We start from the raw sequence: 72,089 nt of genomic DNA, 5'->3' as shown, positions 1-72,089 counted from the left end.
GGAGGGGTGCGCGACGTAAGTTTTCGAAGAGAGATGGAAGGCGCAAGTATTTACTACAAGAATAGAAATAAATGGCCGTAAGAAAGTTTTGTAACGTGGCACTTTCCAAAGTCGCTGCTAAGGCACGAGTGAGATTACAAATGAGGTACCGTTCTCGGAACCCATGGTAGGGCACGCAATTATGGCGCAATTAATGGACTCCAAAACACAGTAGGCCTCTCGTGAATTAGATGTGTGCGGTATCGTGTTGTCTGCAGAGCGACAAAAATAAATGAAAGGACGTCACGGAGTAAAAGAACCAAAAATTCTTACGTAGCGCCAGCAGTAGAAACGGGATTCTAGGAAAGGAAAGATTAGGCACGAACTATTTCAAGAATTTCGCAGAGAACCAGGGAAAGACACATCCTGAGGCGCACCGAGTGAAAGCGTTTCCGCAAGTTCACATTCATAGACACATTATTTGCGATGTTCCAAACACTACTCGGCCATAAAGATGTGGTAATAATGGAAGAGAAAGTGCCATAAATACACTCTCTTTGAAAGTTCGAAAGTTTAATCTGGCTATGCGGAGCGTAAAAGCAATCATATCGCGATAATAGGAAGAGAACATGTGTTAATTTGTGGCAGACATTAAATAGCAGTGATAAAACAAGAGACCTGGGCTGAACAAGAGCAGCTGAACGTTGAAATCACTGGCAAATGTTTTCACCAAGGACCCACAACGGGTATACTGCGAGTATTTGTAAGCGCTTCATTAAAAATATAAAAAAGGTTGGTTGGTTGGTTTATGGGGTTTAACGTCCCAAAGCGACTAAGGCTATGAGAGGGACAGTCTGCTGGTCATATTCCTAACTACGGTCAAAGGCAACTTCTGGTGCGGAAAATTTCAGATTTTTCGTGCAAAACACTACCTTGGCTAATAAGCGCATGAATGGAAGGAATTAAGAGTAAGGAATATCTTATTTGAGGCTGAGTTTGTTTATCCAGCGAGAACCGACCACGAAGCACAGATGTCAAAAATAATAAAAAGGGAAAGAGGGCAGAACACCAGCGAAACCTCTATAGGTAATCGATTCTCCTCCTCCAGTTCTGAAGCGGAGAAGCCTTGTCGTGAGCCATTCTTCGGAGACATGAGACTTTGTTGCATGTCACACCGGCATTTCATCTCCACGGCCATGTCTTTACTTTTCTCAAGATGTTACCTCGCTGGTGGTCGGTGACGTTGACGGGAATAAGTCTCGCGCTTTAGATGTCAAATAAGCATAAATGCAAGCTAGAAATCGCGCACTGAATCGTGATCAGGCTCCCTGTCGGGTGTCAGTAGGCGAGAATCACATTGGAAAATTCTGAAATTGCCGTCTGCGCTCTGCTCATTTCATCCGTGATCGCTTTTTTTGGGGAAAGATGGAAGACTTCATAGTTAGGCAGGTGATTTTTTAAGGCCCGTCAGATTTGTCTTACTTTAAGGAATAAAAAAAAAACGATTCGTGACAGAGGAAAACCAAGGTGTCATGATATACTTTGCGCAGACAGAAGCGTCTAAGGCAATACTGCTGAATTTGATTGCCAGTTCATAAACACAAAGAAGACAAAAAAAAATGAAAGCTGAACTATATCGCTGTAGTTTAGCATTCGTTTTTTTTTGGTTTTCGTATTTATGAAGTTGCGATCAAAAATTGAAAGCTATGTTGTTCTAGCCCTTCACTACGGCGTCTCTCATAGCCTGAATCCCTCTGGGACGTTAAACAACCATACACGAAACCAAACTATATTGTTGTGATAAAATGAAACATTGAGTTTAATTTAGATCGAAGTACCTAGAGAGATGCTTTCAAGAAACAATGGTTGGAGACATCGGTCGCAGCCCTTCAACAACTCTGTGAAGACCGGAAAGATAATATTTACAGAACAAAATCAGTTAAAACTAACAGCAGTAGAGCTAAGGTAAAATTGAAGAAAACATTGCCATCAAAACAAGAGTGTTCGAAACATTGCATTTTTTGTCAAACACACTTCAAACGACAAGTCTTCACTAAGGCGCTTATCGGGGCCTGTTTGACTCACACGTGCTGATGCATTTTGTTCCAAAACTTCCTTTTAGTAAAGACACTGCTTCTAACGCGTTCCAGTGCACCCTAAAATAAAATGTGAGGACACAGAGGTGACTTCCGAAGCGCACTTTAATGCGTTCTCTTTCGCTTGTTTGTGACTGTCAGGTACACGCATATGCCTCCTTTTTTTTTTTATAGCAAGCACCCATTGGTACTATCTGAAACTCAGCCGCTCACGTCGTTAGCAAAACTTGGTTTCTTGTGCCCTTGGTCTCCCTTAGACTCTTTTTCTCATTGCCTCGTTTATTTACTTCTAGTATCTGCATTGACTTTTCTTAGGGTGTTCCATCTAACGCATTGTCACCTCTGAAGCAATTTATAATAGTCCATCGCTTTATTTGGAGGTCTGCACAGCCTTATTTAAAATGTGTTGATTGAGCTGTTTTGTTTCTAATCCTTCGTCCCGTAGTGCGATCTACGAAACCAGTACAGCACTTTATATACAGAAAATAAAAGATATAAGAGCTACATTATAGTGAGAATGCGATCTGACCAAACAACTTTTTTCGTTACCTATGCGGCAGTACGTGATCAGTGTAATTCTTTAACAAAATTATGATTTAAGTCATTGCCAAGGTGTCGGTAACGACATAGCGTCTACCATTTTCGTAGGGATGTGGTCTAATTATTTAAACACAGCTGAGTTTTCTTGTGGTGTGCGAAGAAGGTAAAAAAAAAATAGCTTGATATTTGATGCAGCGTGCCAGGTAAATTACCAACTACTCTTGCTTTCCTTCTTACTGCTGCAAGATACCAGCTAGTATTATTTGGATGGAGATGGTCACAACATGGCGAACATTATTTCAAGAAAAATTCGACGGCACACAAAATGCGCGAGATAATGCAGTTAGGAGAGCAGGGCTTTCAAAATGAAATGAGTTTTTATTTTTTTATTTCGGGCATCATATAGTTTTCTAAAGCATGTACACAGAATTATTTTCGTTGGTAGGTCGCAATTTCAAGAACAAAGAGCAATACATAATGTATTATCCCTTTATCACAAGTGACAGCCAGCAGTGAAATGTCTTGATGCTGGAAACAAACCTACAGGTATAGTAAGGCTGCCAGATCAGGTTGTTAGGGCAATACCTCAATGATCTTCGTTTGTAATAAAAGAATGCAACAAAGCAGCTACTTCCTTGAGGTAAAATCTGCGCTATTGCAATTTTGTCCTTATGCAAAAGAAATGGAAGTGGTTGTTGTACTGGCTGCGACATGGTAATTCGCTAGAACCGCCATCCGGGTAAGAAAATCGTTCGGTAAATAAGTCGATGTTAAGTCCACGCATTCTCTATTAGAAAGAATGAAAAAATATTGCCTTTAAACTTTTAGCATTATCTAACATTGTGGTTGTGTTTCCTCTAATTATATTTCTAAGGATTCTTCGTATGGCATGGAAGCCAGATGATATTTCTTTTTCTTGGGGACCGCTGTTACCAACACAAATGAAGGAAGAGGCGGATATTTACTATAGAAAAGAGGGTATTTGTGTCACCTTTGGTCGACACGAAACACGCATGGCAGGAAACAGTCTGTCAAAACTTTTTTCTTTCGACGAAAATTTGGACATTGAACACAGGGAAACTTTGTTGTAAAACAAACTTGTGTAAAACAGTGTGTAACTAATGCATCATTAAACGTGTTACAGATATAGACAATAGGAAGAGTGAAAACCATGAAAACATACGAAAACTCCCACACACCAAAACACGACCACAGAAGTACGCATACAGGACGCCTAGACAATTTAAGTTCACTTATATTCCGCAATATTCCTGTGGTAGAATGTGCTCCTTTACGTGGAATTTCTTTCACAAGCATTTTCCGGAAAAAAAAATTGGATTTTGTCAAACTCTAGGAAGATTAATTTTCAGGAAAAAAAAATTGCTGGTGATTGAGAATTGGGAACCACGCAATATTGTGCAAAAGATAATTTTGCAGGCGCTCACCAACACCACGTACCTGGAAGTGTGATTGAAACGTGTTTCCTTTCTTTTCGTGACTTGTGCACAGATGAAAGTTGATCAAGAAGATGCACAGAGCGGAAACGTATTGCAGTTCATCAAAAGGCGTGATAGGCTACGACGATAGTATAATGAGCTCCAAAGTACCCCATCGCTGCAGCCGATCAAACATCGTATGAAATGGCGATAGCATAGTTCTCTCGTACGGAATCAAACAAAGCTAATATGTTCGCGCCGCCGCGGGCTGAAAACGCAATCGTGGCGGTATTTATTTAGGCTCTAATGTCCGGTCAAGGTCAAGCTTCAGTAGTGAAATGAATTTTGAAGCTCTGGTCCTGAAGTAGAGCTTTCGTTCTCAAATAAAATACCAAAATTGTCGTTTTAGAATCACGGGCTGCAAAGATCTTCAGAAAAGTAACAGGCATGCATCCTTGAGGTGGAATGGTTACCTTAAAATTTACGCCCCAAAACAAAAACCAATGACATCGGACAAGCATTAAATCGCACACAAATGTCTAAAAAGGAGTCGTTGTGTCGCTGTAATTACAAATATGTGAGATGCATTATGCGAAGCGGCTTTTACGGCAACATCTATTAAGAAAGGGGGGGGGGGGGGGAGGTTGGTGCTATGCTTGCGTCGTCACTGGCATGTTTCACAATGTTTGCGAGACCGCTGTAGTCCTCACTATTCATGATAGAAAATGATTAACTAATTAGAAAGACAAATACATTCACCTTTAATCAGCGGGCTCCGTCAATGTGAATAATTCTTCGTATCAATGGAGTGAGCAAAAAATATAGCACGCAAACAAATGCTTTTGTTAGATTTGCCTCCTTACGCGCAGTGTTCGGAAAAACTACTGCTCCATCAGCGCTGCTGTTTCTGCAGCGTTTAATAGAAATATTAGTCTATCTATGTTCTTGGCGATTTTTGACTAAAGTAAGTAGAAGTGGGTAGTTATTTTGAATCGGTGTTTTAAAGAAGACCATGAACGACAAAGACGAAGCATAATAGAAACATAAAAGGGGTATGTCCAATTGACAGAACAAAGGCATATATGGGACATCTGTGACACGAGCATATTTGGTTAGATGGGCAAAGTTTCTTTCGCGTGCACGTAGTAAAGGAACGCGAAACGGAGACACGTCATTCTCCCCCTCTGCAAGAGGAAGGGCACCGATAACAAATAGCTCATGCGTGCTGGCAGCCACGCAAATAAACAAAATATGTGGGCCGAGAGAGGAGCGGAACATACCAAGAGCGCACGGCTGCGCGCACAGAATACGGCGATCTTTCTTGCTGGCCCCGTGCCGTCGTCGACATCGGCGCCCCGGCACGACACCCTGTAAGGCGGATCCATCTTTCACCTTATTAGAATATTAAATTTCTGCGAACGTGCCTCCTTTGCCGCCTCGCTTGCTCCTTTTTGGCTCCGAGGAGGGCTGAATGAATGGGCCTTCGGTACAACGCTCGAATGACGATGCCTTTTTGTATTCAGTTTGTTTGAAGGAAGCTATCTCGCTCGCTCACGGTATATACTCCCTTGTGCATGCACGAGAAAACATTTAAGGACAAGTGACAACCAGGTTGTTCACGAGCTTTTCTTGAGGCACGACCTTGATGCTCGTCTCGCATCTGTTTTATGGCGCTTTTTGTCAGTGTCTGTTATAGGAATAGAAACTGCCGTTCAGATGATCTCACGTCGATGCTTTATGTTGACTCCAGCCTCTTCTAAAAATAGTATTTGCGTTTCCCCTGCAGAGACGCTTGTATCGTGTAGCGTCGCCCCTTGACCCGCTTCTATAGTTGCTTCCACAAGTCACCCCGCTGACGCCACATATTGAAGGCTTTGCGAAATAACTCAAATAGCTCCGAAAAGTGGTACGGAATATAGGTACACCTTCAATAGCGAGTAGAGGCAGCAGAGAAAAAGACAAAGCACTGCTCTAGCACGCAGTTTCTTAAACATTTTCAGGCAGCCCTTTGTTTTTCAATCATTAGGATAATTCAATTTCATCTAGATGCGGGTGCATTTTATTTATTTATATATATTTTTTTCAGATATATCAAGCCCCTTGCGGATATTACATAGAGAGATAGTGTAGGAGTCAGCAAACAAAAACACTGCATATTCGCAGTTCAACACAAAATGCTTTGCTTTCAATACGGCCACGCATTGCGTTCTGCTTGCATCAAAAGCTATTACAGTTATGTCGTTCGAAAATCAAACTCAACAAGCCAGAATAGAGACGGCTAGCGCGACGAATACCTACGAATCATTTTTTCGGTCCTTAGGGGAGCCATTAAACATGAAGGCAAAAGCTTAATGAATGGGCGATAGGCTGTGCCTGATTGTCTAGTGTCCTCAGCAACATATACAAGCTTTTATACCTTTTTGATGTGCAAGGATTGATCACAGCGGTCTCGGATTATTATTATTTTATCAATGATGGTTCGCAGCCTTATTTTGCAATGAATAGTATCACTATCAAGGTACAGACGCATTGATATGATCCACGTACTGTTTGCTTGAAAGAGGCTGACCTTGCTAGACTGTTTGGCAAGGATAGATTAGCGCGACTGAGTGATGACGTGCGTAACTGCAGCAAAGATCGAACCCTATACTGGTGGTACAGCCTAGAAATAGCTTGCTATCGACTTTTTTCTATATCGTGCATTGTCGCATTGCATTCACGCATACATCGCCCTTCTTACAATATGGGCTACCAGTAGTTGCACGCCCGCATTGCGTACCGCTGATATTTTAATGTGATATTTCTTCGTTCACTAATGTAGCCTAGAACAAGAGTGTTGCACTGCGTATTACAGGCAAAACATAATGCTGAGATTCTTACCGGATGTGTTGCTGCAGCTCCTGCTGTTCGCTGTGGATATAATCTAAACTTTGGTAACCGTAGGTACCGGATCTCTGTACGGCAGGAAAATGTGGTGGGCACCTCTGCTGAGTACCACGCTAAGTGCACAAATGACTCTCGGAAGTCAATACTTCTGCGCATTCGCGCTGGCGAAGAGCTATGAATGCACTCTCCACTATAGTGTGCTCATATCTATGAGAGGTGAATAGCGACAGGTATGAAAATCACAGAATGAACGATGCAGCGGGTGTTGCGTAATGGGCTGCACGCGGGCTGAAGCATGGTGCTGAACTTATACGATCAATACGGGTCCTCTGCCACTGTGAAAATTAAAAAAATTCCGGCATTTATAATTCCTTTATAATTATAAAGCTAACGACAAGCTTTTGCGATTTACCGCACTATGATTACACAATTGGCGGGCTAGTATTGAGAAACCTGGCGCACAAGGCCAAAAATCTGTGTGCGCTACACGATTCTATTGCGCTATGAATAGTTCGGTGATTTACAGACTACTTAGATAGGCTCACTCTCGGTGGATAATGTGACGTTGATGTACCCACGCTCTCGCCAACAAATTATTGTACGTTAAGACTTGCTGCATAAAAAAAACTAAATTAGAAAACTTGAATAACACGGGTCTTTTTAGGAGCGAAAAGGAAAAAATTGCTAACATACATTTTTCTAGACCTGATTGCAAATGTAATGATTGCAGCTTCATTCCCATTAAATATAAACAAAACTGTTGTTATAATGCACAATAATGAAATCATGGCCAGATCTGTCTCTCATTCCTCTGCCTATGGGAACTGTTTTGGACAAGCCCGCACCGACTGGAGTGAATGGAAGTAACCTAACATCACAGAATCGATACCTAACAATTGAATCCTTACAGAAAAAAACATTCCAGTAAGCAACCGGGGAGCCCTAAATGATGCCGTCTTCTTACTACTCGGATGCGATGTAATCTGGACTGGTTGCGCCAGCCATATTGGTAGAACTCGCAGCGGCCACCGCGGTGGCTCAGTGGTTATGGTGCTCGGCTGCTGATTCGAAATATGCGGGTTCGATCCCGGCCGCAGCGGTCGCTTTTAGAAAAGGGCGAAATGCCAGAGGTTCGTGTACTGCGCAATATCAGCGCACGTTAATGAACCCTAGGTGGTCGAAATTATCCGGAGCCCTAGACTGCGTCGTCCGGTATAGCCTGAGTCGCTTTTGCCAAAACAAACCAAACCTTGCAGGAGTGGGAACTCCAATTTTGACCGCAAGACACGCAATCGAACACTGGGAATACCTGGAAGATTACGAAGGACACTCTGTTTGCTATGGATCCCATCGTGCTGAGTTGATCAACGTGAACGATACTTGCTTCAAATAGAGGAATAAAAGTTAATTTTTATGCTGATCACAATAGACAGCATAATTTAAAAGGTAGAATTTACAGACATTACTCCCTGATGAATTTAAGATGCAAGGATTCCGCATTTGCTTGCGAGATTTCCTTTCAAATCTTATCAGTGATTTCCCTTAAAAATTAATTTATGCCCACAATATTAAATGCCTATGATACAAGTTAGTAATAGCTGATCGAGATGATAGCTTCCGGACAAGAAAAGTAAATAAAGGATTAAACAATATACAAAAATGATGCATAGTGAACAGTTAACCCTAATCCTAGCCAAAAAATCATTTTTATCCTGTTCTACTCTAAAAAAGAAACGATTGTAACCCTTCAGATGTAAATTTAAAAAAAAACGGCCTATTCAGAAAGCTACTACAACAAATCTCATGGGTACTGGGATAGATAAACATCTCAGTGATGTCCTCGTTAACAGTTATCATGAATATGATCATTCACATATTAATTACTGTATATCTGTTTCGGGATCTACGCCACCGCTTCTGGCTTCCACCTGGTCGGCGGTGGCGACAGCATAGTGCTCTCGTGCAGTGGCCACGGAAGCTGATTTGTTCGTGCCGCCGTGGGTTCTAATCCCAGTCGTGGCAATATTTATTGAGCCCGCTTAATTATGCATAGTTTGGACAAGGTCGTCCTCTAGGTGAAGCTTCATACAAACTATGCGAGCTGGATAGACCTCCTGAAATAGTGCTTTCGTTCTAAAAGGATACACAGAGTCATAAAGGTCCTTTGATATAACTTATGGGTGCTTCGTAGTGCAAGAAATGAGTGAAAATTTGCGCACATCCGTAGATGGCTGCATTGCGAGTGGTAGGCCATGCAGGATTTGCATCGCTACTAACCTTTCAAGCGGCCATGTGAGCAAAGAACAGACTATGTTTTTTTTTATATCTGTCAATATGTCCAAGGAGGGGCGTTGGTGCTTTTTTTGCTAAGTGCTCTATACGTTAAATGAAGAATTTTTCTTGCCGGTGGAGGTTTCTCTGCGAGGCGTAGAAGACATTTAGACGGCCACAAAGACGATTCTAGTTGGAAGTTTAACTCCAGAGATGACTCCCACGTCTTGCAGGGTGCCTGCAACAAAGATTTCGGTAAGGTGTGGCTGGCACATCATTTGCTCAGTAAATGGCGACCACTCTTGCAACTAACGTCCGGGCCACAGCTACGAAACGTCAGCTGAGAATTTCGCAGCGGTCAAGCAGGTTCATCATCGCCTACGACAGGCATATCACCGCGGTCTCGGTAACGATGGAATTTTGAAGCAGGTCATTTTTGTGTGCCGTTGTGGCCCTGCTGCTGAGGACTATGAAGGCGAGCGATTGCGCCTGGGCAGAGTTCTTCTCGGCCACGCGCCTCACCCTAAGACAGCCGAATTAGAATGGGGTGGGCTAAGGTCACGTTGTGGCCACGTCATGAAGTGCAAGCAGGCGCCGTGCATGTGCACGGACACCACCTTCGACAACGACAAAGTGAACATGAACGAAGAAGTCAAGACAGGTAGTGCATTCATATACCATGCTGCAAGCTATTTTTTTAATAGAGATTGAGATTACATTGTTCTCAGCGAGACATTTTTCTGGCGATGAAGCTTTGGTGCTGTCCTCTACTTAATGAGGCGGGCCAGGGGGGGGACAAGACCTAGTCGCTAATAAAGGCAGGGTTCATGTAAATTCTGGATACATAGGCCGGCTATGCGCCCCTTACTGCACTCCCTAATTCAGACCGTCCGTACAGCTGTGCATACAACTATGAATTTACCTTCGTACCTTTTCTCATAAAGAGCGCCATGCCAGCCTGTGTTTCATCCAGACTTCCTGCATGGTTCATTAGCCTTCGAAATGTATTCTCACCAGCTCTTTTTTTATTATTCCGCTTAGATCAGGTCCTCACGCTCAGTTTCACTGTTTATTCACCTATTCTGCTTACAATATCCAAAATCATAGATCGTGATGTAAAAATATCAAAATGCACATTGCTTCCATGACAAAGCACTTGTAGTTAGGGTCAGCACTACGTTTATTAAGAAGTGCGTTAAGCACTTCGGAATACCAACGTGTGACTGTTAATACGTAGAAAGGCATTCCAACAAAAAAAAAATTGAGAAAGTCACGTGTAAAAGTCAACACGGGGTCAACCTTTGGACGTCAAGTCGCTTGTTCCTTACCAGGGGCCGTGAAGACTAGAAATCTCTTTCAATACAAATTCCAAAAAAAGAAAAGCCATTTTACACAAAACAAAGACTATTTGATATCAATCCATGATTTAAGAGCGAGGCTCAAATTCCCCATTAGCACATCAAAGCGCCATGTGACTCTGCCACGTCGTAATGTCAGAGAAAAGTACGCAGTACACACTGCCAGTGCTATTAGACTGCCAGGATTTTATTGCCGCCGGTTCTTTCCACTGATACAGTTGCTTTTTGTAACTGTTTTAGTTTTCTCTGTATTTCTAGAGTAACACGCAGGAGGCCACGTATCACCTCCGCACAGGCGTGGCGATGAACAAAATAAATATACGAAGCCCCGTCCACTTCGAATGCTTTGAGGTCAATAACCTTTCAGCGTAATGACCTCCGGTGATGAAGTAATAAGTGCGAGGAATAGAAGTGGTACCGTGTTTCGCAAAAAGTGCCGCTGCGCAGTAATTACTGCCGCGGAATGGGCTCCTTCAGAAAGGCGCCATTTAGAGACGTGTCGCAAGTGAAGAGATTGACATAATTAACCAAAAATGGATTGAGAGAGAGCGAACCTCAGGCTGACTCAATCTGTGCTTGGCGCGCATACTTTGCGTAACATGCCGTGTCAAGATAACAAAGCACATTATATTTTTTCAGTGCATGGAAAGCTCTCCAAAATATACCAATATGCAGAGCCATTGACTCCACGATTTCGCACGCGATCACGCACATTATATTTTCTACTACGAAGTCGCGTTCAACGCATTGATTGTCGGTGGTTTCTTTATTCTGTATTTCTCAAACGAAAGGTTGCGTCTGAGAGATTACGTCAGCGCGGGCGATGTCATCTGTTGCTGATGACGTTGCACACGACGCGGCTCTTTCCTGCGAGATTTCTTTCCCGAATGAGACTGCTTTGTAATCGTTTAAAGTCCTCAACCATCGCGTTTACTCCATAATGAAGGGCTCCAGATGAGCTTCGATCATTTCACTGAAATGCAGCCGCCGCGGCAGGATTTAATCCTTCGACCTTCGGCTAAGAAGCCAAACGCCAAAGGCACTAGTCAGCACCCCGCGTCCTGATGGCTTTGCTACCGTCCACGCCTGTACATGTGAAAGCATTTCCGCAAAGTCGTGTGCGACATGAGTGGTAACAAGGATTGCGCCCAAAAGTGCGAGTTTTCCTGGTCTGCCCGCCCACTTTTTTTTAGGACGATCTTTTATAGTATATGCCGAGGGGAAAAAAAGCTGCAAAACAGAAAAACTATGCCTGTCATCCATAATTACGAAGTAATCACTAAATGAAGGCTTATATTTTGTTCATTCTCTTATTCAGCATAACTGTACGGAGACAAAGGCGTAGGACGAGTTATACTTTCTAAGTAATAAAAAATGGTCCTTTAGGTGGAGGCGGCTCCATGAAAGACATGCAGGTACCTTAACAGCGCGGTGAACGAGGGACAGGAAGATGAAAGAGAGTCGCAGGCGCCGTAGTGAAGAGCTCCGGATTAATTCTGACCCATATCATAAGAGTAGTGCAAAACCAGGATGACGGACAGAAGGGGAGAGAACACACCCACAACACAGGCGCTTACTTCCGACTGACGAAGAAAGCCAAAACCAACCAAGTTTGACCATTGTGCAAGGGTGTTTTCACCCGCTATTACTGACTAGCGAAATGCCTACTGACTCAGAGATAAGATTTCTTGATATTCGGCTTTAATTCATGGACAACCTTGTATGCTGATGCTATTCACCTCGCGCAAACAAACATGCTTCTATCATATACAGGTACATCAGCTCATTCTAAAATGGTGAAACGAGGCATTATTAACCTCTGCATGGAAAACGCCATTGAAAAGTCATGCCCCCACCAATGCACACCTAGCTTTCATGAACGACTCGCAAGGTTCCTCGAAGCAGGGTACCCTAAGGATTTCGTGAGTTCAGTCGCCGAAAACCTCCTGAAAAAGAAACTCTGGAAAAAAACGTAACACCACAGAGGAGACGAAAACCAAGGTGGTTGTCATTCCTTACATCCATTGTCTCGCGCACAATCTCAAGAAAATCGGAAAAAAGGCAAACAGTCGCGTGATGTTTTCAGCTCCAGAGAAACTCAATGTGTTATGCAAAAGATCCCTGCCCACCGCCCATCTCTCTCAAACGCAACAGTGCACCATCCGTCACAGGAAAAGATTTGGTAAATGTACTGAGGGCATTGTGTACAATATCTCGCTCTCTTGTGGCAAGTAGTATATTGGACAACCTTGTAGGTGCCTGAACGAAAGGCTTCGGGAGCACAATAACAGCATGACGACATATACTGGCAGCAATCTAGCTTTGCATTGCAAAGATTGCAAGTGCATGCCTTATTTGGATAAATGCTCAGTCGTTGCCAAGAGTAGAGATAAGCTAACTCGCGAAATTGTGGAAGCTGCACAGATTGCTGTCCTACAAGATAACTTTGTTAGTACACCGTTCATTTCCTTGTCTAAACGAGAGCTGGCCTTCTTGGGTTCAATACATCCGTGATCTCCCATTTTTTATCGCATGTTTTTTCGATTATTTTTTCTCTTAGATCTGCGCATGCGCTACTTTTGCTCAGGTTCCGTCCACTTGGTAGGCTTTTGCTTTCTTTGTCAGTCGGAAGTTAGCGCCTGTGTTGTTGATGTGTGTTCTCTCTCCTTTTGTCCGTCGTCCTGCTTTTCCGCTACTCATGTTATCGATCAGTACCGACTTGCCCAAATTTCCACCCTGGTGAATCATAATTCTGACGAACCAGAACATGTTAGCGTGTGCTGACGTCGCAAAACCGAAGGGTGTATGTTATCGTGGATTTCATCCCGTGTGCTGTGGTTTGGTAGCCAAACCTGCTATTAAATGATCCGCCGCACGGGGTGAGGTAGTGCAGGAAAAAAGAAACCTACCAGGAAGCGAGACACTTGTGTACATCTAGCGTTTAAAATGTAAAACCTCAAGAATGACACGGAGGACATCAGCATTCTCTTCAGTGATCACAAGGTTGACGTCCTCACCGCGAGCTTCCAGTAGCACTGACAATCGCCGTGGCAACGGGCACGGCGAAATGCTGTCAGTTCGTAACCGCAACTGATTGAAAAGGTGTCATGATGGAAGAAGACAACGGCAAAAGATGCTGCATGTGGCTACGAAACTGCCCGCAGTTGCTGGTGAAACTAGCGTAGTGATTCATGCAGTATTGCGTAGACGCTGCGTAATTTGGTTTCTATGATATGGCCGGGCACACACGTGCGGACGGTTTTGGAGCAGTGTGTGTCCGGGCAGCGGCACTAGTGCGTGTTTCTGTGTTAAGTCCACCGCATGTCTGTTGTTTCATACTTCTGGAATACTTGTAGGGTCCGAGAGGCGTTTGGAAGTGATTATCGGCCTGCGACGATCACACGATCCCCCTGATATCGACGAAGGTTGCTCGTGACGCCAGGGACAGATTTTGTGCGAGGTGTTGGTAACATGATCACGGGCAAGAGCGATTCATTGTCGGTGGAGGCTACACTTGATTGGCGGCGAAAGGTGTCCTCCACTCTCTACCCGGATAAATACCCGAGCTCACTACAACACCGACCTACACTCTACCATTCCGTTCGGGGCCTGCACAACACCACCCAGCGGCGTCCCACCCATAACTCCCCACCCCTTCCTGTTGAGATGATTTCCTGTCCGCCACGGAGCCGACCGACCAGCACCGGCTTATCGAGCATGCCAGAAAGATTGCGGTAGGCAATGGGGACATGAACTGAGAGCCCTTCTTGCTGAGCCCGCTCTGACCAGCACGAACCCGCAAGACCAGCGACAGCTGCTCTGGCGGGCCTCCAGGAGCGCAGCGTCACATGGAGTCCTCGACTGAGGGCGCCACTAAGGAAGACACGCACAATACACATAATAAGTTTTTACTTCTTCTCCTCCTCCTCTTCATCAGCCTTCGCTTCAAATGAACGACACTCTCGTCAAGTATGTCGCTTACCCGGAGTATTTTAACGCGACAGCTTGAACGTCTCGTACGGGGGAAACCCTCCACCGGCGTGACTGGAAAATCCGGATTGCTCGAGGTTGTGGTTGCTTATAAAAGCAGTTTCACAGAAAAAAAAAATGGTAAGGCGGTATCAAACAACTGTCCTCTGGATCGAAAGCCAGACATGCTTCCTCTGCACCACTCAGGAATCCTTGCTGAGTGAGACAAATGTAGGCATTGTATAAGCACTTTACGCCACGCAGGAGGCGAAATACATGGCAGGAACGGTTTGTTAAACAGGGCAACTAACTAGTTTCACAAATTAATACGGCCAATTGTGTGTAATAAAGCAATATGTGATGACAACAAGCGTGTCGATATCTGCGGTAGGCGCCCAGGGAATGCCTAAATGACCACAGAGGCCCCACAACGCCATCGTGTCATACCCTTAAATGGCAACTGCACCACTTTTCGAGCATAGCGTGTTATTCAAGGATTCAAATCTATATAGACTCCAGATAAACCAAGCCAAGTGTTTTTCCCTACTTATCAAATATTGATGTAATCGAAGATAAAATTATAGTCTTCTCTTCCCAGCACCTCAGGAGTGCGGAGAAGTTTGGTGTGGCATCACGGAAGGTAAAATTTCGTATTGGGGCTGACGCGAACAACATCTTGCCGTGCCTAGTTGGATGCTTCTAAACAACGCTTGGTTTGGTTTGGTTTATGGGGTTTAACGTCCCAAAGCGACTGAGGCTATGAGAGACGCCGTAGTGAAGGGCTCCGGAAATTTCGACCACCTGGGGTTCTTTAACGTGCACTGACATCGCACAGTACACGGGCCTCTAGAATTCCTCCTCCAAAGAAATTCCAGCCGCCGCGGCCGGGATCGAACCCGCGTCTTTCGGGTCAGCAGCCGAGCACCATAACCGCTGAGCCACCGCGGCGGCTAAACAACGCTTGGAGCTCTTCGCCTTCAATGGCGTTGGGTTTTTTTCCTTAAAAGCAGGCGTTTATGCGTTGGAAATTTACTGGTACTAGATGACGTCATGATGCGGCCCGATCTCGGAGCTGCGCTCTGCGGAGAAGCTTGATGGCCGTGTTGAATTCAACCGGCGATTAAGTCGCCATTTCAAATGCTAGCCCAACAGTAATACGCATGCTCTACACGGAAGTTTCACACATTCGATCCCTTTAAGCTCGTCTATTTCTGAAACATATTCAGTTGCCCTCATGAGTCAAAAGTCCCCAAAGATTTTTTTTTTATTCTTGAGCATGCATTTTTGATACACCTTGCATGGCTTAAGCCTACGAGCGTGCCGCTCTTCATAACGTCCACTTCGTTTTCTACATCGGGCTGGCCAGTCTCCCCTAAGTAACGCCATGCTAATTAAACATATGCTTGCGTTAACTTACACTTACACCCCGCGTGATTTAATTTTCGTGCTCCTAGAGCCGAGTGTCAAAATTTAAGCACATCTGCTCGCCTTTGTATTTCTTTGTATCCTCTCATAGAGACGTTACCACGCGGATGCTATAAATTAAAAATCTAGATAAGGCTGGTGTAAAAAGTTACTGCAATGTAGGTGTGCAGGGAGACGGGGACTTTTCACTTGTTTCAAGCCGAGGGGCGACGAGGCAGAATAAGCCATTCCCGCGCAAAACTTCCCTGCCCCGCGGGCTCCGTTTGTTTACTGTTCCCCGATGGAGCCCGACACAAGAAGCGCCAAAAGGCACGAAAATGCTTACAAATGGAGATTAAAATGCCGGCTGAATGCGCCCTAGAATGCGCCCTAGAATGCGCGAAGGCTGTGCAGCTTGTTCAGAATTACAAATTAAACTCGCTGCGCCGAGCAAAGTTCGCCCCTAATCTAGCTGCTCAGACATGCACAATAAACGTATCAAATTTTGCCGCTGAACTTCCTCTAGAATCGCATCGTGTCTCTTTGGGCTGTGGAAAGCCTAGCATGAAGAAAAAAACATGCTGGTGTAAAGAATTGTACCATAGCAAAAAAAAAAAAAACAATATTACAGTAGCACAAAAAGCTAACACAGGGAGTATTGCCTAACAAGGGGCTGTGTAACATACGTACACATTCAGTATATTGCAGTGGGATCACTCCTTGCATCAGCATTTTTTTAGGAGTTAAGGTGGTAGGCACCGACACAAGATCCCATGAAAAACGTTCCACGCCTAATTTTTCTATAACTACATATGGGGTTAGGCCACCTAAAATGTTGTTCGGAGGTGAGGTTATGATGCGAAGTTTCTTAATGTTGTTATTTGGAAAAGGCGCACGTACAAGCTTGTACCACACCAAACAACATCGCTACACCTGCATTCATTGTTCGCATCGGATATTCCGGAAACTTTTACAGACTTCAATACTACAGCACGCTTTGGTGCACGTTTAGAAATGGGCATTAGGGGAGTTGCGTGCGCGCATAATGCGTATAGCCCTTGTGGATTCGTAGAAAGAACGTGCATATGTTGCTCAGCGCTTCTAAATATGTTAAGGTTTAGCCTCAAGTTTTCGATTACTAGCGTTTTAATCGAGCGTTCTAGTCGGCTGCACTGAAAAAAAAACTACGTATTGAACGCTTTAATTGTGCTAATCATGCTCATGAACAATGGTCCTGCAATCAACGCCTTCTATTGGGACATGATTAGTATGGATAACGTATTTACGGCTAACTACGAAGCCTGCTGCCTCAGGCCCAGTATGCTTTAGATTATTAACCTTTAGCTATCTGATTGTATGGCTTTACTTTTCGGACTGTGGATGCAGATGTGTCATTAATTACAGCGCTCGCATAACTCTCAAGAGGAGGAAAGCTCACGTTGCACACAGCTAAGGCGGTCCTCGCCAGTGTTCTTTCTCGTCCCTGCTTTTTTACCCTATCTCGCACTCCAAAACTATTTCCCATTGTCTAGACTGAACTTACAAGCAGCACATGTGAGCAAGGAAGAGAAGGAAAATGAAGCGCTCGTTGTGACATACACATGCAGGAAGCCAAGAGTCCCCAAAATAGGAAGCACGAAGATTTTTCTTAATTTGTAGTGCTGATGAATTACAAATTAATAGAGTAACTACATTATCTCCGGAAGATAAGTGATTAGAAAGAAGAAATAACCACAGGACGCCTGTTGGGTCCTAACCCACGGCCATCAAATTTCACGTCTCGTGCTCTAGCAACTGAGCTGAGGTGGCGGCAGTCTGATGTTCTGTTTACGGGTGTATTTACGTTGGGTGTAAACTAACATTGACAATGATCACCAGCGTCAGGGTCGTCCATAGTGGCGGACGTAGTACGACCTCTATTATTGCGAGTGTCATGTGAAACGTGATCGAACGGGGAGGGCAGAAACTCTAGAACAGAGGGCCTCGTTTCTGGCAGACTTGATGTGATAGATAGCATGTGAGGATTCACGCACAGCTTCCAACCTCACCTTTCGATCTCGTTTAACATGACACTTGCGGTAATACAGGCCGTACAATATCCGCCGCTACGGACGAGGGTGGCGCTGGTGAGCACTATCAAGGTTAGGATACACGCCATATATAAATACCCCCGAAAGCTAAAGATTGGTCAGCGTCCGCCGGAGCTCAGTTGGTTGCGATGAGACGTGAAATTCTGATTTTATGGGTTCGAATCCCATCAGCGGTATATGGCATAATATATTTTCAATATTATTTAACATTGACCAACACCACAAATTAAAAGAAAACCGACCAGTACGCTGAAGCATCGCCTTAAGACTTCCACAAGGAGGAGACGCGACAGGGGCTTCCCCTTTTTTTCTCGTTTGATTCTTTTTATATCGCATTTCTACGTGATTATCAATCCACATTCACCTCACCGATCACGGCCATCGGATACTGTCACAACTGTTGATCACGGTACTGATTACCAATCATAATTATTCATTACCAATCACTAATAAGTAGAGCAACCGCTTCGCGTGCAAGGGCAGCGGGGTGCATATCCCGGTGTCGCGCAATCTCCAGAAGATTTAAAAGAAAAAAATGTAGGTGCAGGTGTGCCACTAACTGAATTTGCTTAGGCTCTTCAAGGGGGATTGCCTCTCTGGGTGCATCAATAAAAGGACTACTTCTCAACTCAACAGATTTGAATAGGTGGCCAACAAAAAGGTGTGCCACTGTGCAAGAATTTGTGAATAAGGTGTATGACCATTTTGTTGTCATGCTATTGGGTGTGTTCACGGAATTCCACGAAATGATCACTTAAACAACAGACCGATTTTTGTAAGCCTTTTTTTCTAATTCTTCGTAGCTCAGACATGTAGTATTATGATGTATTAGCTAAGTGATATGCATTGATCATTTTCTCGTGCTTTGTTGCTACCTGTGTTGATTTGCCACTGTTTTCTTAATGTTTGTAGATAGCTCATGTAGATGAAACATCGCATCGTTATAATAAATACCATCCCGAAAAAAAGAAAGCCTTTCGTGGCTTAATCGTTACTTGTCCACCAGGCACGCAGAAGGCCTGTGTTCAAACTCGAATGCTGGCTTTCGTTCTTCGTTTAAAACCTTGGGGCTTTTCCCGACTGACGCAGGACGACGACTGACGACGAGTTTTTAGTCGAACGAGCTCCTTATGCTATCTCGTAAAAGGTAGTAACGCTTCGTTATGCATCTTCACTTTGGTGACTGTTGCTTCTTTTGTAAGCGGCGCAAGTGAGTTTTATTTTAATACCCATCCTTTCTAAAAAAATTATTCACCACTCCGTATTTGACATGAAGCAATTCGACCAAAACGCTAACAAACGAGTACTGTTCTGTTGTTGCCAGAAAGAATTCAAACAATCGTCGCAGTTGCCTGTCTCTGGCCTGGTCTCACAAAAAGAGGTAGAAAGTATTGAACAGACTAAAACCTCATTATCTTTTCAATTTCTTTCGTCCAAAATAAATACCGCTGCATTAGAACACTTAGAGCGCCTTTAAGAAGCCGTCAGCAGCAGCTTCACATCAGACGACGTTTACTTTTAGGATATAAATTTCCGTTCAGCTTATTGTGTCTATTGATCGGTGGAGGGCTCTTGCCCTTTCGCCCAGAGAAAGTCGGACGCACTGACATTTTTCTCTCTTGTTTTGTTCTTCTCAACGTATCTTACGTATACACCATTCAGAGTGTTCAGCGCAAAAGCCTTTCCAGTGGACAATACTGCAGTCCCAGACGATCGAGAAAAGCACATAGACTCCAACCAAAAACAAGTTTACTTAGGAGAGACTTGAGCAAGAGCTTGAAAGGCAACATTTCGGCTTTGTCTTCAAAGGACACTTTTTTTTCCATTGTCCTGACTCTTTTGTGCTCATCCGTGGGGCTAATTGCGCACTCTTTGATGTCTCTGTGACTCAGTTGGCAATGTCGACTCCAATTGAGAGGTTTGTATTTTATTTGCCTGTTTTTCTAATTCCTGCTAATTATCTTCGAAGTGGGACTCCGAGTTTGTAAAACGCTCTGTGTATTGGTGTCCGTTCGGAAGATGTCTGCTTTTCCTCTTCAAAAAATAGGCCACTACACTCGGCTGAGAAACACGCAGTACTCAGTGCGCAAAAGTACGAGAGACCTAACCTGGCAACACTGAAGAAGCCTACAATCAGAGGCATGCACCATCAGACCATTTCATTTCAGAAAGGGAATCCCACTTTCCGGTGTTCTTGAATTTTTAGTGCTCTGGCTCTTATAGTGATCATTCCCCGCATTTAGGGTTTGTTTCTTTGTCTGAAGCGGGCATTGCGGAAGGCAGCCCACCTACCCACATAGTGGTGGGCAGCCTGGCACCGGCCCGCCTAGTTGTGCGCAACCTGTCAACTGGATTGTCAGCAAGCTGCACACCAAGGCAGGTAGCAGTTCACTTAATGACTGGTCGGTAGCGGTTGCTCGGGAAGAGTAACCTGGGTCGCATAATAGCTACCGACGGCAACACGTGCCATTGCAGGGAAGTGTAGCATCGCTTACTCGCTGCACTGCTGCGCCATGAGTGGTGTGAGGACTCCCAGAGATTTATAAATTTGAAGCAGAGAATGAACTATTCTGCCTATATGAGCACTAACTCATTAGCGCTGTCCGAACATCTTCTACTCGTGAACAATGGATCCGAACACTGAAACCGAAGCGAAAACTGAAGTGCTGGCGCATTTAATTCGCCGTTGGCCTGAGGACGCAAATGGACCATAATTTTTTTTTCCTCAAAAATTTATTAGTCAAGACATAGTCGCTAACAACCCTGCCATTAGATTCGTAGAGTCTATGCAGGTTCACGCAATAAAACAGTGCCCCGCGCTGCGCAATCTTGTCGTATTTACTCACGTTGCTGGTGCTGTAAGATAGCCGTATACACCAGCACTTATCACTTGCTCTTAGTTTTGATATTTTACCGCTGATACTTTTTAAACTAGCCTGGCACATAAGAATTTAGAAAATGAAACCGCTGCAAAATTTAGACAACAGTACGAATTACCGATGGACGAATATTACCGGTCTCAGCTGCAAACAAAGTAAATACAGCTCAAGTAATAAAAAGAGTAATAGAAACTAATGATCCCTTTCCTCTTACACTGTATAGATCACCGCGGAGACAACCAAGAGCCGCCACGAATAATAGACTCAACCTACCACCATGTCACAACACTTATAGTTAAAGGCCATTAGAATACAATGGTGCTCAGATATCGAATGAAGTCCCCGATGACATCAAACTCAAAAATAATTTTTTGGCCTTATTGAAAAACTTTTTCTTGTCTGTCCGGAACTGAGGGAATAAATAAGTTTGTGTTTGATTTTGTGCTTGTGTAAAGTAAATTTTCGTCTTGTCTCTTGAACTCGCCATTTTTTTGCAGAATATTTCTGCGTTTTACATATCTGTAATGCCATGATTGACGTATTTAACTTCTTTTTCTATTTGTTGTTTTAATATCTGCCATTTATTTTGCGAATATATTGCATTTGCACTTTTCATTAGCCGAGCTGGCTAGGGGTGCAGTCAAGTTTTTATGTACAGATTTCACGAGCTAAAAATTAGAGAGAGAAAGAGAAAATTCCAGCAGTTCAGCACATTACAAGCACAGTATGGCAATTATTGCTTTTTTCAGCGTTTTCATGCCCTGTCCTCTACTCTGTTTACAATCCTGACGGCAGCTTAGGAGAACACAAAAAAACGGTCATTGAAATTTAGGTTGCTGACTACTTCCCTTCCTTCCGGATGCCATTACAACTCACTGGTACGCTAACCCTGGAGAGGCTAAAATAAATAGTAAAAATCCTTTTGCAAGAAGAGTTTAGCTTGTCTAGGTTCTCTTTGGTGACATCACATTCCTAGCAGATATCTTAAACATATACCCCTCAAGACAGAATAAATATTCTACATTATATGAGCTCAGACTAGCCGCTTGAGTGGGTTGTAGACCGAAACGAATAATTTCAGCTCTTGAACACAGCGGCCATCAGTTTAATTACCCACACAGTTCCCCTTTTGAGGTATTTTTTGTGACTTTCATGGTCGCACGTAATTTTTTTTTCTATCGAGTCCTTTTGTATTGACAGTGTTGGGGCAGGTACAGAATTTATTTTAGGACCACAGGGCGGCTGCCCGTAGCCTGCATAGGCGAGCACGCGCACACTTTGTTGTCCAACGACGTCTACAACCGGCCTGTTGTTGACGTTCTAGTAGCGCGGCAAGTCGTTGGAAATATTCAGTTTCTGATGAGCCAGTGATGAGAATATCGACGATACCACCAAAACCAGCTAGAACTGTTGAAAAATTATCCATGAACTGTTGGAAAATCAGGGCTGACATTGCAACACCGATTTCACCTTGAAAATTTCCTTGATCGTGGTGATAGTCAGCACCTCTGCTTTGACGTCATACACACTCAGCTGTTGATACGCTTTTATAAGGTCTATCTACTTAAAAATTTCGTGCCCACGCAACGTCACCAGAAACTCATTTCCTGTACGGACCCCCGGCGGGATACAACAGCTACTTTGCTTTTCTTGGTGTTTTTGTGACCGACAGAGAGAGAGAGAACACTTACAGTCTTGCAAATTTCACTTGCGCCGTCCAGCGGGGCAGCCAATGATGCGTACTCACCGTCGAAAGAGAACAGGTCTCCTAACACGCGAGAAAAACGACGCAGCTCTCTTGCACCTTCTACATAGGGTGCGTAAAGTGAGCTTGTGCAATTTCGTCATGGTTTTTTTGAGTGAGTGAGTCGCACGAAAAATGTCAAGAAAAGATACTCAAAAGAAAAAGCACTGCGCTCTAGAAGCCTGTGGTGGTACTTTGCGTGCCAAGTACCTCCGCTTCGGAAGAAACCGCATCCATGAAAAAGGAGGAAATTCCTAGGGTGGGCAAAGTGTTCTGCCGGCCGCTGTGGTTGAGTGGTTAGGGCGCTCAGCTACTGAGCCGGAGTTCCTGAGCTTTACCCCGGCCACGGCGGACGCGTTTCGTTGGAGGCGAAATGCAAAAAGCGCCCGTGTGCTGTGCGATGAAGTCAGTGGTCGTTAAATATGCAAGGGTGGCCGACATTACCGCAGATCATTTTTTTTTTGAATTTTTTCTTTATTTATTCTCAGAAACAGTACACAAACTGTTGTTTGGACCCATAGCCTTTACGGCTAGTCAGGGGTCCAAATACAAAACAAGTACAATATTACTGCAGAACGTGTAAAATAAAAAAAAACTTCAAGATTAACACACACAATTGAATTCATTCCTACATTTCCATGGAAATTAAATAGTGTTTTAAAGATGCCGAAAAGTTATTTTTTCTTTAACTTCATTAGGGATTTCATTCCACACATGGGCTCCGTTGTATTCTAGGAGTCTCCGGCCGTACATATTGTAACAAGGTGGTAAATTAAATAGATTGTTGGTTGCAGCTCTTGTTTGTTTCATTGGTAATCTAAATAAACTAAGGGGCAGGGGGTTGTTAGATTTTATTACATTGTTTACTATTTCAGCTATCTTCAGTTTATATGCCATTGATAGGGGTAAGATACGAAGCTGCTGAAAGAGTGGCCTGCTGGGGTATGTATTATTTGAATAAGTTATCATACGAATAGCTCGTTTTTGAAGGCGAGAAACAGGATCTAGGTATGTTTTATATGTACCACCCCATGCTTCCAGGCAATAAGATAATTGACTGTGCACAAAGGCGAAATACAGAATGCGTAGAATTGGAAGATCAAAGCAGTCCCTGGCCTTTAGTAAAATATGACAACCATAGGCTAATTTGGAGCAAATATTATTAATTTGCTCTTTCCAGTGCATATCAGACGCGAACAGGACACCAAGATACTTGTATTGAGGCACCCTCAGCAGAGTCGTGTTGTCGATTGTTAGAGATATATGTTCGTAGTTCATGTTCTTCCTGCGCGAGTGAAACACGGTGTACTTTATTTTCTCAGTGTTAAGGGTTAGCCGATTACTTTTAAACCACTGCGAAACTTCACTAAGCTCTTCATTAATTATACATTTAAGTGCCTCTAAATTTTCCCCTGTAAAAAGTAATGCAGTGTCATCGGCATATATTACAGCTTTCGAATATTTCAGCATTGATGGAAGGTCATTAATATACAGGGAAAAGAATAGCGGCCCAAGCACGGAGCCCTGAGGCACACCTAGATTAATGCTTTGTGGTAGTGAGGCTAAATTGTTCACGACAACATATTGTTTCCGTCCTGTAAAATAGCTTCTAATTAGATCACAAATTTTCCCTCTTAAACCGTAGGTTTCCAATTTCTGCTGTAGTATTGTGTGATCAACCGTATCGAAAGCTTTTGATATGTCTAAATATACTACTATGGCCAGCTTGTTATTATGCAGTGCAGAATTTATAAGTTGTGAAAGAACAAGAACTGCGGATGACGTTGACCTTTGCGGCCTGAAGCCATGCTGATTATGACATATAATGTTATATTTATTTAGAAAATTTTGTATACGTTTACAAAGAACATTTTCAAAAACTGTATTAATTGCATTTAATACCGATATTGGTCTGTAGTTTCGCGGATCAGATCGCTCACCGCCTTTATAAATAGGTACAACCCTTGCAACCTTCAGCTCGTCAGGATATATTCCATTTGCCAATGAATGGTTAAAGATGTGTAGTAGATGGATCGCTAGTATATCAATGTTGTCTTTTATCAGTCTAACGGGTATTGCATCAGGTCCTGCCGCCTTGCCGGCTGAAAGGCTGCCGACAGCAGTGATTATTTCTTCTATGTCTATGTCAGGCAAAGCAAAACTGTTGTTAACACGTTCCGGCATCTTCGCCGTAGGTGCGTCAGCATGAACCTGCGCGGCACCGTAGGCCCAATGGAGGTAAAATAGGTATTAAATGATTCTGCTGTGTCTTCGTCAACTGTCTCAGGGAGTGTTGCTGTACTGGATCGCAAGCCGATTGCGTCGTTCACTATATCCCAAATTTTTTTTGTATTTCCATGCGCCTGTTTCACCAGTGATGAATAATATTCTTTTTTTCTTTTTCTCATAAGAGATACAGACAAGTTCCTGCAACGCTTATACTGGCTTAGGTAGTATTCGTTTGATCTCAACTGCTTCCATTTGTGATACCATTTGTCCTTATCTTTTAACACGGCTAATATTTCAGTATTCATCCAAGGACACGTTGGCTGGCTGTATTTATTAGTGTTCGGCAGAGAGCTCTGTTCAATGGCATTTTTAAGGATATCTAAAAAGTTCTTACACTCAGTATTGACGTTTTCATCATATGCCGTAGTGAAGTCGGCTTGTTCTAGTGTTTCACGTAGTGCTACATAGTTTATCTTACTTCGAATTTTACACTGCGTCAGCTGCGCTTGTGGAGGCAGGTCTTTTTCTACTACAAGAAAAATAGGTGCATGGTCAGCTACCACCTCAGCGCAGGTACCGGCCAGTACACCTGGGACAATATTACAGAGGGCGTGATCTATTAGAGTACTTGAAGCACTTGTTACGTGGGTAGGTTCTGTAATAAGGTTGCGTAAGGCAAATGATTCGAGAAGGAAAGTGTAGCTGTTCTGTACTCCATGTGTTAGATCTAAATTGAAATCGCCCATTATGACAATATTAGAGCGACGCCCATGAAAACATTCTGTTAGAATCATTTCGAACTTCTCAAGGAACTGCGTTATCGATGTGTTTGGTGGCCGATAAACCACACCAACCATCCAACCATCAAACCATCTTGAAGTTTTATGAACAGGGTTTCAATGCAGCCAAAACTAACAGACGCAACTCCCATTAGCTGGTAGGAGACACTATCTCTGACAAACATCCCTACCCCACCTCCCCTTGCTCGTGTATCCCGTGGCTGGGATAAAAATTTATAACCCGGGAAGAGACTACTTCATCACGCTTGAGCCACGTTTCACTCACGGCTATTACATCAAAACAGGATGTATACCTTGCCATATGTACAATCAAGTTATTTAGGTTACTTCGTATGCTGCGCACGTTACAATGCAAAATTGAAAAGCTTTTATCACGCATCAAATCGTCAACTTGTTGAAACGTAAAAGCCATGTCAAAAGAAACAGAAAAAATGTCATGCTAAGATCTAAACGACAGAAAAAAAAGAAAAGTCACACAACGTTGGCCAAGTCACCTTCACTTGTGATGTGCAGAACAGTGGAGTTGTCTGCCCTACGCATCAAAATTTTTCCTTGTGACAACCAAACAAACTTCCAGTTGTGGTCCTTAGCTGCTTTCTTTGCTTTAGATAGTAGTACTTTGTTTTCAACACACAGGTGCTCATTAACAAACAATGGTTCTTGTTCTTCAAAACCAAGCAGTCTCGTGTTCAGTTTGGTCTTTTTAGCAGCATTGAGCACTTTATCTCGGATAGACCTTGTGACAAACTTGACCACCACGTTTGGCTTATCCTTATCTTTAGAGCGCACTCGATGATTCGCCTACGGCATCTCTTCCTTCCTTTCTTCTTTCACTCCCTGCTTTACCGCTTCCATTAAGGCGCGGTTCGGGCGTCAACCGAGATATGTGAGACAGTGACTGCGTCATTCCCTTTCCTTCCTTGCCTCACGATAGCAAACTCGTGCTGTGCACCCAGATTCAGCCTTTTCCAAAGCCCTCTGGATGCAGTACAATGCGGTGCGTTCGATCTATATGCCACACCAGATTGCAGAGGTGCCCCTTTGGGAAGTATTGAAACCGTATATACGTGCAACCATCCCGGGGATAACAAAGAAGACACGCATTCGAACAGCCGGCCTGAAACAGCTGGTGCTGCCATACGTTGCATCTATTTATGGTGACTCCCAGCTTGTTTTTGTGGAAAACCACCTCTTCAGCTGCAGCGGTGAGAGTGCCAGGAAATGCCTTATGTCACCTTTTCATGCTAATGCATAAAACGTCATCCACGGCAACCGAATTGGCAGCCATATAGGAGAGGCCGTCCGTTATATTGGTCAGCAGTCAGCGCATCAATGGACTAGATTCTGCGACTCAAGATCGGCATTACAGGTCATACAAACTTACGTTAAACCAAGGCAATGCACGCAGCTGGTTCAACAGATTGTGCTTTTGTTAGCTGAGACTTTTCACCTCGGTCATATCAAAAAGCTTCAGTGGATACCGAGCCTTTGCGGCATAGCGGGAAACGAGCGCGCTGATGCCGAGGCTCGGCTAGCACATGATGATGGTGCTTTCATTGAAATCGCCTTTTCCATATCTGACAATAGAGCCTTGCTGATGCATTTAATGCAAGCCGCAATGCAGTTGGACAGGAACGATTCGAGCCATCAACAGGACATCATCTCTCAGCTTGACGCCTGCTTATTGTTTCATCTGCCATCTAGGGTAATGCGACGTCAAGGGACCTTATTCCACCGGTTACTGCTTGGCGTTGCCTACACCAAACACTACGTTCACATATCGGAATTGAAACTAACCAAAATCGTGTACAGTGCCACACTCCAGAGACTGTTGGACACTTTCGTTTCGAGTGCCCAAACTACACTGATGAGAGGACAACATTGGAAGCGACCGTAAGACTACTGGCCTCACGCGCTCTCTTTGCAGGAACTCTTGTAGGCGCCAGGGTGAAACATGCTGGTGGTGGCGTGTGACGATGGCCATGCTGAAGTTTTTATGTGAAACAGGCCTGGATACCTCTCTGTGACCCCTGTGCACTACCTACACGGTTTACACAGTTTAGATGGCTTACTCGGTTAATAGTTTGACACGCGTGAGAGTGCACATTTGTGTTTTCATGGCGCCCCTACCCCAGTATGTGTCAATGACATGCTTCCGTGTGTGTGATCAAGATATAAATTTCACGTGCGTCTACTCATCGCGATGCGAGTGCCAGCCAGTGTGTGTGTGTGGGGGGGGGGGGGGGGGCATCACCAATGAAACTCATTGTAGTATGCCATCATCAACCTTCATTCGCACTTTCACTTTCCCCAGAGTGGGGTAGCAGGCCAGGGCCATGTTACCCCGGCCAACCTCTCCTCCTTTTCTGTCATTAAAATTTCTTGCCCTCTCTTTCGTGCCTGCCACTCATGCACCTTTTGAATTGCAAACAGTTTTCAGAATTCGTTGAGAGATTCTCTGCAGCAGCTGTCGAGCTGTATAGTAACCTTTCCTCAAGCTCGAAGAGCGTCACGAATTAAGTAAATATTTTGGATGTCCTGAGAGCCGAGAAGCTTGATCTTCACAGTCTTCGATTCTGAGTCAATTACCAGATAGCGACAGCTTTTTATCTAGACTCTCTTCGGAGCTCACGAGCTTTGCTTTGGATAACGCTGTCTTGCACGTTACAATCCAGACGTGTGACATCTAGAACTGTCCGATGGAAGTGATTTAACTTAGCAGTACGACACAACATAAGGCATCTCTAATATCCTGGGCACGACAGAAACGGCCGGGTAGGTCTGCATGCAGAAAAACGCACTCGAAAGCAAGCTTACTAGCGGTCAGACTGGGCCGAACAGTACGGAAAGTATTACTGATGGCAGACGATGCAACAGTACCTCGGCCTAAGGCCGACTTACCCTTTCAGCGGAGAGCATTGAAAGCGGGACCTTTTGGAAGACGTTGTTCGTCTTTCTCCTGCCCAGGATACCGTGCTGCTTCTTGGCTGATGAAGGTGTATCGAGCATTTGCGTTGCCTTACGACTGTATGCTAATGAGTATGGGTATCATTAGAAATAAAACTAAAATATAAATGAAAAGTCTATTACTTTCGCCTAGAAAGCAAGTAAGTAGTTGTTAGTTTCGCTCAGTGATTTTATTTCTGCTTTTTGACTGACTTCGCACGTAGTCGAAAACTCAATCAAATAAGCTGTGCAGTAAGGACAAATGTGGCAGGTAGCAGTAAAACCAAGAATAAGTGCAAGATTCCTGTCTGATAATCCCTGACTTCGTTGAGTGTCCCTGTCCATTACTTTCACAAAGCTGCGATTGTGTTCTTTTATGCTAGAGCAGTCAGTCGCTTGCGAAAATGCCAAGGTTATTTCACTGAAGACAGGAAATTTTCTCTTTGTGAAGCCTATTCCGTCTAAAAGCGTCCACCATTACCAAACCACCTACCTTCAACCTCCACAATGCTCAACCCTCTAGAAGCCAAGCAGCAGCGCGATGCGAAAGCGACACCGAAGTCGAATTAAAAGACGCATTGAGAAAGCCAGCTACCTGTCGGGAAATAAACATTCATTGAAATGTTCATATTTAGTCAGTGCGAGCAGCCGCAACATTTATTCCTCCACCATTCCCGAGATATTTCGTGCTCCCCTATGTCGTATCCACCTGCACTATTCCTGCTTGACTGAGAGTAGTGTTTTGCATCAAGACACTCTGAATTCTTCTTGGCTCTGTTTGTTTAGAGGAATGTTCAGTTGTTCGCGGAATACCGCAGTCAACAGGATACTCGCGTATCGACGCCAGAATCAGGCTGCGGTGGTTGAGGACATTCTGGTCGGTGTTTACAGAACTTGAATTACAAACAACCTAGGCTTTTGAGTTTTCGTGGCTGTCGGCTTTTGCGCAAGACTGATTTGCATATAAATTCCCTCGCTGAACGAACGTCGTTCTTTGTTCCTGAGGGTACGCCTGGGACACCTACAGATCAGATCAGCTGACAGAGCAGCAGCGTTGCATTCTCACCTGCACTTTTTATTTATTTATTTATTTGAAATACTGCGGACCATGCATGGTCCTAGCAGGAGGGGCACATTCAAACATATTTCAATACAAAAATGACAAGCATATGCATAGAGAAAAAAAGAAATAACTCAGACAATCAATCAGAATTGAATATATAGACAGGCATCGCAACACAAAACAAACAAAACTCATGAAACAAAGAGATGACGTTCCAACTCTGCTACAAAATTGCTGGACAGAAAAATATGAGAAGGTAATGCATTATAATCGGATACAGTTCTAGGGAAGTAACTATTTTTAAATGTGTTTGTGCGGGCGAAAATTGGTGCCATTGAGTGTTCCTGCTTATGTCTGGTTCTTCTCGTACAATGAGCTTTGACGCAATTAGGCAACTTCATTTTTATTTTTCCTTGCAGGCAGTGATGAAGCAAGATGAGGCGACTAACCTTCCTTCGGGATTCTAGGGTGTGAATGTTGTGTTGCTTCATAAGCGTAGATGGGGAATCGTGTCTTCTATATTTTCCAAATATAAATCGCACAGCTTTTCTTTGCACACGCTCGAGTTGTATATCTTTTTTATTATGGGGGTCCCATACAACCGCCGCTTACTCAAGTTTAGCTCTTACGCAGTTGTTATAGGCAAGACACTTAGTACTGGCAGGAGCATTCCTAAGTTTTCGCTTAAGAAACCACAGTTTGCGAAGTCCAGCAGCAGAAGTTTCTGATATGTGTTTTGACCAAGTTAATTTATTTGTAAACGTAACCCCTAAGTATTTATATGAGTCCACCTCTAAGATATTATTGTTGTTAAGCTGATATGTAAAGGAACACGGGTATATTTTCCTTGTTACTCTTAAAAGTACCGTTTTATCAGTGTTTAACTGCATACCCCAATTTGTACACCAGTGGGAAATAGCTTCTAAAGTATCCTGAAAAATTTTTTGATCCTTTGTGCACGTAATTTCTTTAAACACAACACAGTCGTCGGCAAGTAATCGGGCAGAAACCTGGGTAGGAATAACATCTAAGAGGTCGTTGGTAAAAACTAAAAAAAGGAGCGGGCCCAAGACACTTCCCTGAGTCACACCAGAAGTAACATCTAACATCCGAGAAGAACAGTTCCTAATGGTGACGTATTGTTTCCTATCACTAAGGTAGGCCTTGATCCAGTGGACAATATTTTGAGGAATACCGATACATTCCAGTTTAAACAACAGTTTTGCATGTGAAACCAGGTCAAAAGCTCTAGAGAAGTCTAGGAACAATACATCGAGTTGACCGTTCACGTCTAACACACATCCCAGTTCATGCACAGTCGATAGCGGTTGTGTGACAGTTGAGAGCCCTTTTCGAAAACCATGTTGTAATTCAGATAATACCTTGTTTCCTTCTAAGTGTTGCCGAATATATGATGCTACAATGTGTTCCAGCATTTTACAGCACGTACTTGTGATCGAGATTGGTCGATAAGTCGCGACAGATAACGGTTCACCTTTTTTGTAAACTGGGACAACACGTGCCGTGCGCCATAGTGCTGGTATTTCACCTGAATCTAGCGATAACTGGAAAAGGTTAGTCAGAAATGCCGATATCTGTTCTGCGTAACCCTTTAGAAAAGCATTTGGTATTTCATCCGGTCCTGCTGATTTGCTATCGTCAAGTTCTAGAAGCATGGCTACGACTCCTTCACGATTTACTGTAATACTTTGCGATTCTGTACAGATTGAATACTGGGGCGCTATGCTGGAAGGCCCGAGTTTGCTGAAACTCGGAATCTTCCCGAGTTCTGGCGACGCCCTCAGATGAGTGAACTAATGGTAGCAAGACAAAATTTCACCCTCGTCACGCCTCCAGCTTCATTGGGTTATCTGGATATATTCCGTGCTTTATCATCGCATCGGCGCCACCTCATGGTCTTCTTGGGCGGTCTCCAAAGAACGGGTCACGTGAGCCAACCGCCGGTGCACTTTTCATTTGTCTGTCGCTCCACCAAGTGCATTGCGTGTGCAATTCAACAAACGAGGTTTGTTGAATTTTATAATGCACTTAGTACACCTTTATAAGCATTTTATAGTGCGCAAGATTTGGATTTAAAGCGCTTTAGAGTGATTCATACATTATTAAATTTTCCTTTGTACCGCGAGGGAACGCTACCAACGCTACATCATGTGCAACGCTAGGGCTAGCAACGCTGTGAAGGCTACAGAAGTATACCGCAAATAAAATAAAGAGAGGTGTATCGCTCTGCGCTGTTTTGTGGCCGTGTTGCCAGGCAATAAAGAAAAAAAAAAAGTTTTGTGGCCGTGTGGTCTAACGCGTCGCTCCGGAGGGTCGACAGGCAATGGGAGTGCGTGGGTTCGAATCCCGCATAGTTAAACTTTTTTTTCCACATTTTTTTTCATCGCAAGTTGAATTTCGCGTGAGTTGAATGAGAAAACTCGTTTTGTTCAGAATCGCTTGAATATTATTCCGTGCTCTGAAAGCAACAGGATGCATCTGTTCATTTGATGCATACCGCATACACCATACACCATGCATACACCACCTCGATATGGCCTGTTTTCTCGTGTTAAGTGTTAAATTTTGAACATAGTATTGATTCCCACAGTGACAGCAAATAGTACTGCCTCAATAGTCAGCTTGGCAAGATTTCCCTGCTCTCCTAGAAGAACAGAAGCTGCTCAGGCAGGATTTTCATGCAGCCAGGTACAAAGAATTCCAAGTTGTGGGAGCGTCAAGTAAGAATGCAGAAAAAGCTGTACAACGCTAGGAAAAAATTTTTCAAAAGAGCAAACAATAAATGAGACAGGACAATAAAGAATGCTGACCCCGCAGTGTTTGCGAGAAATGGTTTATTCTGGAAACAGCCAGTGGCATGGATCACAGTGCACACATATTAAAGGACACGTGCAGTGGATGTACACCAACACACAATCAGTCAAGTGCTCCAAAACTGAAAAAAAAAATTTTGGAGCCATCGAACAACACTATTTGATAAAACGAAAACCTGACCAATGTACTAACAAAGACGTGACTCGAAACAAATTCACACTACACTGAGCAAGAGCCAGCTTGAAATCATTCACACCTCCGAAAAATTAAGGACAAAACATACAGTACTGGCTACCTCAACACTGGCACTGCATAACATGTCAAAACGACCAGAGATTGACGGTAATGCAAGACAGCACCAAACCAGGAATTCCTTTTCAGGACATGAAGATCAGAAACCCATACATATCATTCTCAACCCTCACACACAAAATGAGGCCAATGCCTAGGGGTTTGTGAATGTTCGAACTTTTTGGACAGCATAATTGAATACATTTCTGTTGAGTTAGTCAAACAAATCAAACAGTATATGTTCAAATTTATTTTAAATGAATCCAATTTACTCACAAATTTTCATATACTTTCCGAATAATTCACACAACGCTTCAATAAGCTCCACCGTATTTTTCTGCAATTAAACTTCCAAAAACTGCACACATTGACGACGTGTACCAGTATACGTATTCTAATTGGAAAAGAACTATTTGCACTTCCTTACAAATTATACTTCTCTACAGACACTATTAACATGACCACCTCAACACCTACACTACAAGTTACTGCCAAATACAATTTGATGCAACGAATTGCAATGATGCAATGATTTGATGGAAATGTTACAATTTCCTCGGTAGACTGATCGACACACAAACCCACATACACAGATATTTCACATTTCCACCCACACACGCACAAAGGTGATCACAGCAAGCCGATGAGTCCTCTCTCTTTCCTCGGTAGCATATGTATTACACATCAATTCGAAGTCAGACAAGTTTCTCGATGCCACTCAAATCTTCATCACTGGAATTGGTGCTCGACTCATCAAAGGAGGAGTTGCACGAGTCGGAAATGCTGAAGACAACCGGTTCAATTTCAGCGTCAACAATCATAGCGCGTTGCCATGCTTCAGCCTCAACTTGCTCCACATGAACGCAACAGTTATGCCAGTTTTCCTGGCTTACAGACGCCAGTGCTTCCGGCAGGAGCTTTTCCACTTCAGCCAAAGTCAAACATTTATTGCGACTTACGATTATGAATATTGCATAACAATGCAATTTGCCAAGTGACACAAATGCTACCGTTTAAAAACCCATTAAAATGCATGCATGAAATAGCTGGAAAAGTCCATGCACCTATTACGTGCGCAAACATGAGGTAAAAAAAAAGTATCTACACTGAGTGTAAAACTGCTCAGTTACTGATAAACGCAAGCGGTTTTTGAGGTTTAATATCCCAAAGTAACTCAAGCGAGGAGGCATGCCATGGTATTAGCATATGTATTACACATCAATTCGAAGTCAGACAAGTTCCTCGGGCTGCCAATAACTTCAACCATATGGGGTTCCTTAACATCCACTGACACTGCACAGTACACGGACCACTATCACTAATAAATGGGAGAACATTCCATTAACCGTGACATGCATGAAAGCAAAAACAGCATTCTTACAACCATTGTGTTCAATACATAATGTGCCTTCCTCGTGAAATAGTAGGCCTTCACCACGTCAGAGTTGGACTTCGAAGGGGCCTTTACGCCAATGTAGGTCCTGTCGACGCATCCCACGACGTCTGTGATGCCGCCGCGCAGAAGGAAACGCTCCTTAACATACGCACGCTCGGCCGCAGTCGTGGGGAAAGCAACACACCGCTTCTGCACAGCAGCGTCGATAAGCGCGTCGGAGACGTCCCTCACACAGCGGCTCACAGTGCTTTGGTGGCGTCCAATAAAACGGTCTGCGCCGACGCTCCCCTGGAAGCTCCCGGTCGCGAACAACCGGAGGGCGCAGAGGACTTGCTCGTCGACCGAAAGCGAATGAGGCCCGGTACGTACTCTCCGCAGGCGTGGGTCGCCGCCTAACTCTTTACACAACCATCGTACCGATGTTTTGGAGAGGCGAAAATGTCATTGGAATTCGTCGTCGGCCATGGCAGTAAACGGGTCCAACCGGCCGTACTGACATTTGCCGTCAGAGGAAGCGATGACCCAGGCTGCTGCTGCTGCCGCCATGACAGTCCCGAGATGAATTCGGAGCACTTCACCGTTCACGAGTTTAGCTCCGAGTTCAGCTGTCAATCAAAACCATTGTTCACGCCCCCGGCGTGCCGTACATAAATTATAAACGTACGCGCTTTGGGTGGGCCACTCCCAACATCCCTGCCGGCTACAGGTATGCTGCGCGGCTGTGCTGATTGCTGACAGACATCGACGATGTTGACCATCGAAATATAACAGGCAAAACGGACGTCATCGCTGATTAATCTAAGCACCTCTGCGAAGGACACGCAACGTGGCGACAGCTGCAGATTTCTTCGCTCGCATACCAAGATTGCACAGCACTATAGCCTGTTGCAACCACGTAAGACACAGCACAACGTTGACGGCGCGTCACACCTGCTTGCAAGGCGTCAAACACGGACCGCGATGACGAAACGGTGCTGGGAGCACGTCCTACTACAACAACATGGCACCACAGGTGTTTGGCTTGGCCGTGCTTTCATCGGTGATAAAGCTCAGCATCAATGTGTCAAACACATCCGGGATCGACAAACGGTCGCTGTTCTAGACCCAGTGCAATAAAGAGTTTGTAATTTCCAGCACGCAAGCACTGCGTATTCACAACCGTAACACCTTTCTCTGTTATAAGTCCGATTCCATTATTACAAACAGGATCCCTCATCTGCCCGAACGATATTATTGCGATGTCACTGCGGTATACAACGGCGATCGACGTTAGTGACAAAACCAGTCCGCAAAACCTTGAAGTGCACGATGTAAACAAATACTACGCAGATACGCGCGCCACCGCCTTCAGAGCTTTTAGTCAGCGTCTAATGACATAGGATGAGTTGTGTCGCAGGGTAGCATGCTCTTCGCATCCGCAGCGCACTAAAGAGGCGTCACACACAACAGGCATACGTAATGAATCATTTAATACAGCCAAACAGCAATTTTTTTCTCACACCGCATCACAGCCGCTCGCACGGCCAATTTCTACCGCTGAGATTCGCCAAGAGCGTATAAAAGCAATGGTTGACCACATCGGGGTGCGGCAGCGGCCGTAGCAGCGGAGAACTCCACCTGAGGTCTCTGCAGAGAGCAGCAGTGACGCGAGGGGGGGGGGGGGGTGCAATGCAGTCCAGTTTTTTGTTGTTGTGTATTATGCAAGCCAGAAGATGCATGACTGTTATATTTTGATATACGACACAATAAAACATATTATCGCAATGGCCGAAAAATAAGTCAGATTCAGCGTCTAGCAGTTGCCCAGTCTTTCCAGTCGAAGGCAGCGCTACCGGCGGCGTGTCAGCGTAGGAGCTCTCGTTTTCGGCACGGCCGGCTGCCGCTATAGTTCGTATGCAAGCCACGCTGCAAGCAATGGTCTCAGTATCGCCACTAGCGGCAGAAACTGTCAAATCTTTCTTAATTTCCTAAAGCTATACTTTTCATCAACGCTTCATTGGATTCAGATTTTAAAATAAATTTGGAAATGAACAAAATGTTCGTAATATTATCTGTTGCCTTTTAACGTATTCGAGAGAAGAGAAAGGGTTGATACAAGAGTGCACCTAGTGCGCACTGTTCGTCTTCGGAAATGGAGAGACAGATAGAGCCTGAAAGAGAAGACACGCCTTTGACGCCCCCGAAAAGGCGTGTCAAACAGCTAGCGGTGAGTGTGCAGATAGATAGGAGAGAAGTCACGATTTCGCGATTGCTGACATGGCGCTGATAACTTCAGGTAGCGCTGCGGCCTGGTATTGCGCAGTGTATTGTGTTTGAAGTGTGAAACGGGCGCGCAGGGTGCGCTTGTATCGCCTTTACGTGGCTTTATCTCTACATTTTATTGTCCGCTGCCTGCGCACGTTCCGCGCTATCTTCGTTCACTGACTGCCGTCATCGCAAACTCGGATGAAACTCGGGCGAGCGATAAACTCGGGCCTTCCGGCATAGCGCCCTTGAAGTTCGTATTATTCAGGCTTTGAAAAAATGCTCTGGAAATACTTGTTCAAGTGTTCCGCTATCTCCCAAGCGTCAGCAGTTGAAGTTTCCCCAATATTTATTTTCTCGATTTCAAGATTGCTCTTTTTCAAATAGCGCCAAAACTTTTGGACATCGTTGCTAATTAACTTGTTTAGACCATCGGAGAAGTAACTTCTTCTTGATTCGTTTATTTGACGTAACATGCTATGTTTCAGGTTGGCAAAAAGGGGCGTTGACTCCTTGTTTTGCTTCCTTAGCCTCCTAATTTTACGCTTAATGTGAATAATTTCCCTGGTTATCCAAGGGTTACGGCTACGCTTGCGAACTTGTTTCGTTGGGACAAATCTATCGATACAAAACCTAACTGCACCACAAAATTTAGCCCACAAGGCTTCGACATCATCTTCAACTTCATTAAGAACCAAGTCCAGGTGGTCTAAAATTGAGGTGTCATCTGCCCGAAGGAAATCTTTTCTAAGAACGACTGATTTAGGTGGTTTAGCTTGTTTAGATGGTAACATGAAGGAGAAGTAAATTAACTTATGGTCCGATAATCCGTTTTCAACTTTCACGGACGCGCCTTGAAATATTTCAGTAATAAACAAAAGATCCAGAATAGAGGTGCCACGAGTGGATTCATGCACCGTTTGCTGCAAGTTTAATGAAAACATAATATCTAAAAGCGTATCACTCTGCAAGGAAGTTCCATAATTGATATGGTTCCAGTCAAACGAAGGAAAGTTAAAGTCACCGGTTACTACAACGTTTTTACCTCGTAGCCTTAGAAGATTGTCTTATAGATTAGACAAGAACGTATCTGCATTTGGGGGGCGGTACACTGCGCAAATAAAGAATGTGATTTCTGCGTATCTGGCTTTTAATAATAAGGATTCGCATCCAGGGATTTCTTCACTGGAAATAACATCAATAGACGCTTTAACAATAACTGCTACGCCGCCACCTCGAGAACCCCTATCACGCCTGAAAAGTTTGTACCCGGGAGGTACAATTTCATCATCCCGTATAGATTCGTGCAGCCAAGTTTCAGTGATCGCGCAAAAGTGTGGGTCGTATGAAAAAAGAAGCGCTTCTAAGGCATCTGTTTTATTTACCAAACTTTGAGCATTAAAAGAAAGGAGGCGTAGGAGCCTGGTATTTAACTGCTAGCTTTCGGACGAAGAAGAAAGACTGGTACGTTTAGGTAAGAGTACGCGAGACATAGTTTCGTCATCCCACTTGTAGAACTGGCCATCAATGCACAGTTTGTCGTGGATTAGCCGAACTTTTTTCCCTTTTTTGTCTTTTTCACTGTCCCATAGTAACTTACGTCTTCTAAGAGTGTCAGCACAGTAATCATTTTGGATAGAGACATTTGTCCCTTTCAGTTTGTAAGCATTGCTTAACGCAGCTTCTTTTTCTCTCGAGTCTTGAAAGCGAACAATTATAGGCTGTTTCGGTGAAGGTTTACCGATCCTGTGTATACGACTAACTGACGTGCAGCTGGTGCCTAATTTGCCTTCAAAGATTTCTGTAAGAACCTTGTCACTTAAGTCCGACTCAGATTCGTTAGGAATATTCGGAATACCAAACACAACTAGGTTAGATTTTCTGCTGTAATCTTCTAAATTGACAATCTTGGCTTGATTCTTTTTCAGTGTATCGTGTATTTGAGCCACGGTATCCTGTACGTCCGTAATGTTTGTAGCCATCGCTTTTACATCATCTGAAGTCATCTCCAGTTGAGACAAACGTATATCGTAGCTCGCAACTATTTTTTCTGTGTTTTCAATGCGAGTTTTTAATTCAGAAATGTCAGCACGTATCGCCTGTTGTCCATCTATGAGCTTCTGAAACGGTCCTGGATTCTCTTCAATATCGCCACAAAGAAGCAGCAGAGTAGAGCGAAAACAATCATAAGCAGTACTTATACATGCATGTGGGCTCGGCAGAAGAACTAAAAATCGATCATCACTTCTTATTGTGGTGTTGTAACTAACCTGCATCACAAGGAACAGACGCATGGTTAGCGGCCGCCGCTGGACAAGATCGCCGAGCCCACTGCCGATGCCTGGATGCAGTGCTGCATTTATAGTCCTGGTGTCCGAGGACGTCACAAAACCGTAGAAGGTTGAATGGTCGGGTCCAATGATGACGTCACTCTCACACTGCTTGTCGAAATCAGTTACAATCGGCGAGTCATCCGGCGTCGAAGTAGCTTTGCCAAGAGGCAAAAGCAAGATCTGCATCACAAGGAACAGACGCATGGTTAGCGGCCGCCGTTGGACAAGATCGCCGAGCCCACATCCACTTCCTCAGCAATCGCCAGCATGTTGAGTACGTAAGTAAACCACAAAAAAAAACAGCATTCTTTTTTGTCAGAACAGGACCAACCCCCGCTATGCACGAGAAAGATCGAAGACAATCGGTTTCGCTTGGCGAATTTTTCACCGACTCTCGGTGGCAAGCCACTTTCCAGGTTAGCGCTGCATTGTATTGCTCGCCACATTTGTATGCAGATATTCGTTCACTTACGACATTTACTACCATACGCGCCGAAAGTTTTGCTTCCTTGAAGAGAAGTTGGCATTCGTTAAGGCTACAGCCGGATTTGAAGTACAACTTTACCACTAGCGCAATTCTGGATGATGTCATGGAGCACCATTATCCCTTAAAGCGACGCGCTGATACCACAAGTATGTTGTCAATTCTCATTTGGCTTCCGCTGCTTACCGTTGCAAGTCATTTCATAAAGTTGTGTCGTTGCAGCATATCCACGCTTCACACGAACGTAGCGTTTACACAACGTGAGAATGCCTACTAACATTTACGTTCATATTTTGGTGCGAACGAAAATTAAAACACTTTTCAAAAATTATAAACAACGAACATGAAGAATACCACTAGCCCTACGTTTTTATTCGAGCAGTGCAATATTTTAGTCGTTGAATTATTTTTTTACGGTGAGCTACTGTTAACAATAGAATAGTTTGGACCACTGACAATTTTTTAAGTTCGTCGTATTTGCCTGCATATCGAAAGTAACAAACATTACTTCTGTATTTCAGAGCGTCTATTTCTTTCAATAAAATAGTGTTAGAAACAGTTATCTGTGCTTTCTACCCGGTGGTATTGATAAGGATATAATCCTAGATCTATTCGAAGAATCTAATGGGAAGCTGATAATTCTCAAGATAGCTGTCCTGTGTTCTTGAACGAATAGCATAACGATACAAAACAGTCATATAGCCACACACAGGCGTTTCTGTATCGTTTCTTGTATCGTTTCTTGTCAGCTGTTTCAGCTATAAGGAAAATTTCGTGGTAGCGTATTCATATCCACAATTAACGGCTTAAAAATTACCGAGACGCATTCTATGCTCGAGCATGTTCAGTGTAATGTAAAGCGGTTGCCATTTTACCGTAAATAATGTTCATTTGGTTCATTTAACCTAGTCTTCCTCATTGCGGTGTCCAAAAGCATTGTCACTATCAACAGCTCAGCGCGTCCCCCGAGAAGCAATGTGTATTGGCTCGTCGCGTCGAGTGGTGCCACTCAATCGTATCTGGAAATTATTGGCGGTGCATCGGCGCCAGCTACAATTAAATGCACTCGGCTCTCCAGGAGATTAGATAATAAGTTGTTCCGCAGTATGTCGGTCTATACGAATGGAGGATAATACTTTCATACCGCATTTATCAAGCCGCCTGAATAGTCCAAAGGCTTTGCCTTATTGCGCTATTTTCGGTGAAAGCTGGTTGGATATGCTATGTTGTGGTGCGGCACGGTGTTTGTTGTGTGTTGTATGATGTCTTGTGTTCAGTGTTCTGTGCAATGTGTTGTGTTGTGGTCTGTGGTATAGCATGGTGTGGCCTAATGACATGACGTGAAGAAGAGAGCGCGTAATGGCAGTTTATGCAAAGACGAAGGGCGTAATAGAAGAGGATTGGATTATAAACACTAGCCAGAGTCATTAAAAGTTCCTCATTATTATTTCTTTCATTCGGTTCATAGGTGTATTACAAGACATCAGTCCTAGTTTGAACTTATCGCCATTTAGCGGTAGTTTGATACGCACAAATACACGCAAAAAAGTAGGAGAGAATGCCACACAGTTAGCAAACTTTTGTAATCCACGATAGTTGGTACCTGCAAAGCGCTGCCTTGTACAACGTTGCAATTTTCGGTAAATTATCATTTTTATTTCTGCCGGGGTGACGTTCTTCCTTTGCGAGCGTACTTTTTTCCGACAGCTTACAGGGAGCTAAAGTTTGACTACATAAATTCATAATCACTACACTGTGTCCTTAACGAGATACCGTCTTAGAAGAAATCAAAAACCCTTCAAAGGGCATGGCAGACAAAAGCACTGATAGCAGAGCTTTCCATATATGCAAAGAGGGAGTAAATGGAGATTGTCAATAATCCAGAGAAGTTAAAACTATTAAACAGTTTCAGTATTCTGCTTAAATCGCGGAGAAAGCAGTACTCTGCCTGAAATGCACTTGAATGGCAAAGATGAAACCAACAGACACATGCGCACGAGCACTCGTGCACGTACACGAGACGCATTTCGTCTGTACTATAGGCTTATTTTTGTGGATTATGTGCGACTTGCATAGTAAAACAGAACGCCTTTTTTGTCGCTGTATGTTCGTGAGTGCCTTTTTTGTCGCAGTACGTTCGTGTGCAGTGTAAACAGGCACTGATGGACTTAACGAGGGTGGAGAAAGGGCTATCACTAACCGCAATATCCGTTACTCGCGGCACCATAAAATTCTTAAGCCGTCCATCCGTGAGACCGCCGAAAGAAGGCAAAACCTTACTTTTCCTCTACAGCGGCCCGCTATGCTCTTTGCCTCAGTTGTTCTAGTTTGATTTTTTTTTTCGCTTTTTGCCGTTGGTTGCAACTTTAAAGACCGCTAAGCGGCTCTGAGCCGTGTCGTAAATCATCTGGCGAGCCCTTGTCAAAACTTTGCGAGGGCTCCTGTTTCTACTGTGCGGAGAAATCTGACCGCGTTAAACGCAACCTCCGAGCCATAGATCATAAATAAGCGCCTATTGAACCTAATCCTGCAGATTATATTTATAACCGATTTCCTGCTTCCTTCATGTATTAAATGAAAGCCGAGAAAAACCTTGTGCGATTTTTATTTGTGGTAAAACACTGAATGCATGTTTGTTCCAACATTCAAGTTTCAGATGTATTGGGCATTAAGGATACTTGCAAGATGAGTACAATGAATTAGTATTGTTCGAGGTCGCATGGTTAAAAACCGTGAGAGAAACTTCCTAATTCTAAGTAACATAGTAAATAGTTGCTCTCACAAGAATATCGACTAGTCTCAGTAACAACAACATCTGTAATAAAGAAACATGAAATATAATATGTGGAAAGCACAAGTTGATATATGCGTAGAGTATAGCAATAGCAATGAACAACAAAACATAGAAATATGGCACGTAAAATTTAAACCTTGATTTGCAAGAATAAATGTTTAAGAAAAGATGGAAATGTTGGGCATTGATTTCTGTTTGTGTGGTAAGGAACTCCTCAGCGTTATCCTGGCGAACATTGCGCAGAATTTTCCATAATTAGTAACCACTTGTGAAAGGAGCAGAATAAAACAATAGGGAAGCCTAGTTTCATTAGTACTATCATAATAATGGTTGGAACAGACGAAGTTCTATGTCACTGCGAATAACCCAAAAACAATATTTCGCAATTTTAGTTTAAGTAATTGGCTAAGAAGGTTGATGTTTAGACTGGAGTAAAGTGGAATGGAATCTCAGCCTAACGCGTTATACGTCATTAGTATGTGCATGGTTTTTGGAGATGTTGCAGATTATACAGATGAGTGCGATGGGCTTTCTTATTAAGTTTTATTGCATGAGGAGACAAAATTACCGTATTAGAAAGGGTGACGCAGATGTGACTGACCAGAGGATATTTTCCAATATGTGCTTCTTCTGGGAGAAATACAATAGTAAAGGATCCTGTGAATGTAGCCATAGCAGAGTGAAAGTAGGATGTGGGGCTGGAAATATGGGCGAGTCTTGAATATAGTATGAATGACAAGTGACGTCGTTTAGAGAAATGTCTGGACATGGAGATGCAACTTAAGATTCTTATCTAATACTGCACCGAGAGAATTTATAATCTCAGAAAGCGTATTAGATGGTTACAGACTGTCTTTCAAGAAGTAGCAATACTGTTATGAGATGAATTAAACACTACGTATGCTACTTTTAACAAATTCATTCGTAGCAAGTTATATGTGCACAATACGTGAATATGTATTAGATCAGTATGAAATGCGTCATTAAGTGTGTCAATGGATTTATGCGATTTAAATATCGAACGTCATCCATATACAAAAGGCACTGAATGTTAGAAAGCACTTCGGTCTGTCATTGACGCGCAACAAAAAGTAAAAGGCTACAAAAAATTATCGAGGAATTCCTTCATTGACAATTTTAGTGGACTAAAGACTGGCGTTCACTTTTAGTAGCTGTTATCGGTTATTGAAGTAGATGAGAATATATTCAAGCGCAGATACACACATCCCATGCGCATTTAATTGAGCCATAAGGATGATCTGGTGAAAGGCTTCAGTGAGATCAAGATATACGGCTGCAGAAAGTCAACGTTTATCACTGGCTCTTTTAATCTTTTTCCAGAAAGTTATGAGCGCACATATGGTTGAATTACATTGCCGGAAGCTGAACTTGTGAGGGGAAAGCATGTTAATTTTATGGGGGGCTGTTTCTATCATGACTAAAGAAGGCGTTTCGATAACTTTGCTTATAAGGAAGGACGAATACAAACGGGACTCTAACTATTGATTGGGGGTCGCCTTTCTTAAGGACTGCAACTACCTCAGCAGTCTTTAGTTAGTTAGGAAGCCCGCCTGCCTTGAACTCTTTGTTAATCATAGATGCAGCAATGAGCGATAGATTGTGAGAGACCGATTTTTGTTTTTGGGGCTGTAAGATGCCCAAGTCTGCTGCAGTTAGTTTATATGACGCAAGAACCGTGTGAACTTCAGTAACAGCGGTGCGAGATAAATAAAAAAGAATTTGATTACAGAACATCACTAAAGAAGATGAAGACTATTGCAATAGAAGAGAGCGCGACGGCAGCTAAATGCACTAAAATGGCCCCTGAACGCGTTAGCAACATCAGTAGAATCAGCAAGTGCGTGCGCGCCACTTGTTAATGTTGAGCCTGAAATATGAGGGCGACCTTCATTCAGGAACGTTTATTTTCGTTGGTGTCTTTCCTATTATTTATTATGAGAATCTGGTAATACTAAAGCTTAGCGTATTTTAAAATGGCGGCAAGTGGGTAAGAATATTTTTCAAACATAAGGCCTGTGTTAGAAGGTAATGATTTTTAGCTTTGTGTGAACCTTATTTTTTGTTCTTATTAATTGTAACAAAGTCACAGTGAGCCATCAGTTTCGTTGAAGACTTAACGAATGTGCGTCTGGTATCCCTTTAGTACACCTATTAATGCAGCCAGTAATATGAGTCGAAAAATTTTCAGATTATATGTCGACACATACTTCATCAACTACATGACTCTGTCGAGAGAATGAAATTAACTGACAATTTTGTATGATCGAACGAAGATTTGTAGCGTGCCCTGAAACCGGGTCCTTTGAGAAGTTCCTAAAGCTAAGAACGTGCTATGTCGGTGCTCATCAGGAAAAAAACGGGTTTACGAGGGGGTACCCAAAAGAAACCGGACTTATTTTTGTTTGAACTTATTTGTTCACATTTTAACCACAGACCTTTAATATCCTTCAAAGTACTCTCCACTTACAATAATACGTTTGTCGAATCTTTCATTCCATTTTTCAAAACATTGTTTAAATTCATCTTTTGTGATGCTTGACAGTCCCTCCGTCGTTTTTTTCTTCACCTCAGCAACATCAGCGAAACGCTTTCCATTCACCTGTCTTTTCATTCTACGAAACAAAGAAAGTAGCACGTGGCAAGGTCGGGTGAGTATGAGGGTTGAGGAACAGAGGTCATGCCATTTTTGGTCCGCATTTGTCGTAGAGACAGGGCTGTGTGAGTAGGGGCATTGCCATGGTGGAAAAACCAGTCACCCGTCTGCCACAAATCAGGCCGCTTCCACCGAACACTGTTGCCCAATCTTTTCAAAACATCCAAGCAGAAAGCCTGGTTAACTGTCTGACCCTGCGGAATAAATTCTGAATGGACGACTCCTATCACGTCGAAAAAACAAATCAGCATTGTTTCGAGGTTTGGTTTCACCTGACGAGCTTTCTTGAGGCGAGGTGAATTTGAAGTTTTTCATTGGCATGACTGTTGCTTTGTTCAGGATTTAATTCAGGAACACTTAAGTTGTCCCCATAGCATCGTCCTTGAACGTCTTTCTGAATATTTCAAGAGTTTCCGTTGCACTTTTTCCGAGAAAAAATCAGAATTTCACCGGCGCACGCTGTTCACGAACATCAGCTATTGCAAAAACGACGCTCACACAAAACAGTCGTCACTCTAAAACTCTGCCTAAACTAGTCTGACCTCCTTCAGCGACGGCACTCGGCTTACTGACTCTGAAATGTTCGTTCTATTAGCTCCTAGCGGCAAAACGCGGTACCACAGAAGCTTTGCCGATTCAAAAAATTATTCCGGTTTCTTTTGGGTACCCCCTCGTATAGCTTACACAATTTGATCAAAAATTGATGATCAGGTGTCTTAATCTCACGCAATCTACTTCGCGCAACCCAATGCCTAATTATCATTTTACAACACTGCCTGTTTATGCGAAGTTTTCCGGCCAACGAGTGCACATCGTTACTGTCTGCAGAATGCGTCCTCACAGTCAGGCGTGAACATAAGGGCGGCGCTAGGCAGTGCCAGTTTTCACAAAATCAAAGAGAGGGAAGGTTACCGGCAAAGACATGTCAGTATCCGTAGTCATTCCTGTCTTGGCAGCCTATAGTTAAAAAGGAAAAGTGAACAAGGAACCAAGGGTGGATGAGGAGCCATGCATTACCAGTTGTGTAATCTTCATTCAACTGCTCATTTAATATTTCCATTGCGTTAAGGCCAGCACTTCCTAACAGCCCAAACCCTCTCTGGTGTTTTCGGGAAATGGCGGGAATAGATGCCGACAACACTAGATCTCCTACGACTAAGACACCCCAGCTAATCGATATAGGCCCAGCCACTCTAGGTGCGTGTCTGCTCAGGTGAAAGTGCAGGCGAAGCGTCGCTGGCTCGGGCAGTAAATTACTTGCCATAGGAGCTTTGTGTGTCGGACCGTGAGAAACAGCCTGCTCAGAGAAGAAAGGGGGCAGTGTTTAACGAGGAATCCGGAGCTTCTTTCCCGTCTCAAATTAGCGTAATGGATTTTAGATGAAACCGCATTGGCGGCTGCGTCCGCTAAGGTGGCATCTTTGCGTCTTTTTCCAACCCAGCGGAGCTCGTAAGACTGTCATTCATCCAACCCCTGTGTGCATTTTTTCTGAGCTAATAAGAGGCCTGCAGGGCCTCGTAACGCGAACAAAAAGGAGTGGAGGAAGACACCGCGTTGACATGTATTCTCCGCACAAGTACTCCTCTCAGATCTGGCAGCGTTGTTCCTAGCCGTAAGCCATACGCAAGCGACTAGATAGAATGCATATTGCCAAGAAAGGTGTTTTTTGCTAATAAGCAAAATAGTGCAGTGCTACTGAAAAAATGAGTGATCCTAATTTTAAATCCGGATGACAAGTAGCGAAGAGTTCATGAAGCGTCGCTTTGGGGATAAGCTATCCTCTGTTTCATTTTCAACTCCTTCTTTCCTTCCTTCCGTGTTGATGAGGAGAGCCAGTACTCTTCGCGGCCAGACATGAAGTCTAACGTTTAAAGACATATGTGGATGTTTGGAGGTTAGTTGGCGCATTACCGAAATTGATTTCAAGGGCGGAAAGAGAGTGGTGCTTGCTATGCTGTCTTTCCGCGCTGAAAACCAATATCAGTAAAGACACCTGATCATTATTCTTAACTACGGGAGATTGGACGCGTATTATTACAGAAATAAGCTCAGCGGAGCGGACGCAAATGTGTAGTAGATCAATACCAACACCGCAAAGACCCGGACAAAGCGAGACACATGTACACACATTCTACGGTGCAGATTTCGACCGATTTTGTTACCAGAAAATGAGAGATAGTATGTATCCCTAAGCTCTAAAAATATACAATAACAAAATATCAACGCTCAGTTATTACCCTGGTACTGGTTTATGTACAACCACATAGGCCTCAAGAATGTTGCGGAAACCTATATTTTATGTGTATTCTTGATAACATCAACATTGCAAATATTATAAAACTAGACACATGACAAAGCACATCCGGTTTTTTTTTATGTTGAGCCTTTTTTGCGCTAGCATTGGACGTGATGGTACACTATAGTGTGCACTCTGGTTTGATTTTATAAACGTTTTCTTGAATCCACAAATTCTGATAAACGTTTTATAGTTTTTTTGCAGGAAAATACTTGTATAGCAGTATGACCCTAAAATTTACGCTTGTGTTGGTCGTGCGATTGTTGCATCAAGCACATTGTAATATTGAGAAAGTAAATAATGCTGAACAGTATCAGGAGACGTCAAAGGTGCTCTGCCAAACTGTTTGAGCATCACAAATAAATTCACTTAGTAGGAAGATCACATTGTTTTAATCATATAAAGTAATATCATATCCTCGCACGTTGCACAGAACGCAGAATCATGCTCGAAAATTGGCTTGCTCTTCCTGCAACTTTTAAAGCTCGCTCTCTTTTCATGCATAGGGAATAGTATATATTTGTTTCAAAACGGCTGTTCGTCAGACACCTTGAGGAACGATATCACCGTCAAGGACGCACCCCACATCGGCTCCGCACAAAGACAGCGGAATTCGCCAATCGCCAGCATCATCGGCCCAAATTTCACCATCCACTGATCTACGAATGTGAGTGCCGCACGCCATCAATTTTTGGCCCGCCTAAGCCATTTTTCGGGCACCCACGACCCTTTCTTTGTGACCTCTTCGCCTGAGCTAGGCCTCGCTCCGCTGGGAGCTAGGCCTACTGCGTCGGACGCTTCCGCCACCAACACCATCATGGAGGTGCAGGTGCAGGGAGAGGTTCTTAACCCCCACGACTACGACCCAAGGGACTGGACGCACATTCTTAGTGTGCCTGCCCGCTCCAAGGACGTCCTTTCACCATCCCGAAGCCAGGAGGCCGCAGCCTCTGCTACCGGTGCCCCCAAGTCTGCGCGCCTTGACAAGTCAGCGCACCTACAAGCAACGCGCACAGCTGCGCAGCGTTCGCGACAGCAGCCGCCGCTTCCTGCTGCAGACTACAAGGTCGTGTTCAGATCACGAGGCGGGCTGCAGCTGGACCTGCTTCCACCCCGACAACTACGGGAAGCCATCCTTCAAGCGGCGTCCCAGCTACACGAACCAACGCGTACCCAAATCAGGGTACACCCCGTAAACAATACGTGCACCGTAAGCACGCCCATAAAAGCTGACGCGCTTGCCCTGGTTAGCGTAACCAGCATCAAAAACCAAGGCAAGGACTTCGCCGTCGCAGCTTACATAGCCCCGCCGGATGGAGCGGTACGCAGAGTCATCTCCAATGCTTATTGGAATGAGACCCCGACAGAGCTCCTGCAAGACCTGATCACCGGCAACCCAGACGCCATCATCGTGGACGCCCGCCGAATGGGCTCCACGCGTTCCATCCTCATCACTTTCCGAGCTGGACCTGTCCCACGCGCCGTCCTTTATGGAGGAGCCCTCCACAGGTGCACACCCTATCGAGGGCATATAGACGCCTGCACTAACTGCCGCGTCCCTGGTCACCGGGCAGACGTGTGTGTCCACCCAAGATCCCATAAGTGCCCCCGCTGTGGGCAGTCCCACCCAAAGGAAGATGTGCCCTCATGCACCCCCAGCTGCATTCTCTGCGGAGGCCCTCATATGACCGGCACCGGGAACTGCAAGGGACGGGGCCACAAACTAGCGTCCCCGAAGAACGCTCTCTCTCCTCCGGGTACATCGCGGCTTTCCTGCTGCGATCAACCAGGCACAGCCAGCAGACGCAGCTCGACGGCTTCCCGGTCGCCTTCTACAAGCCGGCAGAATGGCAGCAAGAACGCCACGCGTCTCACCTGGGCAGACCGCGTTTCCGGCAAAACCACCCGTCAACCCCCACCACCCCAGTCCTCCCAGGCAGACCCGAGAGACCAGGAACTCAAGGCCTTGCGTGACGAGGTAAGCCGCCTTTCCTCTCTCCTAAGCACCCCCGCCCCCTCCATGCCCCCTCAACCCGCCCCCCTGTCATTAATTCGAGCTCATCATCCACAGACACTTCGAGCACCCCTCCTGCAAAGAAACAGCGCACCACAGACGCCACACCCCCTCCCGTGCCCCCAGAAATATACGCTAAATTAGCAGCACTCGAAGCAAAATTTGACCATAAACTAAAGGAGCTAGACGCCCGCCTCGAGGCCAGATTCAATCACCTTGCCGCCGCCCTCACCGAAAAACTTGAGCAGCGCATGGACGCTATGCTTACCAAGATGATGGAGCTCTTGGAGCATAATCTTACCCATCGCTACACCCAACTTCAAACCCCCTCCACTCCCCCCATCCTACCTCCACAAGCACAAAACACCTTCCCTGAGCCACACATACCAATTGACACCCGTCTTAATACCCTCCTCAATCCCCCCACCATCCAATATGGCGGGGGGGAACACTAATTATCTCCCCATTATAACTTGGAACTGCCGCGGCTTCCGGGCAAAGCGCGCACCTCTGCAACTTCTCCTTCCCACCATCACACCCACGCCCCACATACTTCTTCTCCAGGAGACTGCACACCGAGCAACCCTCCCCAGCTACACATCTACACACTCGGATACCACTAACACACCCAGGGCGTCCACACTCATCCACCGCAGCCTCACCTACAAAACTCATCACATTACGTCTGAGACGCCCTGCGTGATCACGGAAATTATACATCACACACATTCACTTCCTTCTATATTTATAGCAAACATATACCACCCCCCGTCCCTGCCGATGGCCCCGCTAGAATCACTTCTGCGAAAGCTACACCATCTAGCAGGGAAACATCCCCTACTCATCGGTGGGGACTTCAACAGTCAGCATACTGACTGGGGATACACAACCACGACACATCGAGGTCGCAGGCTCTGGCTGCTCCTGCAGAACCTCCAACTCACTGTGCACAACACGTTTCAGACGCCTACGAGGACCGGCAACAGTGTCAGCATGGACACCAGTCCGGACCTGACGCTGAGACGCTGTATCCGCGGTGTTACCTGGAACAGAACACAACATACACTGGGCAGTGATCATTACATTATACAAATCACTGTCCCATACAAACCACCCCGTCACGCAAATATGACACACGAACTCATTAACTGGGATGCCTTTCGCGCTGCATGCACCGCTCTCCCAGACACTCCCATCGCAGACATCGATGCATGGGTGCAATCACTCAAGCATGACGTTCACCACAACACGCGACACATTGAAACTACAACCGAAACACCGACCCTTGACACACGCCTAGCCCACCTCTGGGAGGCTTATCACAGCATCCTGGAACGCTGGAAAGGCAACAAACACACCAGAACGCTTAAAAAGCGGCTGGCCGCGCTGCAGACACAAATCCAACAGCACTCTGAGGAGCTCTGTCGATCCAACTGGGGACAGATATGTGACGGCATCGCCGAAACCCTGTCCAGCAAACGTGCATGGCAACTCCTCCGACACATCATTGACCCCACACGCACCAAATCAGCAGCACAGCACCACGTGACACGCCTCACACATGAACACATTGACGATCCCGACACCCTTCTAGACACACTTCAAACCATGTACACATCTCCAGGCGGCCCCATACCTCTACCGCACTACACAGGACAAGCAAATCCAACACTCGACACCGACATCACGGAGACGGAAGTCAGAGCGGCCCTCCTGACTCTCCGCGCCAATTCCGCACCTGGTGCAGACCAAATCACAAACTCCATGCACCGTAATCTGGATGACCAATCGATCACCCACATTACGAAATACTTCAACCAGTGCTGGAGGGAGGGTAACCTCCCGCAGTCCTGGCGCCACGCGAAGGTAATATTTATACCAAAACCCAACAAACCACTCACCATTCAAAACCTTCGCCCGATTTCGCTAACCTCATGCCTCGGGAAGCTCCTCGAGCATGTTGTGTTAGCGAGACTCACAAGTCACATGGCGGACAACAATCTCTACCCGCATAGCATGGTGGGATTCCGCCCTCATCTATCCGCACAGGATGCCATGCTGCAACTCACACACGACCTTTTTGATCCGCTTCTTCCAGGTAACACCAAGGCAGTCTTAGCTTTGGATCTCTCCAAAGCTTTTGATCGCATTGAACATCAGGCGATCATGACTGCTCTATCCCCATTGAATGTGGGTGTGCGCACGTATGCCTACATTCAAGCATTCCTGACTGACCGCACGGCTGAGATACACTTCCGCCCTCTGTCTTCCACCTCCTACACACTTCAGAGTATCGGTACCCCTCAAGGGTCCGTCCTTTCCCCCTTTCTCTTTAACATAACCCTCATACCCCTCGCCCGGAAATTGGCAACTATTCCACACGTCAAGCACACTCTTTATGCCGACGATATCACCCTGTGGACCACCCACGGCAGTGACGGCGACATAGAGAACACCTTACAGGAAGCAGCCACCCTCACCCAAAATTACGCACGGACCATCGGACTGTCTTGCTCCCCAGAGAAGTCCGAACTGCTCCTCATCCGGCCTAAGAACCACCGCTGTCCCCGCTCCCCCATTGCCATTGAATTGAATGGTTACCCGGTACCTGAGGTTGGCACTCTCCGTGTATTGGGCTTGCACATCCAGAACGATGGCAAAAACACCACTACCCTCAAGAAACTCAAGCAGGTTGCAAACGCGATATCGCACCTCATCCGCAGGGTTTCGGGACATCATAGAGGCATGAAGGAGCGCGACCTATGTCGCCTCATTCATGCCTTTGTCCTCAGCCGTGTACTGTACACTACCCCATACTTACAACTATCCAAACATGACATAAACGCTTTGGATGCTTTGATTCGCAAGGCATTCAAGGTAGCACTTCATCTTCCCCTCAACACACCCACAGACAGATTACTAGGCCTGGGCCTCCACAACACGATCGGGGAACTGGTGGAGGCCCACCGACAGGCCCAATACATCAGGCTCACAAAAACTTCCACAGGTCGGTATATCCTGGACTCCCTGGGAATCAAAATACCGGCCAACGACCCAACCCTTCTCGCCATCCCACGATCCCTTCACCGAGAGCTTCTCATCAGGCCGCTCCCGAGGAATATGCACCCGTCCCACCATGAGCAGCGCCGCAGAGCCCGTGCGAAGGCACTCCATCGAGCGTACGGCCCCCAGCCGGACGCCGTATGGGTTGACGCTGCCTGCACGGGTGATGAAGCGACAGCAGCTGCGGTGGACTCCTCTTCATCCACCCTCCTCACACTACCTCTCCCTCCAGATACGTCCCCAGAGGCTGCAGAGGAAGCCGCCATTGCACTTGATATAAACCGCACGGAAGCCCGGTATATTTTAACTGACTCTAAAACTGCGATTCTAAATTTTGCTCGAGGCCGAGTTCATGTCCCTGCTTTTGGCATACTGGACTCGCCCGATGCACCCCCGCCCCGCCAAGTGGAGCTGATATGGGTGCCTGTGCACTCCGGGAATCCCGGAAACGAGGCCGCCAACCTTTTAGCCCGAGGTTCTTTAAACCGGGCTCAGGTGGCCTCGGATCGGGGATTCACGAAGGATCGCATGCACTCATTCAGTGAGCTGACCCAGGCATACAGAGCCTCTCGCCAGCTCTACCCCCCGCCCCACCCCTCCCTAGATAACAGACACGCAACACTTTGGCGCAGATTGCAAACACATACTCTCCCCTCGCCCCTTACCCTAACCCACTATCATCCCTCCTTCCCCACTCCTGCTTGCGCCCTATGCCCAGAACCCTTCGCTTCTTCCCTCCACATCCTTTCCCTCTGCCCGGCGGACCCTCCCCCGCGGGACCTAGAGAACCTCAAGACCTGGGAGGACTGGGAGACCCTGCTGCACTCGGAGGACCCGGCCGTGCAGACCATCGCCACCGGCCGTGCTGCCAGTGTTATGGACCTCAGGAACATAAACACATGAGTGCAGTGGGGTCGTGCGGGGACCCTGGGGCGTGCCCCGAATTCCTTTGTAAATAAAGTTTTCTCTCTCTCTATCACCGTCAAGCAGCATTTGCAGGAAGATTCAGAACTAAGGAGCGTGCAAAGCAAGGCTGCGCTGAAAATGGAAAAACAAACCTCAACATGATTACGTCGGCGATCACGTTTCACTTGGCATAGCTGGTTGGGAGGCGCCCAATTCTGAGCGTTCTAGGAAAGACACGAGAGGTCAAGGTAAACTGAAAAAGGGTGAGCGGCAACTTTGATCCCATTAACTTAGCTCCTACAAAGCACGCTTTGATACTTCTTGCCGGAGGAGATCTCATGAAGAGGGTTCGTTGAACATCGAACGCAGGCCATACAGGTTTAGAAAACTGCGCAGGAACCCTCCACGCATCGGCGAAGACAGGTGACGCGTATTTATCTAAACTAAGCTTTGCTATTTCAAGACATCTAGGATTTCAGGACTTGGCAGAAAGTTATGCGCTCCCGAAACTGTATTGAGTGGCCTATGAGCACAGCTAACACAAACGCTCTTGACGTGTGTCGAGTAAACGCATGATATAAAGAGAAAGTTTTCGAACTCCATAGGAACGAAAGGATAAAGGCCTACGCCAGGCCATTCTTTCTCATCAGCGGCAGCATGAAGAGCGGCACTCAATACTGCAGCCTCGTCACACGCCGTGACTTCTTGCCAAATGTATATGGATCACGTCCCGCACGCAATCTTTTGTATCTCTGCAGTGCCACGACGAGTGCATGCTGAAGACGCGATAGCGCGGTGATTGACGACTTCGCGGGCTATAAAAGAAAACGTGCAAACAAAGGACTTGCTTCACCGAAGGCCTGCTTTCCTTCGGCAAAGTCATTACGGCCCTGCTTGCGACAGCTCTGGGAAACTCTTTGGGGTCTCCTTCTGTGCTGATAGGCAACACTTCTCCATAGAGCGTCAACGTCATCTCCACGTTTTGGCGACGTATCTTCTGTTGATCTGTTCCGACCGGCTACTGCGCAGTGTGCCTATACAGGCGTCCTCTTCTTCATTTTCAGTCGCAACGTTTGTATCTAAGCCTACCCTCAGAGTGTGTTACGCACAGGTGAACATCCAGCATCTTCTATGCTCAGGCTATCGACAGCACCCTTCGTTTTACCTGATTGATCTTTCCAGCGAAGGTGCTGGTCTCTTTCCGTGCTTCATTTCTATGAAGACAGAAGCAAGGAAAAAAATTCAAGGCACTAGGCGGGACATGATTCCTTTAGGGCATCATGACTTAACTACAAAGTGGTAGTAGAGTGACTGTGTGCTAATTTTTCGACAATTTAATGATTTAAATATTTTTCGAGCAAAGAAAAATAGGTGTCACGCACACATTCTCCAAGCACTGCAAAACCAAAAGTAATCAGCAGGCCTAAACTTTGTAGAAAACAAGCAAGCCTAAGGTGCATTAAAATGTTTCGCGCACATCCAGTAGTGCTCGTTGCTGTTTGCTGCACTCTGTGCAAAGTTCTAGTCATTACCGTGCCCAAATGTACGAGTAAGCAGTGTCCAGCAGTGCTAATAAGGGGCCGTGATGAGCACTGATAAGGAGACACCAGTCTATATAAGCAAGGATGCTAATTGCCCTGAAACAAGTCATGACAGGTTGAAAGAAAAAGTTGACCCGCGTTGCTTGGTTTGTCATTGTCTGATGTGAAATTACTTTTTTTTTTAGGAACTTTCCTCTCGACTGCTAATTCTCAACCGGCTATGCAGCAATAATAGTGGCCTGACATTGACTGCCACGTGTTTTATGCGCTCCGCGTATTGGTTCATTGTTCTTTCACATTTCATTCTAACCGAACACCAACATGAGCGTCGTACTGCAGCAGAGGCGTGACCGTGCTACCTTATACACGCTGCCTTCTTGGTGGATTTTTCATGTGCAGAAGACGTCAAATCACCATGGATTCCTATTGAAGGTTTTTGTCTGTCGGCATGATACAATTCATGAGGCGCAAAAAGATAATAAAAGCTCTGGTTATAATGGCGCCAGTAGAAATATACCATAGCGTGCAACCCTGCCTCTTGCACGCTGCATTTTCTCCTTTACTTTCCTCCAGCTCAAAATCCTCACCACCGTCTCCCTTAATTCCCCTATGCGCATTACTTACGCATTAGTTTCAATGTCTCAAGGACTTCTTGGCATTCGACATCTGCTGCGTTTACAATGAAGGACGCGCTGTTTAAAGAAATTGCCAGTGGTATAGCTGTGCTATGCCAGGATATACGTACCTCAAGGTGAGGGCGAGGTGTCCACATCTCGGTGGACATCTGAACCAGAGGGAAGGCGCATAACTGCCCTCTTGGAGCAGTGGACACATCAACCGTGCTTTAACCTAAGTGGTGGTTGTGACAGGTGTGCGCTGCATGCGCTGGCATTGACAACGTTGTGCCAGAAACGCAGCGCTGAAGCCATGGGCCGTCGGCGTTCGTTGTGTTCATTGGCGTTGGCGTTGTCAACATTTTGCACTCCGATCATTTTAAGAAAAGGAAGTGCGCATAATGGCTCCCTGGGTCAGTGGACGCATGAATCGCGCTTATAGGTACGGGGGGTGATGAGAGAAAGTGGGCTGCATGCGTTAGCGCTGACAGCGGTGAACGAACTGTCGCGATCGAGTGGGAACATGGATGTACATATAAAGACAGGAAGGAATTTTTTACGACTTATGCAGGAGAACATCCCGTTCCTCTCACTCGTAACGTTTCCCACGGCTGTGACAACCTCGCGAAATACTTGCACAGACCGCGTCTTTGAGAACCAGGCATTCGCGCACAAGTCGAGCATATATCCATCTATTTCTTCGACGACAAAGCTTACTTCATGACAATTAAGAACTATTAGTGGAGTGTTTCTTGATGAAGGAAAATGTGTGAAAAATAACATGTTGTCTATAATGGTAAATTTATGTCTTGCTCGAATTCTTTGCCTCAATCTATCGAAAAGCTGAAACCGCTGATGAGCTGCGCTTAAATTTCGCATTAGAAAGTAGAGAAATCGTCGGCAATTTTTTTTCCTTGAAATTATTGCTCCTCAGTCCTACTTGCATATAATGCTCGATAATCTGATGAAATAATGCAAGCAAGTTGCGAGCTCACAGTAAAGAAATTATTAGAGGCAGGCTACGCTGAAGGGTTCTGGGCTGTTCCCACTAGCCTGATCTTCCTGCTTCATCATTGTAATTTTATTTTCCATAGCTATTACAGCTTGCATATTGGCGTGTATTCAGCCAAATAACTGGACGAAAGGTAGACATCGATTTGGCATCACCTTACAGTGAATTTGAGTGGCACATTACTAAAAAGATAAAAACTAAAGCCCAACCATCAAAAAATGTCCTCATCTAATTTATTGCAGACGGCTTTTCTTTGGAACTATAAAAAACTTCCCGGAAATAAAACTGAGCAGCGAACGAAATCAAAAATTCGCGTGCTTATCCAGGCCGAAAGTGTGCCCTGGAGGCTATCATAAAGACGGTGCCCATGGAGCACGAAACCGGAAGCAGGGTGATTGACTGTATGCGGCAAGAGTACTTCCGCAGTATTTTCCTCGTGGAATAGGAAAGAAATGACTTGCTTGGAGAAGTGAGGAGGACGTTTGTGGCTGAAAGTTTGAGCTGTGCACACAACCATCTGAGGATTTCACTCTGTATCCGCGCACTTACGTTTTCAGGGTGATGAATCGGCATGCACAAAGTGAAGCATGCGTATCACCGAGGCCACACAAACAGTGGTTGCATCATATCACTTTTGGAATGGCGTAGCGCTGCAAGAGAGAAACAGGAGGAGCATCCACTGTCCTGCTAATGGTTCCGGCCCCTTGGACCTTCTATCACGTTAAAAGAAGTGTCCCAGTATGTCCACTTCCAGCTTCCCTGATTAAAAAAAAAGATGCCCAGGCTTAGCTTGGTTAAGCCAAGAATGCGTTGCATATTGCGCGGTCTTTTTGCACGAGGTATTGCTTGGCGGCACTCGATTAGGTCGTCAAGCGCTCCGTATACTCCTGGCAGCGAGCGACAGAATTAAAAACCAGGAAGAACAAAACGACAAGATCCGACACAAAATTGTGTGGGTACCGGGGCACGTGGGGGTGGCAGGGAACCGAGAGGCCGACAGGATAGCTCGAGGATACATTACTTTCCGAGCTTCCGACGAGACCGCGGAACTCGCGCCAGCACCCAGGGAATACTCGGCCATGCTACAAAACTATAGAGGCAGAAGAATGCGATATCCCCCACCGCACAAATCTCTCAGCAGAGAGGAAGCTGTCACTTGGAGACAATTACAAGCAGGCTCTTTCCCAAACCTACATATACTAAACAAAATGCACCCTACGATATACACGAACAAATGTCCCTGGTGCGACGAAAAACCTACTCTATACCACATCACATGGGCCTGCCAAAACATAGACGTGGTCCCCAAAATACAAAACCCGAGTGCGGAGCAGTGGGAGACTCTGCTGTCCAGCGACCGCTTGAAGACCAACAAGGTCTGGTACAGCGAGCTCAACGGGCGGCAGTGGCCAGCGGAGCCCTGGAATGAGGGCAACCGACCATTGATTAGAGGCGGACGACTTCGACAAAGAAGGCTCCTGGGGGTAGAACCAAGACGTCTCTGAAGATGCCCCCAAACCGCAGGAAAAACCATTAGTGTAAATAAAATTTTCCCTTCCTTCCTTTCCCTTGCTTCAGCAGCTTTTCCTCCGTGACGCATGGACGGATGGATGGATGGATAGGAGCGCCCCCTTTGAAAAGGGGCGGTGGCAACCGCCACCATGCTCAGCCGTCCTTTTTTTTTCTTTTTTCTTTTTTTTCACGCGGTTGGGTGACGTCACGTCACCACGCGACGGCACGTCACGTGGTTTGGTAGCTGCCCGGCCGCGCCCAAGGGCTGAACTGAGTGACTGCAATATGCTACGCATAAAAGGGAGGCAATGAAAAATAGTACAGCCACGAAGTCTGGTTCCGTTTAGAGAACTTCTGGTCGACGCACCGGAAATACCCAGTGTTTCAGCCTGCCCTACTTTCTTAGTGAATTGGCTTTCAACCTACTGCAGCTTTCGCAATAAATGGACGATACGAGAAGCACGCTTCACTCGAGGACATCACAGCTAATTTTCAGAGTTTAGAAGAAGAGTGGAGGCGAGAAATTATAGGTGCTGCGCAATCTCTTCGTTTTCGCATAATTATGGACTTTGCACATTTTGGAACAGACTGCACTGTGGCAACGAAGCATAAACCAGTAATATTCTATTGCATAAAACTATAGAAAGATGGTCGCCGTCTGACGCTTTTTTATTCTTGGGCAGCCGCGGTGGCTCAGTGGTTATGGTGCTCGGCTACTGACCCTAAAGACGCGGGTTCGATCCCGAACGCGGTGGTCGAATTTCGATGGAGGCAGAATTCTAGAGGCCCGTGTACTGTGCGATGTCAGTGCACGTTAAGGAACCTCGAGTGGTCTAAATTTCCAGAGCCCTCCACTACGGCGTCCCTCATAGCCTGAGTCGATTTGGGACGTAAAACCCTACTAACCAAACCAATCAAACCAAACCTTTTTTCGCGAAAAGCTACACTACGCGGGTCAGAGCTGAGTTTCGCGTGTGCGGGAGCCGCCAGTTCTGCGCATGTGCGAAAACCAAGTGACGTCACAAAAGGTGCAGTGCGTCGCCTCCTCGCCGCAGCCGTCGCCGACTCCGTCGCTTGACCCACAGATGTGCCGCGCGCTACTGCGCATGTGCGTAGCCTCCTCGCCACGGCCGCCACCGCCACCTGACCTTAGCCGGTCCGCGTGTTTACGACAGATGCGCCGCGCGCTACTGCGTATACGCGAGGAGGGTGCGCCGCGTGTATATAATGCGCTTGACAGAGAACTGGCGGGCGACCGAGGTGAGGAAGCGCGGCTACGGCCGCTTATCTGTTTTTTCAGCCAACGTCCGTTTCGGCGGACGCGTTTGTTGCTGCGACGCGCGTCTTTTCTTTCCTTTTTCTGTTTCCTCATATCTATGAACTCTCCTCTATCTGCACGTGGCAGCGGTGGTGGCTCGGCTCCGTGCAATTTCCCTTTCTTCCTTCCCTCAGTCACAACTGGCGGGGAGCCCGGCTTCGGCCGCTTGTCTGTTTTTTCAGCCAGCGTCCGCTTCGGCGGACGCGGTTGGCGCTGCGACCCGCGTCTTTGCTTTTATTGCGAAAGCTATACTACGCTCATGAACGGCCTTTCGTGTAGCGGCGGCCGGTAGCCACGTTCGACCTTTAGAATAACCTCTGATGTCATACCAGGGTGAAAGATGGGCTACTAAGTCCATTCATTGCACGCGTGACATTTAGAATGACACATGACGTCATGTCATGCCTAGTGACGTCATAGCGTCACGTCATAGAGTGACGTCATATTGACGTCATAGCGCGGTGAGCAGGCGAGCGCTGCAAAACCGCAAAACCACGGTGGTTGAGTCCTGATCGGGAACTGCGGTCGACTGTGCGTATAGATTGATTCCTGATTTTGCCCGTTTAATCAATTTTTCTTCTCCCGTTTGTCCTCCGCTTAGCCTTGCTCCACTTATTACAAGGAATGTCATAATGACATTTGTGTTTTGTCTCTGCACTGGGAGTGCGGGGTGAGCAAAATGTCCGTTTTTCTTCACCCTTTTGCTCGACTCTACGGACGGGAATCAGCTAGCTAGCCTACAAGACTAAACAGGAACTTTCTTGGGGCCAGACACGCGTTAATACACGAGTTATGCTCCATGCTTCCACCGACCGGGCCGCCCACGCATGCTCCAACAGACAATCGCCACATTACACGAACTTAACTCAGCACTCTGCAAGTTTTCTTCAGTCTGGTCAGGCTGTCAAGTAATGCGCCCATGTGAATGGCCTATTGGCGCTGCTGATACGCGTGAGGCAGACAGGGCTGGTTACAGATAAATGGGAGAAGCTTTCGGTTTGTTCTCACACGACTTGGTCGTTGCTGGCGACAGATGCATTCTGTACACATCCGGGACTGCGAGGCACTCATTGCTTTCAGTTGCTGAGAGTGAGCGCGGAGAGCGAGTGCACAATGCGTCAGAATACACATGCAGTGAACGCGGATTCCTAGAACAGATGAAAAAGTGGTTGCATTTTCTACACTACTAAAATTCCAAGCTCTAAAGCAATGCGAAGGTTGAAATTTTAAGGCGAAAGCCTTTAATGTCTCATCGTTGTAAGCAGCAGTTGTCGACAGAGAATGTCACGCTTTTCAGTTGGTCGAAACGGTCGTGATGTCACAGTGCGCCAATTTCAAACGGGGCCAATTGTACTTTGGCTAGTAACCATGCAACCAATTGAAGGGACCATATAGTGATGCTCGAAGTAAGTGGGACTGAGGTTAGTTAATTGCTTAATTACCCAATTAGCCTAATTAACTTGTCTAGTCAGGCCATATAAATAAATAAAACCTAGTAAGAAATTGGTCGAGCTCGGCAATCGAACCCCGGTCTTCGGAGTGCGAGACGAGCATGCTATCCACTCCGCCATGCCAGCTCGATGGTTTGGAATGAACAAAGGCACGTCTAGTGAATACGGTGTCATCGCTCACTGCCATCCTCCTCCCTCCCCTTCCGGCGAGGTTTAGGTGTCCACCGAGATATGAGAGAGAAATACATTTCCTTTCCTCAAAAACCAATTTACCGACGAGCGAGGCGTAGAACTGAATGGGCGATGGCGTTCTATGGACTCCCTGGCAGCGTTGCAAGACGCTCTCGCGTTCCACTCTTAGAGGCGAAGCTTAACATCTTAACCACACATCAGTGACCACACTTTAGGTCAAAAAAGTGCACCCCCCCCCCCCCCCCCCTGAATTTTGACGGGTGTCCACGAGATATGTGAGACAGTTACTGCGTAATTTTCTTTACTCAAATAGAATTTTCATTTTCTTCATTACGGGCCATCTTCGTCTTTCTTCTTTCACTCCCACTTCCTCCGTTCTTCTACGGTGCGGTTCAGGTGTCCACCGAGATGACAGAGATTTACTGCGCCATTTCCTTTCCTCAAAAACCGATGCGTTGAATCGGCAAGGCATCGCGCCGAACGGGTGGTGGCGTTCCGTGGACTCACTGGCAGCGCTACAACACGCTGTCGCGTTCCACTCCTAAAGGCGAAGCTTAAGCTTAATTAGCAGTTAATTAGTATTCAGGCATTAATAAGTAATTAACCATTAATTAGTGATTTGTCATCACTTAGTAATTAGTACTCAATTACATGTGACGCCACCAGTGCCACAGAAGCAGTGAAAGTGGTGCGGAAAACGCTTTCGCCTCTACGCACTTTAGACAGTCAAAGTGCACCCTGAATTTTTTTCTTTGCTGTTTACTACACACCCACCTAACCGAGTGCCTTGCTGCAAAAGGTATTCGGTCTAAGGGTTATCGATCAGACGGGCTACGCTTAGATGGAACCACTCATGCCTGGTTCACTGTCCACACGGAAGAGAAGTTTATTTGCACCCAGGAGCATAAAAGGCACAGCCGTCCCTCTACAAAACAGAAAAAAAAATCTCTGCCTCTCCCGTAACCGAGAGTAGAGTAAGCATGAAATGTTTACGGGCCTAATGTCATCTCGGTGGACACCCGAACCGCACCGTAATGGAAGGAAGGAACGCCACCAAACGTTCGGCGCGATGCCTTGCCCTTTGAACGCAGCGCTTCTCCCCCGGGCCCCTGTGTGCCTGCACGGCTTTGCTTCGATGCGCGAAGCCCCTAAGAGATCACGTATGACAACGAAGTGTATCGTGGCATTTATGTGCTTTTTGCACGCGTTATTAGAAATCGTAAATTATAATTCCGTGCATTATGAAACGCACAGCGACTGATATCTTGATAAACATTGAAAAGGCACTGGCAGCAGTTATTTTTTGTGACTCCTTTGGAGACCAACCGGCGCTTGCATGCCGGTCGCGTAGGAGGGCTTAGAGAGTCTCGTTAAGTCTTGTTAAGTCTCGTACGGTGCCCGGATGTTCTCGTTTCAGAGCCCGGATGACTGGAATTCAGTGCCCGGATGAGTGGATTTCAGTGCCCGGATGATGGCTCTCGGTCTCGGCGTGACGTCACCACACTGCCGACAACGGGGGCTAAAAGCATTTCATGCTTAAATGGCTGAGGCTTAACTTGGTTAAGCCTGGAGAATGCGAAGCATCATCGTGTCGCGTAATTTGGAGGCGCACAACCACAGCGACGGCGCGAGGTGGGCCCCCGTTTCTCCACTGTCGTGACGTCATCGTGTCACGTGGTGTGACGTCATGTATCATGTGATTTGGAGGCGCACAACCACAGCGACGGCGCGAGGTGGGCTCCCGTTTCTCCACTGTCATGACGTCATCGTGTCACGTGGTGTGACGTCATGTATCACGTGATTTGGAGGCGCACAACCACAGCGACGGCGCGAGGTGGGCCCCGTTTCTCCACTGCCGTGACGTCATCGTGTCACGTGGTGTGGCATCATCGTGTCACGTGATTTGGAGGCGCACAACCACAGCGACGGCGTGAGGTGGGCCCCCGTTTCTCCACTGTCGTGACGTCATCGTGTCACGTGGTGTGACGTCATGTATCACGTGATTTGGAGGCGCACGTCCACAGCGACGGCGGGAGTTGGGCCCCCGTTTCTCTACTGTCGTGACGTCATCGTGTCACGTGGTGTGACGTCATGTATCACGTGATTTGGAGGCGCATAACCACGGTGAAGGGCTGAAGTGGTAGCTAAAGTAGTATGCTTCGCATAAAAACAAAGTACGGCGACAGATGTCACCCGATGCGCACACATACATACAATCACAAGCAACGTAAGTGTCCAGAGTACAAGAAGAGTTCATAAGGGTCCATGCGCGCGGGGGAAGCACGCGGGAGGAAGACCACGCACCAATTCCACTCACAAACATCGTGCAATACACTGACGCGTGACACTCAATGTGGCAGGAGCCGCACCGTCACACGGCCCCTGCTTGCTTGGTGCTGGAGTGACTCCAGCCCCTTGGGGCCAACGACCGCCTCGATGCCGTCGACAATGTCGTCGGCTGAGGCCTTGATTTTCACCTCAAAATTGAAACAGTGCGCCTTCGGGGGAGGCTCGCGAAACGTCGGTCCTCCGGGGGGCCGGTGGTCGTCATGCTGGTGCCAGCCCGGGGACCGGATTCAGCAGGCGGGATGCTGGTGGGGGGGTGGGGGGCCGCGGGCAGCACCTCCATCTGGCTCCTGGGGCGGCAGGGCAGCAGGCATTCCCAGGCAGCCGGCTGGTAGCCGGGCGCCGGGGCGACGATCTTCCAGGTGCGGGACGGCGCTTCCTGCTGGGTGCGGAGTTCAGGGGTACGCTACGCTCCGGGCTGAAAGTAAGCTACGCGCATGTATGGAACGCGCATGCGTTAAATAAGGCAAGCACGCTACGCCACTCAGCCCACCCTCAAACATCCACCCTCCTCACACTACCTCTCCCTCCATATACGTCCCCAGAGGCTGCAGAGGAAGCTGCCATTGCACTTGCTATAACCCGCACGGAAGCCCGGTATATTTTAACTGACTCTAAAACTGCGATTCTAAATTTTGCTCGAGGCCGAGTTCATGTCCCTGCTTTTGGCATACTGGACTCGCCCGATGCACCCCCGCCCCGCCAAGTGGAGCTGATATGGGTGCCTGCGCACTCCGGGAATCCCGGAAACGAGGCCGCCAACCTTTTAGCCCGAGGTTCTTTAAACCGGGCTCAGGTGGCCTCGGATCGGGGATTCACGAAGGATCGCATGCACTCATTCAGTGAGCTGACCCAGGCATACAGAGCCTCTCGCCAGCTCTAACCCCCGCCCCACCCCTCCCTAGATAACAGACACGCAACACTCTGGCGCAGATTACAAACACATACTCTCCCCTCGCCCCTTACCCTAACCCACTATCATCCCTCCTTCCCCACTCCTGCTTGCGCCCTATGCCCAGAACCCTTCGCTTCTTCCCTCCACATCCTTTCCCTCTGCCCGGCGGACCCTCCCCCGCGGGACCTAGAGAACCTCAAGACCTGGGAGGACTGGGAGACCCTGCTGCACTCGGAGGACCCGGCCGTGCAGACCATCGCCACCGGCCGTGCTGCCAGTGTTATGGACCTCAGGAACATAAACACTTGAGTGCAGTGGGGTCGTGCGGGGACCCTGGGGCGTGCCCCGAATTCCTTTGTAAATAAAGTTTTCTCTCTCTCTCTCTCTCTCTCTCCTGAGACCTTTTCAAAAAGAGGTCCATGGGCGCCGCCATATTGTGCGCTGTGCTCTTAATACAGAAAAGAGTTGCGGATATCGCACCTGCAGACGAAATCACGGCGATTTCATGACTGGTTAACCTAATTGTGGTGGCAGTATTCCCGAAAATATTCAATAAAATTTTGATCAACCGTTCGTCCTACAGCATTGCTTGCAGTGCGATAGCATTTCTCTTTGCAAGAAGCTTAGATGTTTTAGTCAAGTTGGAGGTTAGCTTTCGAAAGGAGTTCGGATGAGTCACATATACACCTTCGACTGCATGCTTTCTGAGGCGGCATTTTTCCCTTAAGGTGCGGTTAAGGTGTCCACCTTCATTTCTAGATCTGAAGTTAGGATGTGGTTGGTTGATTGACGGGGTGAAACGTCCCAAAGCGACTATGGCCATGAGGCACGCCGTAGTGAAGGGCTCCGGAAATTTCGACCACCTGGTTTGCCTTAACGTGTACTGACATCGCATAGTGCACGGGCCTCTAGAATTTCGCCATCGAAATTCGACTACCGCGGCCGGGATCGAACCTGCGTCTTTCGCGTCTCCAGCTGAGCACCATTACCACTGAGCCACTGGGGCGGCTCAAAGAAGTTGGAGGCTAATAGCTTCCAACAGGAGTTCGGACCTATATATGCACCTATGCCTGCTATGTCTGGATATATGCACCTTCTGGTGCATGCGTTAAAGCCTCATTGTGGTGTCCACCAAGATATGGAGATTTGAGAGCTACAGCTCCTTTTCATTTCCTGAAAAACCTTCCCTAGCTTCAAAACACATGCTTTCGCATTCCTCCACGTAAGCAGTCTTAAACTAAACCGTCAGCCCTTTTTTCCACCAGCCAAATGTCCAAGCAATTTTTCGCAATTAAAATTCTGTGAAATAAAAAACAAGGCAGTGGCTCAGCTCTGGTTAAGCGTGGATATACGAGCGAAAAGCTTCAGTTATGGCTGGATTGAGGGCCGTCCACACATTGCCTGGATTCGCCGCTAGGGGGCCAACGGGAGCGGATGCCTGCAACGTCGGCTCCGGCAAACGGTACGTGGTTCTCCTACCCAATCTCTCCTACGGCCACTAATCTGCTCGAAAACCGACATAACTGCTTAAGGAGGACAGGAAAGCCGCCCATTACGGGCAAAATCCGACCTATTCTGAGAGAAGAACAATTATCGGACCGAGACGCCAAGCCGCACAGCTAGGCCGCACTAGGATTCCTCCCCTCCGCCGACTCCGTCGGCGACGGCAGCCGTTGTCATGGAGGTAACGGTTGAAGGCCGCACCATCACCGCGGAAGAGCAAAATTCAAGCGACTGGACACCGGTGCTGTATAAAGCCTACGCCTCCCGACCAGCCAGTTCGCCGAAACCTTACCGCTCCGACAACGCTACCTCAGACGCAGCTCACCTGAACGCCAACAACGCGTCGCGCCACGCAGCAGCCGTAACCGGCAGCGGCAAGACGCCGGCCCGTCTACCACCTGCGACTAAGGAGGCTCGCCTCGCAGTACAGCGGAGCAAGCAGCTGCCACCACTCCCACCGAACGCTATTCGAGTAGTCGTTCGCCCGCGAGGTGAACTACGACTCCTAGATGTCCCAGCACCCCGGCTCTTGAAGACAGTGCAGACGCAGCTCGATATCATTCCACCGGACGACTTCTGCCTGCGCGTCCACCCGACCAATAATACTTTCACCATGGCAACCACACATTTCCCAACAGTCGAGACTCTCAAGACGCTGACCTCTCTCACCATCGGAGGCAAAACATATCCCTGCGCGGCATACGTAGCACCACCACCGGGGGCTACCAGAGGAGTCATCACGAACGCGTATGACGACGAGACGCCGACGCAACTGTACCACGACCTGGTGAAAAGAAATCCTGAATACACCATTCTAGCAGCACGACGCATGGGCAAGACACACTCCATCCTGATCTCCTTCGACGAAACCACAGTCCCTCACTCCATCAAATACATGGGAGCCATCCACCGCTGCACCCCATACCGTGGCAGTCCGGATGCCTGTACAAACTGCAGACAGCCGGGTCACCGCCACGACGTATGCCCGAGTCCCAAGACAAATATCTGCCCCCGTTGTGGAACACAACACTCCCAAGAAGACACACTTTGCACGCCCAAGTGCATTCTGTGCGAGGGCCCACACCTGACAGGCACGGGATCCTGCAAGGGACGCAACATCCACCAGCCACGGAAACAGCCAAACCACCGACAAACGCAGCAGCACGACTTGGTCCTATCCAGAGAAAATTTTCCCCATTTGTCATCCGGACTCCCACAGCCCAACCAAAACAAACCAGCTTGGTCAGTGCCATTGAAACAAGTCTGGGACACCTCCGCCTCTTCACACAGGCACACGACATCCTTGCCTGCACAACCCAGTCTACAACAAGCCCTGGCAAAATCTCAGGAGGAGGCAGCAGCGGCTAAAGCAGAAGCTACAGCAGCCCGAGCAGAAGCCGCCGCCTTGCGTCAACACATCGCCAAGCTGGAAGCCCAGATAAGTGCTCTTGCCGCTGGTTCTACCCTTCCACCTGCTCCCGCTCCTACCACATCCCAAACTCCTCCTCCCAACCCGCCTACCGCCGATACCTCGTCCTCCCACTCGGAGCCTAATTCCTCTCCTGATTTGCTAGCAATGGAGGCTGACACTGATCCCTTTACTAATTCACCTCCGTGCACAACGCCCTCTCCCTCCACACCCATGTCACTAAACAACATACCAACCCTGCTTGAATCATTTGCAGCTCGCTTTGAGGCAAAACTGCAGGACGCTTTAACTCGCATCAACGAGGAATACACACCCATCAAAGACGCAGTAATCCGCATAACACAAGACAACGCTATTCTTAACCACCGATTCGATGTGCTAACTCAAGGATTCTCTGAACGCTGTAACGATCTTGAGTCCCGCCTCCCAAAGCGTGACCCCACACCAAACAGACGCAAGAAGCCCAAAGCACCGGAGGAACAGGCCAACCCTATCCCTACCATAGTTCAGGGCTCCCAACCCCCCGTTACAGCTCCCTCCTCTATAGATTGTCATGATGGCAGTTCCACTCCGTAATCTTACACTCTGGCAGTGGAACTGCCGGGGATTTGGTCACAAGCGTCACGTAGTCCACCAACTGCTGTCCTGCGCTACAGGACCCGACATCCTTGCCCTGCAGGAACCCTCAAACCCACTCACCCTACCCGGCTATGCTCCTGTTCTGCCCATATCCCCCACACCCCCTCGGGTAGCATTTCTGGTTCGTCGTTCACTCACCACCATCTCCCATTCCATAGTGATTGAAGACATTGATCACCTTCTTATTGAGCTTGTGCCGCAACACACTCGAGCGAACAGTGTCTTCATCCTAAATGTATATAGCCACCCTAAGTGCCTTCAAGGTAATTTCGAGCGCCTCTTTACCCTCGCGAAGCGCATAGCCAACAAGTGCCCCTTACTCGTCGTGGGAGACTTTAACGCCCCACATACAGCCTAGGGTTACCCACACGACACACCGAAAGGACGTCGGGTATGGTTAGCCGCGCAACAAGCCGGTCTCTCCCTTCTCACAGACCCCACCTCTCCTACACGCACGGGAAACAGTGTCTGTAAAGACACTACGCCAGACCTTACGTTCGCACATCGCCTCCCTCACGCCACATGGTGCAACACACAAGAGAATCTTGGTAGCGACCATTTCATCATCGAGATTCTCTTACACATTCAACTACATCGCAGGCCTCCCAGAGGCTCCACTCTTACAAAGTGGGACTCTTTCCGCTCATGTAGAACAGCACGCACTTTCGTTCCCATCACGGACATCACCGCATGGACCGAGCAGCTAAAAAGCGATGTCCGATCCGTAACTTGTACTCTACCCGAAGACTGCCCAAGCGACACAATTGACTCCCGCCTCCTACATTTATGGGAGGCTAAAACAGGCCTAGAGCGCCGCTGGCAAAGGCAGCGATGGAATCGGACACTTAAGCGTCGCCTCGCCCGCCTTAACAAAGGGATAGAAACACACGCAGCGAATCTTTCACGTCAGAACTGGGAATCTATCTGCAACAAGCTTGATGGCAATATGAGTGTGCCTCAGACCTGGAACCTTTTTCGGCACTTAATAGACTCCACTCACTCTAAGACTGCCCAGAGACACGCCCTCACCAAACTCATACATACTTCAGATCTACCTCCACCAGACCTCCTCCAAGACCTTCGGAATCAATACTTCCCCACATACCCTCCTGCACACCACCCTGATTATGCAGGCCCCCCTAACGACCAGCTTGACCAACCCATTACAGAAGCAGAGGTCCAGGCTGAACTCCAGACGCTTAACACGTCCTCAGCCCCCGGCCCAGACGGGGAACATAACAAGGCTCTCAGGAATCTCGACGCACAATCCATTGCTGCACTTACAGCATACTTTAATGAGTGCTGGCGACTGGGCACCCTCCCACCACAATGGAAAGAGGCGAGAGTCATTTTCATACCCAAACCTGGCAAACCTCTGCTTACTTCTAACCTCAGACCCATCTCCCTCACATCTTCTGTTGGCAAACTCATGGAGCATGTACTCCAGCGCAGGCTTTGCCAATACCTAGAAAGCAAGAATCTCATGCCCACTAGCATGTTTGGATTTCGACCAGGGCTTTCCACACAGGACGTCTTCTTGCAGCTAAAACATCACATTTTCGACTCACAGACCTCCGACACTAAAGCTATCCTAGGGGTGGATCTCACTAAGGCATTTGATAACGTTACACACTCAGCTATCCTAGAAAACCTTACGACCCTGGGAGTCGGCGCCAGGATGTACAACTACATCCGAGACTTCCTCAGCCACCGCACAGCCACGCTTACCTTCGGCGATCACAGCCTACCAGGGATCACGCTGGGAGCACGAGGTACGCCTCAGGGAGCCGTGCTCTCCCCTATTTTATTCAACATAGCACTTCTTCACCTACCACAAAAGCTAGCTCAAATTCCCGACATCCATTTCAGCCTCTACGCCGACGACATCACTGTCTGGGCAAACCATGGCAGCGATGCCGAAATAGAAGAACACCTACAATTGGCTCTAACCACCATCGACGCAGATGTACGGGAGCGTGGCCTGACCTGCTCCCCTTCAAAATCGGAGCTTTTCCTCTACCGGCCCAAGCAACACGATTCAGCCAATGCACCCATCTCCCTCGCCCTAGGTACCCATCCCATCCCACTAGTACACAAAATCCGCGCGCTAGGACTGGTTCTCCACTCCCACGATGCGCACGGAGAAGTCATAAAGACACTTCAAACACACGCTCAACACACCACTCGACTGATTCGCCGCATAGCGAACCGCAGGGCTGGCCTACGCGAGCGAAACACGACTCGCCTCACCCAGGCTTACATCATAAGCCGCACAACATATGCCCTTCCATACTTACCCTTCAAACAGAAGGAGAGAGACCGGGTTAATGCGCTCCTACGTAGTTGCACGAGAACGGCTCTACGTCTTCCCCCCAGCACATCCAACGACCGACTCCTCAAACTCGGTGTACACAACACCTTTGAGGAGCTGAAAGAAGCTACCTTTATGGCACAACTATCCCGTCTATCCAGCTCAGAGGCTGGTCGTACTTTGTTGTCCCAGTTGAGCCTGACCCCAATTACAGAGCCTACCGAGGGGGTCCCCCTTTCTGCTACCCTCCGCTCTAACCTCAACGTAACCCCCATCCCCAAGAACATGCACCCTGAGCGAGACAGGGAACGCAGAGTAGCAAGGGCTCGGGTCCTTCACAGACAGTATAGCGAGGACCATGAGGTGGTCTACGTGGACGCAGCGGAATATACGACAGGCTCCCGTATAGCCCTGGCGGTAGCCGACAATAATGCAAAGCTTCTAACCTCCAGCTCAATCATTACCAATTCGACCACAGAGGCAGAAGAGGCAGCCATCGCGCTTGCTCTCATTTCTACATCTGCCACAAAAATTATCTCCGATTCCAAATCTGCAATTTTAAATTATGCGAAGGGCTACATATCCAGCACCGCTGCTCGTTTACTACGTTTCTGGCAGCCCCGGCGCCTCATCACCCTCATCTGGACGCCAGCACATGCTGGCCTCCCTGGCAACGAGGAGGCTCATTCCCTAGCCCGAGGTCTCACATTCCGGGCAGGAGTCGAGCCCCCTCTACGAGCCTCGGAGCGCCTGCTCTCCTTCCGTGATATTCTCTCGTACTACCGAGACAAACGAAGGGAATACGCTCCCCCAGCTCCATCCCTCACCATACCGCAGGCTGCACATTGGCGACAACTACAAACCCGAACTGCTCCATACCCAATACTGCTGCATGCGCGATACCCAGACCAATTCCCGTCATCATGCAAACTTTGCGGCAAACCAGGAGACTTCTTACACACCCTCCTCACATGCCCCACCTTCCCTCATCCCCCATCACCAACCGCGGCGGAGTCTTACTGGGAGTCTCTTCTGACCAGCTCGTCCGCTCAAGACCAGCGCCGGATCATCTCCAGCGCTCACAGAAGGATTGCGCTCCAGGGGCTATCCTTCGCGTTGTAAGGGTGCCTCCTCCTCACATTGAGGAGGCATCCAAGTGCCATGTAGGGGGCTTCGCCCCCACGATTTACATCATTGGCAATAAAAGTTTCCACCACCACCACCACACATTGCCTGTACGGAGGCGGAGGAGGACGCGGAAATCAGCGCGGTTAAAACTGCCCGCAGGAGTGCGGAGAGTTGCCGGCTGCGACGCGGGCAACACGCGGCTGCAGCGAAAGGTCAAACGATGGGCGAGGAGGCGAAGCGCGCAGTTTTAGTGACAGCGAGGAGGCGACGCACATGCTCAGTAGTGCGCGGCTGCGCCGAAAGGTCAGGCTACGGAGTCGGCGGCGGCAACGGCTGCGGCAGCGGCAACGAGCGACCACCTGCGCGGCGCATGACATCACTTGGTTTCGCTCAAAACTCACCAGTTCGGCTCACGCGAAGCTCGGCTCTGCCCCGCGTAATGAAGCTTTTATTTCGAAAGCAATACTACTTGCACTTTCACGCCGTTGCCGTGCCGCGGCCGGTGACCACCATCCTGCCGCGGCCGGTGACCACCGTCGTGCCGCGGCGGCGACCACCACTGACCTTCATTTCACCTTGATTGCATTAGATTGGATTACATTAGATTGGATTGGACTGGATTGAACTGAACTGGACTGGATTGGATTGGATTAGATTAGATTATTGGATTGGATTGAATTAGATTAGATTAGATTAGATTAGATTAGATTAGATTAGATTAGATTAGAGTGGAGTGGATTGGAATGGATTGGATTGCATGGGATTGGATTGGTTTGGTTTATGGGGTTTAACGTCCCAAAGCGACTAAGGCTATGAGAGACGCCGTAGTGGAGGGCTCCGGAAATTTCGACCACCTGGGGTTCTTTAACGTGCACTGACATCGCACAGTACACGGGCCTCTAGAATTTCTCCTCCAAAGAAATTCCAGCCGCCGCGGCCGGGATCGAACCCGCGTCTTTCGGGTCAGCAGCCGAGCACCATAACCGCTGAGCCACCGCGGCGGCCGGATTGGATTGGATTGGATTATATAACCGATGCATCACCACAAGTGTAACCACAAGCACCACCACCAGCTACACTACCAGCTGTACCATGGCGTACGTACGGATATTGCTTTCGCAATTACCGGGCTTAACCAAGCTAAGCCACAGCGAATTTTTCGCTTCAAAAACGCAAAC

At 46.7% G+C, this 72,089-nt stretch overlaps 1 protein-coding gene across 1 annotated transcript; it reads left to right on the top strand.

The window, feature by feature from the left end:
* The first annotated feature begins 65,332 nt into the window (after positions 1–65,332).
* On the top strand, positions 65,333–71,005 carry LOC149343090 (uncharacterized). Its single transcript, XM_089545609.1, has one exon. It carries the CDS (start codon positions 65,580–65,582, stop codon positions 67,407–67,409), a length of 1,830 nt encoding a protein of 609 aa, XP_089401735.1. The 5' UTR covers positions 65,333–65,579; the 3' UTR covers positions 67,410–71,005.
* The last annotated feature ends 1,084 nt before the right edge of the window (positions 71,006–72,089 follow it).

This window comes from Amblyomma mixtum, chromosome 5 (genome assembly GCF_055824585.1).
Source record: "Amblyomma mixtum isolate Tamu chromosome 5, ASM5582458v1, whole genome shotgun sequence".
NCBI classification, from domain to species: domain Eukaryota; kingdom Metazoa; phylum Arthropoda; class Arachnida; order Ixodida; family Ixodidae; genus Amblyomma; species Amblyomma mixtum.
This window is presented reverse-complemented; position numbering and strand designations above follow the sequence as displayed.

What these genes read in the sequence shown, in the direction of transcription:
- LOC149343090 (XM_089545609.1), top strand. Translation starts at nt 65,580, where the DNA reads ATGGAGGTAACGGTTGAAGGCCGCACCATCACCGCGGAAGAGCAAAAT.